We start from the raw sequence: 71,453 nt of genomic DNA on the forward strand, positions 1-71,453 counted from the left end.
AAAGCTGCATGAACTGCTCAAAAGGTACCATGCTTTGCTCTGAGCACGAAGGGACTCACACCAAGAAGAGGAGCTGTACAGTTCTGCAAAAGGAACACAGACACGATTGCTCTTGTCAGGAAGGGAATAATTATTTAAAGCAAAAACCAGTGCTGGAAGAAGAATAAAGGACAATAGCCAGCCATAAAAAATATCAAGATCAAAATCAGATTTGTTATCAGCACCACAGTGGATTTCTAGAATGGTGCTCTGGCACGTATACAGCCAAAAATCCATCCAGGCAGCTCTCAAGCAGATGGGCTCGTTTATTGTAGGCAGCATGTGAAAAGGTGGCCGTTTTCCCCACCCTGTACTCTGTGATAAAAAAGTGTTTGAATGTATCATAAAGTAAGATCTGAGTCAGCATGCTATCTCCCCAGAGCTGATTCTGAACGTTAAGTGTCACACTTGTGCCTTTCCAAATCAGAAGACTCAAACTGACAAGGCTCTACAGACGGATCCGGACAGGCTGGATCAATGAGCTGATGCCAACTGGCTGAGGTTCAACAAGACCAAGTGCCAGGTCCTGTGCTTGGGTCACAACAAGCTGCAGGCTTGGGGCAGAGTGACTGGAAAGCTGCCCAGCAGAAAAGAACCTGAAGGTTCTGATTGACAGCAGCTGAACCTGAGCCAGCAGCGTGCCCAGGTGGGCAAAAAGGCCAATGGCATCCTGGTTTGTGTTAGAAATAGTGTGGCCAGCAGGACCAGTGATCTCCTGCTGTATGCAGCACTGCTGAGGCTGCACCTGGAATACTGTCTAGTTTTGGGCCCCCCACTACTGGAAAGACATTGAGGTGCTGGAGCATGTCCAGAGAAGGGCAAAGGAGCTCTTGAAAGGTCTGGAGCACAAGTCTGATCAGGAGCTGAGGTTGTTTAGCCTGGAGAAAAGGAGGCTCAAGTGGAACCTTGTCTCTCTACAACTACCTGAAAGGAAGGTGGGTTTGGGTTGGGGTCAGCTTCTCCTCAGTAATAAGCAACAGGACAAGAGGAAATGGCCTCAAGTTGCACCAGGGGAGGTACAGATTAGGTATTAGGAAAAATCTCTTCACAATAAAGGTTGTCAAGCACTGGAACAAGCTGCCCAGGAAAGTGGTGAAGTCACAGTCTCTGGGAATGTTAAAAAACCTGTAGATGTGGCACTTGGAGACATGGTTTAGTGGTGAAGATGGCAGTGTTCAAAGCCAACAGACTTTTGGAAATTTATCTTAGAATAATAATAAAACTGCCACAATAGAGTGGCTAACTTCTGACTGCTAAACTCTACTTGCTCTCTGCCCACCTAGTGTATTTCTAACTGACAAAAAACTACTGTAATACTCTGTACCCTCTCCATGGCAAATATAAAAACTGCATTTTAAAACTAGTCTGAATATAAAAAGTCCAGTAAACACCACATTCCAAACAGTTCCTTTGGTCATGAGGTTTTCATTCAATCTCAGCTGAGTTCTCACCTGCACAGGCAAGTGAGAGGCAATAAAACATTTATGGAAACAAACAAATCCACATGGTATCACCTTTAGTTTAAAAAAAGGCAGCCAGGAACATGCAGCACTAACAGATTTATTTCATACCTACTTTAATCTCAAGTGCTATTTATTCGCTCTTGGAGCTTCTATATATGTATGTGTACCCACACTGAATCCCACGCAGCTGCAGACAGAGGTGTCCCAAAGTCAGTTTGCAGAGGGGCTTCCAGTGGTGAAGAGGTCCTTGCTTCTCTCTAGGTATATCTTCACAGCAGGTGTGCCTCCATAGCTCCCCTCCTCTGCTATTCACCTTGTTATAATCCTTATCAGCAGGACTTTCTCATCCTCTAGCCGGGTGTCTTCCTCCTGTTCCCTTAGGCATTCTGCATTACCAACCCCAGGATCGTGGCTTTACTCACCCCTGGGTCTGTATTGTGTCCTGAGCCAGTGGTGAAGGCAGCTCTCCACTGCTCCAGGACAAGCAGTAAAGGCTGGGAAAGAAGCTGCTTTGTAGTGGTTTGCATATACACACACACCACTGGTTGGAAAACTACACACAGAAATCCTGTCACCTTCCTCAAGTCTTGCAGATGCACCTATTTTATAAATGGATAAATCAAACTCTTAACTTTGGTGAGTTTTGTTTTAATTAGGGAATTCACAAACAGGCAAATGTTCACCAGCAGTACAGTGGAACTTAACATTCAAAATCCATTGACTTGTTTTCTATTGTAACATTTCCGATGTTTAAAACACAGAAGAAGCTCAAGTTCTTCACAAAGACTTGTATTTCAAGACTGAAACCATTCACTGCCTGAAGTACCAGTTTGATAACAATGTACGCAATTGCAGCAGAAATAACTTGGCATGGCGAGTTCAGGGCCACTGACTGTTTTTAAACACGTTTTGAACCTAGTGCAAACAATCCCAAACCATTTAAATCTGTAGCCAAGCCTTGTAATAACAATTATGTTTAACTGCACCTATTAGAAAAGTAAGACTGAGGACTTAATGTTTTGAACTTGGAATTTAAAACAATGAAAAAATGCAGAAACACCTCTAAAAACCACTGATATAAAGACTTGCTGATAAAACCTTTGTTATTTCTGAGAACAAGAAAAATGTACAGCTAATCTTAATTTGGCATATAGTACCATCAGCTCTGTGTCTATGCATTTAAAATACTCCCATCTAGCAAAACCAAAGCTACACAAATCCAGAAACACCAAGGTGTGAATCCCTCTGCTTACTCACTGCTGCCTTGCTACATTTTCCTATTGCTTTCTTCGTGTTGACCCTCCCTCTCCTTGGCACTCTCATACCGATGGAGTGCAGTGCTCGAGTTGTGACAAAGTCTTAGAGACAACAGTAATAGGCACTGACTTGCAGTTAAATTAATTCTTAGAAACCTTTGTTTTCTTAATGATTTTGCAGGTATGAACAACTAAAAGGTACGTCTGATACTCTTTTTTAGTGATGCAAACTCTGGACCAAATTGTACTGATTTTCCTTAAAAAAATAACATGGCTCAGAAGAATATTCTGCCAAATTACATTCGCAGTTACTCAGGATGAAATCCCAGTATGTGCTAGAACTCTAAATAGGAAAAATTAAATCATGTATCCATCCTTCCTTGGATCCAAGCAGTGTATACATCAGGATGAGCTTGCAGAACAGTAATTCTGTAAAGAGCTGAATGTCAGCCTAACAGAATGTCAGCCTCAAGTTTAGAATGTTACAAATGATCTTCATATGAAAGGATGCAAAATTCCCTGATTACAGAAGGTACTTTTTTTTTACAATGTCAGACAAAAGAACTTCAGGATTTGAGTGATCCTGTAAAGTAAATCACTACTACATAAATAATATTTCTTACACCATTGCATCATCAAGACTACTGATATTTATTATTTCTCAAACTCACTAGAGCATGGATGTTTTCCATATTAAAAGCAGCAAAAATTAAGACACATAGGAGCTTCTAATTAAAAATCATCATCATATCTGACAGCTAAAATAACTGCTTCTCAGAAAAGTAAAATTCATTAAAACCTGATTTGCTTGTTACAGTAATATTTTAAGAAAAAAACCCCTCAAATGTAAATTGTTCAAGTACAGTCAGTGTGCAATTGAACTAGTTAGAAAATATAACTTAGTAGTGCTTTATTTCAAAATATACATAATACTGAAAACACACTTAAAACCAAGAAACCGAGTATTTACCAAGTTTCAAAGAGAGTTTCATCAAAATGAGGTAAATCTATGTCACCTGCCATTGAGCTTGGTGCTGAAATGGAGAACAGGTCTTCAAGGATATCGTCTTCCCTTGTAGGACTTTCAAAAGTAAGTTTTTTCACACTGGGTTTGTTTATTGCATCAAGTTCCAAATTTGTGTCCTTTACAGGACTGTAGTAATTGTGGTCCTCGCTTGTCATTGCTGCATGTGGCACACTGCTCTTCTCATCAGATGCTGCTGCTGCAAAGCTGCTATCCACCATTTCCATATACATACATTCATCTTCACTTTTTGGAGTCTCTAAGGAAGCAATAGTTGAAGTAGGAGACAGTAACTCTGCCAGTATTTCATCAGTGTTACTATGGCTAGTGCACCCTGACACAGAGTTTGCATTAAATTCAGACTCATTATTTGTGACATCAATCTGATACTGCAGTTCCCTTAAAAAGCTCTGCAATAGTTCACTGTCATTTTGACAGTCAACCTGAGATGGGGTGCTTATGTCTGCACTCACAGGTTTTTCCTTTTTCATCTGTTCCACTGCTAGTCTATCCAGTGAAGCCAACTTCTTCTTTTTAGCATTCAACTTTTTTAACAGTTTCAAGCGAAGTTTTTTTGTTTTGTCACTGTTTGACTCTTCTGCCTTCCCAGAGTTATAGCCAGGTGAATGGAACTGAGTCACTTTCCCTGAGGTACCCAACGTACTCGCTGACTTATTCCAAGCTGCACCTACAATAGTGGTATGACTTGCTGTTGGAAGACGAGTGCTTTGAGAAAATCCTTTGAATTTTGATAAAGGATGACTATTATTACTATTATGAGGAGCCAGCGACTTCAGGGTCTCAGTTGTTTTGTTTGTACCTCTGCTTTGAAATCCACCAAAGTTACTTGCGCCCTTAACGGGCAGCCGCACTTCACTTACTTTTTCAATTGAGGGATTTTTGCAACTTCTCTCATTCTTGAGAGGTGAGGCACTTGAAGGCATAAAGGAAGTATTCTTGCTTAATAATTTCTTTACCCAGCTTCCTACAAATCCTCTTTTTTGATCTTTCTGTGAAGGCTGAACAGAATTATTGGCAGCAGCAGAATTGTCAGCTTGAGAATTAACTACAGTTTTGCATGCATATTTCAAGTCAGGTGATTTTTTTGTAGTATTCTCTACTGCTGACAATTTCTTGTTTATATGTATTTCTGAATTTAATCCATGTTCTCTGTTAGCTAAATTAGTTCTGTCATCTGTTCTTTGAACAAGTGATGAGTCAAATGAGTCAGGGTCACGTTTTTTGGGAACAGGAGGAGTAATTGCTTGGTTCAACTCTTCTAGAGGTAAGCAAGTGTTGGAATTTTCATAAAATGAAATGCATTTATTGTTCATAGCTAGAGGAGTTCCAGTAAAGTCTCCTGTATATGGAGTGTTAAGTGAAAAAACTGGTTCCTGCTGTTGCGGTGTGCCCATTTCAACAAGGTTATTTCCCACCATCTGTCCATTTGACAGTGACTTATCTCCTGAGTCACCTTGAACTTCTTCAAGCATCAGTGTTACAAGATCATCATGTGCCAGATCTTCTAAGCCATGATGAACAATACTTTCACTCTCAGCTACTCGCTGCTGTTTCTTCTCTGGAGTTCTCATAGAATCCTCTTTGTGGTGTTCTGCAGGTGTTTTGCCTGCAGTAGTATCAAAATCACAGTGCAACACTGTGGAATTTGACTGTATGTTATTAAGAGGAAAATCATCAATACTTTTACTCTGGAACTGTGAATTCAGTTCTTCTGGAAATTGGGATCTTTTCTTTTCCCAGACAACAATATGAATCTCTGAAGGAGGAACTTGAAATCTTTTATGTCTCTTGCAATATGGCCCCTTTAAATCATCACATTCAATCCAAGTTCCTGAAAAATAAACAGAAACCAGGGCAGAGACTCAGAGACTTTTAAAGGCGAAGTCACTATCCTCCCACTTGTTAAGTAGTTTTATTAACCCATTCCCCTGACAAGCAGAAAATAGAGGGGGTTTTCTTAAGAGAAAACTGGGAGACTTCCACTGTAAAAAGATCAAACACAAGCAGAACTTGCAGCAATGACAGGTCAGAGTAGGTCAACCATAAAACAAAGCTGAGTCTTTTGGCTGAGACATCTTGTCTGAAAATACCCTCACAGGTTTGAGGTAAGCACCACCTCTCAAATTAAGTTCCTCTGTAGACCCTTCCATTGCATGGGTGGGAAGCACAGGGGTTTAAGAGAAACTTCTCACTTTAATACTAGTCTTGTCATCTGCAAATGATTTATAGGTCATGAACAAGTATTTTACAGCTTTGAGAATGTAAAAATACTTATATATATGATGCCTAGGAGGTTCTTAACTAGGCACTTCACAGCTGATTCCTCTTCTACTTTTTAAACTTTGAGTGTCAAGAGGATGGACCCAGGCTTTCCTCAGTGGTGCCAAGCAATAGGACAAGAGGCACTGGGCAAAAATCGATGCACAGGAAGTTCCACCTGAGTATGAGGAAGAACTTCTTTGCTGTGTGGGTGACCGAGCACTGGATCAGATTCCCCAGAGAGCGGGTGGAGTCTCCCTCACTGGAGATATTCAAGAACCATCCTGATGCAATCCTGGGCCATGTGCTCTAGGATGGCCCTGCTTGAGCAGGGAGGTTGGACCAGATGACCCACTGTGGTACCTTCCCATCTGACCCATTCTGTGATTCTTACCATCTGTATTCAAAGACCAAGCTATGAAGTGCTTCTTATCTGCCTGATACTGGACAACAGATGTTATTTGGTAAGTGTCTTCTTCAAACTGAAACGAGTATTTCTTCAGGTTGTTATGTGGCAAGCCTTCCACAAAATGTAACATTAATATTGAGGGTACTCTGACAAAGAAACAATAAAGAACCAGTTTATTACAATAAAACAGAGACAAAAGTTTGTGATGAAAAAGCAAGGCATCTCTAAGAGTATGTGGTTCTGCCCTTACTATTCTACTTCCTCACAGAACTCTTCAGACTTGACAGCAGTCAAGGGAAAAGAATGTCCCAATGATGCCATTTTGTTACAGGTTAGGGGGGAAAAAACAACACCAAATTAGGGATTTGGGGGTGGGGGAAAGAACTGTGCTGTAACCACAGTAGGAAAGGATATTGTTCCTGAGCCAAACTAGTAAACAAATGATCAAACAAGAGTTTTATCCACCAATAGCAGGTGCTGTGGAAAGGCTGCCACTGGATATCATTTGCCTGTACTTACTGCTTAAAACTAAGTATTTATGACCTGAATCAAACACATGCACTGGTCAGCATGTCAAACACTGTTCCGCTTCATGTTTGTTAAACACTATTTGCCATTTCAGCATTTAAGAATGATCTAAAATATTAAAAAGTGAGTAGTTACCAGATTTCAAAATTTAGAATCTCTGTAAACCTAAAATAACAGTTTGGGTTTGAAAGTCACACATTCAATAAATTAAGTTCCAGAATTTTATGTATTTTATTTTCAAGTTCACATATTCACACTTACTTTTCCAAAATCATCTGTCTTCTTTGAGATCTATCACCACAGTTATTACATGGTCCAATATGAACAGCGTTAAGTGGATGCCAATCAGGGATTATATTTGTGAATGTTGTTAGTGTTTTCTTAAATCTGGATACACAAAAAAAACCAAAACAGAGTAAGCTGAGTTGCTGATCAGAAAACAATTAATATATATATACTTTACAATGAGAAAAAAGTGGTAAAAACATTATGGCAAAGCCAGATTCTATTCACGTTTGAGCCATTTGCATGAAATTCACTGTGACTGCATAACATACAAGTCAGCACTGAATTCAGTTCTTCCAAACAGTATCAGTCACAATTTGTTTTCAGCAGCTCTGCGGCCTTCAGTTTCACATTATTTGATTATTTGCTCTTTCTCCCTTTTCATGATAGCTCTTGTTTCCTTTCCAATATCAGACAGAGCTTGTACCAGGATCCCATAATTTACTAACTAATGCAGGATCTCAAGAGAAGAAAGCAGTAACAAAGTACCTCAGAATCCATGTTATGCAAGGCCTTGTTTTTAAAAAACATCACACTCACAGCAGAGATTACATGCAAGTTATATTGTACTAAAATACAATGTACAGGATATTAAAGTGAGAAACATTGTTAATTCATAAGCCACAGAAAGGATTTCCTTTATAATCAACCTAACCTAAATTTTTCAAAAATTTTTAAAACCATAGTATGTAACCAAGGCTATTGAACACATCCTATTAAGCAGGGTTACCTATGATCTGCCAGAGTGACAGATAGCATTAATCTCATTTCAGTTGGGGATCTAGAATTCTATTGTATAAACCTAAGATAGTGGAGAGAAACAGATGTTTCTCAAATAAAGTGAGCTGTCTTCCAAAGGTGTCTCTTTTTTGGCTGACTCTAAAAGGAACTTAAATCACTAGCTTCTACCTGCAGCTACACAGAACTAAATCAATTTGCCAGAACTTCCTTGTGTTACTACTTTAAAATAGATAAATTATGTTAGAGAATCTCCAAATCTTTGTAATCCAAACGAATATGACAGGTATTCTTCAATAGCAAAGGCATATTATGTGTATATTCTTTAGAACCACAACAATTTGAATACTCTCAGCAAAATCCAGGGCAAGCATGGCGAGGAACTCACAGTGTTACCTAGTAGTTCTTTCTTAATTACCTGATAACATGGTTTCTTAAGACACACAACAGTAGTAACTTATTTGCAAGCACTAAGCTAAAAAGGCAGATCATGTAAAACTTCACCAAGATGATTAAACTCAAGCTGTATTAAACCTGGAAATCTTAAAAAAGCCAACTATCACATATGGATTTTAAAAGGTAAGGTAGAACAGCTATCTAGAAGCTACTGAAATAAAGATCTCACCCGTTCTGGTACTTGTAGCCACAATATACACATTCAAACTTCCATGAAAATGAATGCGAGAAAAGTTCCTCAGCTTGTTGATCCAGCTGTAAGAGTAGATGGAGTGCAAACACTGGATCCTCCATATTACCTTCAAAGATGGGGCAGAAAAACAGTCACTGAATAATTGAAAACACCTTTCATTACTTCAAAAAGAAGGAAGATAAGCTTATTGCTAGGATTGAAATTTCAGTTATCATTTCACAGCTCTGTTTCTAATCCTCACAGCAAAGGGATTGATCCATGTTATTAAGTTGTTATCAATGACAATTTCATGATTACAAAGCTGAGAATACGCTCTCTAAAAAGTCAAAACAAGCAAGGGACAAGCCAGATGATCATACTATAAAGTATGTGTATGTCACCAGTACAAGCAAATGTATTTCCAAACTGTCTTGCATGCTTATGTACACACACACTTTTATGTACTGACATAAAAGGCTTTACATGTAGGGTTTCCTGAAAGTCAATACTGAGATGCTGCCCTGAGTACTTACCCAATTCACACCTAAGCCGAGGCTGAAGCTGTGTAAACAGTTCATTTCTGATTTCATTGAGATGAGATTCTGCTTTTGGAAGAACATCTAAAGGAAAAAATACATTTGTCTTGAGGTATTGAAGTGTAACCCTCCCATCATTTCACACACCTGTGTAACCCCTAACACACACTCTTTCTCTGCAAACTGATGCCTTTTATACTGACCCATTATTGCCTGAAATGTGGTAAAACAGTCGATCCTTGGTATTAATTACTTGAAAATTAGAGAGGAACTTACACAAGTTACTCACATTTTACTGCAGTGTGCTAAATAAAAACTACTTGGTGTGACTTAAATTATGACTAAGAGTGTGCACCAGCAGCTACATAGCAATAATTTTTAAGGATAGTGTGACCACACATTACAAATTCTGCATATTAAGAGATCAAGAGCAAACTTTAAAGCCTAAACATTAGGATCAAAAGCACAAAAATTTGCTTTTTTATTTTCTAATGTTATTCAATTCATAATAAAGCATTTAAATATGTTTCAGATTAAATACTAACTTCCTGAGATTTTAAAATAGTAAAAATAATTTTAAAATTGAAAATAATTTTTAATTTATGTATCTTAGTGTGTATTTCAATTTCGCAAGTTATGTTGTTTCAACACACATTCTTTAAGCACAAGAACGTAACTTCTACTATTGAATGATGATCATAACCTGGAGAAATTAAAGGAAGTATACAGAATAGCTCTTGAAACTGTTTATTATGTATAAAATTTATGTAAAGAAAAAAAGGAAAAGAGAAGTTTGTTGCAGCTACATTGCTTTTGATTGCTTTTAAAGACAGCTGTATAAAAGAGATGCTGAAATATTACACAGAAGGGCAGAATAAATTCTGCATCTCTTCTCCACAACAATACTCTTCATGCAACCTCCTCTTCACTGTTACCCAAATAAAGTTTTGCAACAATTCATGGAAATAAAAAAGATTAAGCTCTCTCAAACAATACTACATTCCAACACTTAACATCCCCATTCAAGGGATATTGCACACCACAGCTCCTCTGCAAACACAAAGAGAAAAGAAAAACAGACAGGTTCTGTGATGGTAGAGGTCCTTCCTGTAACAGCTGAAAACCTAAACTCAAGTAGCCTGACTTTATGGCAAGCAAAGAATATGAACAACTTCAGAATACTTCAGGCTTTTTTTCCACAAACCCCTTTTAATACACTTACATTTTTTCCAGGAAAGGCATGACATTCTTCAAGTTACCAAAGACTGTTCTGGAACTATATAGTCTCTATGTTCAAACACACATATTCCAATGGAATGTCTACTGAAATTCATGAGAGGTATTGCCTAACCAGACAGATGATGTCTTAGAAATTTAGACTTATGACACCAATGGTCCAGTCCCAGAGGACTGAAAAAACCATCATGTTAGTTTAAGAGTTTTAAACTGAATCCACAGAACAAAAAAATGATCAAGGGCCACCACAGCAGATTACAGTGTCACATTCTCCTGAGTCCAGCTGTGCTGCCTGGAAGGTTGCCCTGTGCTGCCCATCACAGCCCCTGTGCTCAAAGGTTACAGTCCTCAAACCTGTTAAGCTGACCTGACCTGTTAACCCTCTGTTAAGGGTTAGTGAGTACTCATCAACCCTTCCCAGACCATATAACCAAGATTAATGTGTTTGAGTACTTTCCACTGAAACAGGTTAGGAAGCACTGTCATTTACAGTGTAGCTTGCAGACCCCAGGGGAAGCATTCCTTCAATGAGCACAGCTGGACCAGGAAAGAACATATGTTCCCAGCTTTTCTCTTTGTGGTGTGACAAGGCAACTGCCCATTTAAACAAGGATATAAACCACAAGAGAAATTATTTTGAAGGTTAAGATTAGAACAGCATCCTAACATGTTAAGCAACAGGATGGAAGGAAACAAAGTAAGGCTCACTTACATAAATAATTCACAAAATCTTTTTGTGGGATGTGACAAAAAAATTCAAGAGATGCTTAGTGTTTAATGCCTTCAGAATACATGTTTGCCTCTAAGAAAAACAATTTCAGAAGTCAGCAGGATTCTGCTATGTGAAGCACACAACTCTGCAAATGAATTGTAACTCAATATTTTGTGACCTTGAAATAGAACAGAGGCATATTTAAGTGTACTGTACTAAATTCTATGTATCTGTGACCGAAGAAACCGCAGGTGAATTTACTCACCTTTTACTTTACTCCTTTTACAGGTATTCAGAAGCAGAGTTGCTTGATTATATTTTGTTAGGAGTTGCTGGAGTAAACATTTTCCATAATTATATTCTTCTGCTAGAGCAAGTTTTAATGTTTCTAAGTGCACCAGTGTTGACAAAATGCAATCTAACCAACAAAGATTATGTATGTTTCTCCACTGAAGACAAAAATCTCTGTTATTAGTGAACCCTTTATCCTCTTTCAGTGAAATTTCAGATGTTGTTGATAAAAGTTCAGAATTTGGCAAGAGTTGTGTTCTGGAACTACAAGTCTTGGGTGGACTTTGTTGATAGCTGTCGGACTTGGCGGTTGTTTCAAAATCCACCTTCTCCATGCAGGACTCCACATTGTTACTGGGTTTCTGCTGGTCATTTTGTAATACATCATGCAGGCTTGACTTGGGAATACATAAGCTATTCTGATAGCATTTCACAACAGGGTGTGTATTAATAGTGTGCTCAGCATTTACCACGTTATTTGTTCTTGCTTTTTTTGGATCTGATTCAACAGGAGAAAAGTCACTGCTATCACACAATTTTCTTTTCTTATGAGTAGATGGAACTTGATGATTTTCTGAACCAGTAGAAGTAATTATGCTGTTTAATGGTTTATAACCAAGTGGGTAGATACACTGAAGGAAAGAAATAGAGTGAAATCCACATAGCAATTTCAGGTGAACAAGAGCTAAAGATAAGTACAAAATATAAGGTTAAAATGGAACTTAGGATCATAGAGTGGCTTGGGTTCAAGGGGACCCTACAGATCATCTAGTTCCAAACCCCTGCCATGGACACCTTTCCCTAGACCAGGTTGTTCAGAGCTCCATCCAACCTGGCCTTAAGGACTTCTGTGAAGTAATACTGTAATTAAACCAATACATAAATTCAACATATGTATGACAGGTGTTTCACCCAACCATCAGCAATTGTGAAGTAAATGTATTAGTGCTGATAATTCAACCCTACTTTTCCAGTAAATTCTTTCAGCCCCTGAAAACCACCTACTTTTGCTAAGGAGAGGCCTCTCGTCTTATTCTGGTAAATCCATTCCTTTAGCGTACAGATTCGGCATTATTATCTCACACTTGAGAGACTACCAGTGCCCAACCTGGCAGAGTATCTCTCAGGCTATCCCAGTGCCTTAGACCAGGTGTTGGTATGGTCTCATATACATGTATTATGCAATAAGTTGCTATTACCTATCTCCAGAACTACACTATAATTAGTTAAAAGCAAGAAAGGATGGTGAAAAGCATCTCAGAGACCTGTATCTAGCCTAGTCTCTAGGCTAATTTAAGGGCACCAGTCCATTTGGGATTGCTATATGCTCCTCACATACGTGGAACAGTGAAGAGAGGCAGTAACATCACAACTCAAATATTAAGCAGCACAAAAATCCAGCGAAGGTTAAACATAAATAGGAAAAAAAAGAAAAGGAAAACATTGTAATTATAAACCTATTTGCATTACCCAGACTTAGACAAGGGAAAATGTGAAACTCACATTTGCAAGAATCATGCATTAGTTATATGGATCATCAAATTTTCTGCCTCGCACAAGGATTTATTTAATGCCATTTTAGTTTCCTTGTTACATAAGGAAAACTCTCATTTATTCATTTTAATTTACTCCTTTTAATTCTTCAGGCCAAGTACCTATGCCTAAACACTGTACACAGGTTAATTATGGTGCTTTTTCTATATACAAGCAAATATGCTCCAGCACACAAACTCAAAGGGATCCTATTTCAACAGTCTGCTTACCACCAACAAAATCATGAACTTAGAGAGCTGTAACTCCTGAAAGCAAAGGCCACTGCACTGCCAAAGAAAACTGCTTATTAGTGTAATACCTGAGGATTTTCACAAAGAAAAATGGACTCTTGAAAATTAATGCGGTAACTCCGTAAAGCTTGGATCTGACCCTTCTCTTTGCAGACTGGACAAAACTCATGTGCAGCAGTTTCCACAGGATTACAGTTCTAAAATTAAAAATAAACCAAGAAAGATAAAGCAGCATAAATTTATGCATTTCATATATTATCCAAAAGTAAAAAATACATATCAAGATACAAAACCAATGTGCAACTTCTAAATATAATACAACACCACATAAAAAAGTAAACTCTATTGGTTTCTTTTTTAATATTTATGTATCTGTATGCTAGCATGTTCTAAATAAATTTTATGTTTTTATTTAAATATTAAAATAAGGTGTCTTTAACAACAAAATTATGCACATTTTATTCTATCGAACTCAACCACAAGGCACTTATTGCCAGGGAACACAAGCTCAGATCTTTTTAAGACGAATCAATTTTCATAGGAATGCAAACAGTTGTAAAAATAGTGCCCGTAAAAAAAATTATAGGCACAGATTTACTTAGAATAATCTTTCGCCATTGTTATAGATTTCCGTGGAAAACAATTTTGAGAATTTTCTTTTTGTAAAATTAGGACCAATTAAAAATCTCTCAAAACAGAGAAAATTATGAACTTTGCACATATGTAAAACAAGTTTCAACTGACTTTTCCCAAATACCCCACCATGTGGAGTGTCGATTTCCCTATACCAGTCCCTTCTCCAATCACTTGCAAACCATTTGTAGTCTTCTGGGTATCCATCATTCTGAGCCACTGGCTAACTTAAGTCACTTGTGACAATGTCATGACCACTAAGGATTTTTCAAAGACTCCTGAAAAATAAAAAGTAAATAAAACAATTAAAGAAAAATTAGGCTGAGGTGTAGGAAAAAAAATACCAACAATGATGTAGCTTCTATAATTTGTGGAAATGAATTCAGAAGAGTATTTCCCTAGCAGAAAATACTTTTTTCCAGCACAGATTATGAACTCAAAACTTTAAATTAAGCCATAAAATTGATTTAAAAACTTTAGGTGCTGAATTTCCAAGCTTATCTCTTCTTTGTATTACAAGGTCTCACATATTTTCCAAGTGCAGAAATGTAGATGTCTTGTACTTTGCAGAAATGTAGAAGTCTGGCTGGGCATCTCAGCTTATTCTATCTAACCCTCAGAAAGAAGGAACTTCAAAAATGGCCACAATAAGATCCCGTGGGGTTACAAATAGATGCATTAAAGGAACATTAAAAAAACAACCAACCAAAAAACCCCCACTGTTGCATCTTTCAAAACAATGAATCTACTGGATAATAAACTATTAGAAGTTTAACCTATAAACACAACAATTTTAAACTACAGAAGGGCATCCTGCTGCTACTACCGTTTTTAAAAAATTCTCCTAATGTTAACATTGTTACACTCTTCCTAGCAAACAAAAGCTCTTCCACAGTTGTCATGACTATGTAACTCCATTGCATAAATTTACAAGTGACACTGACTATTCTACTTCATATTACTCTTAAATTCAATGCCAAAATTTTCCTTTCTCACCTATCACACATACACACAGACACAGCAGTGGAGCACCCCTCTAGTACGGCCCAGGTGCACATCACAAGGCAGCTCTGTAAGTCCATTACTTCTCTGGCACTGGGGTTAAACTACACCTTGAATTGGCCAGCAAAACAGGGGGTTAGAACTACAGGGACCCAATTCTGCTCCTGCTGACTTCCAGTGGAACAAACTAGAATAAACACCTATGTCTTCAAGATGCATGAGGAAGTTCAGGTAAATTGAATTGCAAAGTCATCAATCAATCCTTCCTTCAGCCACAACTGTTCGCTTCTCATTACTTCTACTGAAAAGCATCCTCTCCCACACCATGATGTCCTTTCAACCCTTTCATACAGTACAGCACCAACTCAGATCTAGTTCCTTCCAAAGAGAAATTTCTCAAGGCATTCTTGGACACCAGTGCACATACCAATTCAACCTAAACCCATTTATAGTATTTGTCAAGGAGAGACCCTACAGAACTGGACAGAATGCTAAGAATCAACAGAGCATGAATTAAAAAAAGCACAGTAGAAAAATGCAATCACTCCTTTCAAATCACATCCCAGTGGCAACTTAAGACTGGTCAAAATTACATGATGGTGTGTCCTACTGACACATTCCATGTGTTCAGCAGCACTTTTCAGAATTATGTAGAACAGTAAGAGAAGGCAAGAGCATAAAAATATCAACCCACATGCCTCAGAGCACATGTTTAGTTTTCAAAGTAACACTGAAAGGTGCACAAGAAACAGCACAGTTGTGGGCTCACACAAGGTAAAGACTTAGCTAGAAGTATGCAAGCTTGTTGGACTACAAAGCAAGCACTCCCCTTTTTTCACCGTGGCAACAGCACACACTGCAACTCAACTCTATTATCATCTATTTAGTCTAGCCAGGAAGTTGATTTTTTTTATGCAATTACAAGTTGTACAGATATCAACCTGTATCATAGGCTGTATCAGACAAAAACCTGAAACACAAAGCTTTACCCTTCAAAGGACTTTTAGTCAATTCCTTGGCCTGAAACAGACTCAGCTCTCCAGAGTAAATAAAAAACACAGTCCACATGACAGGAATTCTTAGGAATTTCTCACCACATAAATACAACACACACTCAAAAGGTTAGTAACACTAACAACCTGCAGGTTATTCCTTCTTATTCCTTTGCAAGTCCCTGTTTTCCTTGTTAGCCCTCTCAAAAGGAAAACAAGCTGGTTTTTATTCAGTTATGTTCAGTCTCTGTTACTTCAGCTCTTTTTAAAGATTAAATACTGTTTGGAGATGTACAACACCTTCATCAGCATAACAAGGCCTTTTAAAACATTAATTATCCCTTTAGTTCAAAGATATAAACACAAAAAGCAAATAAAACAGGTCTGCCAGTACTAGATATACACAGAGTGGTACCAAGCTCTGCCTGCACTTTTCAAAGTTTGTAACATTGCAAGAAGTTACTGGTGATCTTTGCACAACATCCAAAAATCAGATCACCAGCTGGCAGGAAAAACAGCCAAATAAAAGACTGCTGCACCAAGTACTGAACCAACCCATTGTAGCCATGTACAGTAATTGCATCACAGATGGAAAAGTACACAGGAATGCATTTTCAAACTTACTGGGTCATGTTCTAAACCAATAATGCTACTTTGCTTCTTTTAGTCTGAATATTGAAAAATGTAATTCAAAATATGCTTTGGATGTGGCATAATTGTGTAATTATAATTATGCTATGGTTATGCTTCCCTGTGTACGTGAGTTGGTCTAATAGTTCACTGCAGAACAGGATGGGGTTTCTTTGTTTCTCTTTTATCCTCACCACCAACCTCCCCTGACAGCTGACATCCTCACCACTTTCCATGAGGTAAATGAACTCACAGGAAAGCAGAACACTCAGAAAAGCATGTGTTCTTCTCCTATTCCAGTGACTTAAATTGGCCTATGAAAACTCCATTGACCTACAAAGCTGACAGGGCAGAAGACAGAGAAGGACAAGGTGAAGGGGAGAGAGATGGGTTTGATGGATGAACTGCTGGAGGGCTAAGGAATTGGCTGGATAGCCACATCCAAAGAGTTGTAGCCCTATGCACTATGCAGAAACTAAGTAATGAGTAGTGTCCCAACACTATTTATTGTCCTCAGCAATGGGACACAGACAGTGGGATCAGGTGCTCCCTCAGCGAGTTTGTGGATGACATCAAGACGAGTGGTGTGATTGATGGACTGGAGGGAAGAGGAACATTCAGAGGGACCTTAAAACAACTCTCTCTATATCACAGCCTGCAAGTGCTGAGCAGAATTGCTAATCTCCATGGTGGGGAAGCAAACACAAATTTCTTTTCTGAAGAAAGCCTAACACAGACTAAGCAAATAAAGATAAAACTCATAAAGTTCAAAAATAAAGTAGTTGTGCAAGTTCATAAGCTTCTAAAAGTTTCTTCTACAGTCTGACTTGTGTCAAACATCCTTACACCGAATGCTTTTATGAGTGTATGAGAAGGGACAGGGGCTATGTGTTTTGCTGAGAAATCATTCAGTGTTTCTGGAAAAAATGTTAATGGCTTAATATGGCTTAAACTAATGGCGTTTATTACGGCTGCAGCTTAGGGATGCAAGATTTCGGGAAGAGACTTGGTGCAGGCAGAGCCTCAATCTCTACCCCACGGCAGTGGGAATGAGGGGCTTGGGGTAGGGATGCATGGATGAATGGATGGATGGATAGATGTCAGCTGGGCTGGGCCAGCGTGCAAGCTGCTGCCCTTCCTTCCACACCGAACCATACTCAGGTCTCTTGGCTAAAGCTATGGTTAGACTGCCTCCTGAGTTCTTAATCCACATCCAGAGTGGTCCATACGCTACGAAAAAAATGTGGAAGATGCTGGGACAGGAGAAGCCGTGCAAGGGGCACAGATGTGCGGCCACACTCACTCACACACACACAGACACACATACACTCACACACACATACACTCACAGACACTCACACTGACACACACACACACACAGGGTCCAACCATGCGCGTCTCTGACCAACGGAGGGCCCACTCCCCTTTCCCGCGCAGCTACTGACATGAAATACTAAGTCGGCATTTCGGAACCCAGGAGACTTCCCCGCTCTCCGTCGCAGGCCAGGACAAGGCCGGGGACGCCACTGCCCACGGGCCGCAGCCCCCACTCGGCCCGCGGGGCTCCGCACAGCCACAGCCCCAGCCCCGCTCTCCCCTCCCGGCTCCCCGCGCAGTCCCAGCCCCAGCCTCGCTCTCCCCTCCCGGCTCCCCGCGCAGCCCCAGTCCCGCTCTCCCGTCCGGGCTCCCCGCGCAGCCCCAGCCCCAGCCCCGCTCTCCCGTCCCGGCTCCCCGCGCAGCCCCAGTCCCGCTCTCACCTCCCGGCTCCCCGCACAGCCCCAATCCCGCTCTCATCTCCCGGCTCCCCGCACAGCCCCAATCCCGCTCTCATCTCCCGGCTCCCCGCACAGCCCCAGTCCCGCTCTCCCCTCCCGGCTCCCCGCACAGCCCCAGCCCCGCTCTCCCCTCCCGGCTCCCCGCACAGCCCCAGCCCCGCTCTCACCTCCCGGCTCCCCGCGCAGCCCTGCACCCGTCACGCGTGGCCGCCGCAGCCCGGGCAGCTTCCGGCGCGCTCCCGCCGCCATGCGGGCCCGGCCCGCCCCGCTCCCGGCAGCCCGCGGAGGCGGAGCCGCGAACGGGCGGGGTCTGGATTGCGGCGCGGCCGCGCCAGCAGCGCCCGAGGTATTTTCCACCCCCTCTGTTCGTGCCGCCCTTCCGCGGCGCTGTATCACTCCGGCGGAACGCTGGGAGGGCAGGGCCGAGGGACCGGTCCGCGGCCGCCTCGCCGGGCACTGAGGGTCCCGCAGTGCTCCCCGCACGCCGCGGGTCCCGGGCGGCAGGGGCGGCCCCGCAGCGCTCCCCCCACAGCGGTGCTGCCGCTCCGCGCCTTGCTCGGGGCAGGGAGTTGATAATTAACCTGCGGCTCAATGAATGCCTGCCTAAAGTCGCGCCCAGGGTGGGGTTTAACCTAGTCCGAGGTGCGGTACTTCGGGGCTTGTCTCTCTGCCCGAGACCCTCGTGCTGCTAATTCTGCTGCTGCCGAAGCGCTGCGGGGATGTGCAGCTCTGTCTTGAAAATCTCTGCTCTTAATCTCAGCCTAGAGTTCGCTTTACAGTCGTTTTTGGAGGTTGCAGGCTCTAGAGGTCGAGGTGGTGCATGGCTCTCGGTCTCGGCGAGCATTTATTTTTGCAGTGGCAGCCTCGGGCTGCAGTAGCTGGCACTTGCATCCATCCATGTTGGCCCCTTTTCCTGGAGCGTGAGCCGCAAGGAGCTCAGCAGCCTCGGCATTGAGGTCAGTGCTCTGCTTCTCGTACGTCAGGAAGGTGTCAGCGCGGACCAAGCCAGGCTGCGCCCGGGGCTGCGGGCAGCGAGGGAGGCAAGACATGGTGCTGGTGGCGGCACCAAAAATACCTCCTCGCTCGCTGCCTGACTGTGCTTTCCTGCCACCTTACTCCTCGTTGCATTTTTAAAAAGCTTTTAGCGTTGTATGGTTTACATCGTGAAATGATGCGTTAGTTTAATTGGTCCACTGTAACATACATAATCTAGCTTTTTGCCGTAGTTATTCCTTTATTTTTAACAGCAGTGTTTTGAAAATTGAATTATTGTTTGAGGGTGTTTTACTCCATTGGAGGAAGCTGTTTGCCTGACTAGAAAAACATTGTAATGAAATTTGCTAGTAATTTTCGAGGAGTCTTTTTTAGTATTGTTTTGTCGTTGATTCATCAGTGCTTTCATTGTGGAGAGTGTTTTTTTGTCTGTGTACTTTCATCAGGAGTGTAAAGCACTTTTGGGTATGTTGTGTAAAAGAAGCGACTGATTTGCTCTGCAGCCATTTAGATGGGTGTCTCTACAGACACACAGTGCATTTGATACGTATTTCATCTCTTTTTCCACTGGCTCTGTTTAACTGTTTATTCAAATAGTGCAATCCACTGAATAAGGTTGTTTAGTAGTTTCATTAGGTAGTTTTATATATGCAGTAATTTTTCTCATGGAGTTTCGGGACTCTCAGAGTATTGTGGGTTTAGCCCTAGTAATACTTGCTTATGGTTTAGTTTCTTACCATTATCATGTAATTTTTTAGTTTTCTCAGGGGTGGCTAGGGTCCACTGGTAAATTAACCTAAATTTGGGACAGACGTTTCAACAGAGTCTGTGGCAATAGCACTGGAGCAATGGTTTTAAGTTGAAACAAGGTGGGTACAAACTAGATATAAAGGAAGAAATACTTTACAATTAGGATGGTGAAACACTGGCACAGGTTGCCCAGAAAGGTGGTCAGTGCTCCAGCCCTGGAAAGATTCAAGGTCATTTTGGTCAGGGCTCTGAGCAACCTGGCCTCTCCTTGAACTTATCCCTGTTTATTGAAGGAGGGTTGGACTAGATGACCTTTAAATGGTCCCTTCCAATCCAAACTATTCTATGATTTCAGTTATTATCTATATACTCTTAAGTACCACAGTAGGATTTACTGATATAGTTTCTTTTTTCCTCCCTGATATTCAAGTTGAACAAAGGAAAGCTTGTGCCAAAGAAAGAATCCAAACCTGAGTTTTTCCATATGCTTGAGGAAGATAATTTGCGTGTTGGCAAAGAAAAGAATCTGACGTTTTTCATCTCATGGTACAATAGAACTTCAGTTGTCCTGATCAAAACAGCCCTAAAGTAATGATTACTACATGATGACAACTTCACAGTCAGGGGGAATTGATTTGGATGTTCCAGATGTGCGCTGGTACTGACTTTGGGATCTAGTTACTCTGCTGTTTGCTCAGATGTAGGGCTTTTTGGCATGTTGTGTCAATTTGACTAGATTTGGTTTAGATTTAACTAACAATGTATCAACAGATGGCTTATTCCTCATTTTACTGGTTTCTGCCTCAGCTTTTGAAACTGTTTTTCCTTAACATTGAGTAGAGGTGTTTTAAGATGCAGTTTTTGAAACTGCTTTGATTCAGGTAAGTGAATGGACGTACATAGCTGATTTAACTTTCTGAATCAGGGTATCATCCTCTTACTGCACTCTAGTCAAGCATAAGTTGCCAACTTTGTGATTACAGTGACAGTAGAGACTCATAGAGGCTCCCCCAGCCCCTCCCAACATGAACTCTGAAATGAGTTTAATGAGTTTGATTTCTTTAAGGCTTGATATATATGTTGTTTTCAAAGAGTAACATAACTGTACAAGAAACCATTATCTGGAACATACTTACGAATGTTGGGGAAATAATATTCAGAGCATATATGAAGAAAATTGTATCAGGCTGAGAACATATGCTATTAGTGTGTGTCTTCTAAAAATATTTTCACTTGCAAATTACACACCCGTTGGCTGCTTACTTCTAACCAGATTGTTGCTGCATGATGGTCCCTGAGAAACTGAATATGGAGTGGGAGGTATCAGCTGTAAACTTTTGCTCTGAAGGTTTTGTTTCTTGGGTTTTATGTTTGCTTGACTTTCCTTCTTCTTTTTCCAGAAACTAACATAAGAACACTGAAATTTGAACTTGCAAAGTGCCATTTCAGAAATATAAGAATAATACAGTAACTTATTATATGTATATCTCTTTTTCCCTCTTTAATGCTTAAATACATTATTGATGTTCTGTTGTCAAATACCACTAAAAAGCTTAGTTGCCATCATCTTTGATAATTTCTGTGTATATGAAGTCAAGGTGACTGTGACTGGAAACTTTCTTGGATTTCATAACTATTTTTAAGCCCACAAGCTACTAACATTACTGATTTTAATGTGTACATGTATCCTTTGGCTGTTGCATCGTGGTATTTTAACCAAAGAGAGGGAGATCTTTTTTGAGACAGACGTTATAAAATCAGTAGCTAAAATAAGAGGCCAGGTTCTTTTTTGTCAACTGCAATCTGTTTAAACCCTTTTTTTTCCAGCAGTAAAAACTTGTTATGTTTTTATGACTCTTTTTTCCCTTTACTTTTGAAAGTAAGTGCTACATTTGTTACCTACTGTGGCGTCTGTAGCCCCACTGGAGCGCAAGAAATCTGTATATTCCTCTGAGTTAAAAGTAGACTTCTTTTTTCCTTCTTAAGTCTCATAAGGGTACGTGTCATTTTGCCATTCTTAACAGGAGCATATACTTTGCTCTGTAGCAAAGAGAGAAACTGAACACATCAGACCTGATGTAGTGTTCTCAGAAATCACTGCAAAGATCTCCTTTTGGGAGTTTCAGCTGGCTTTCAAAATACTTGCTCTTAATTTTCATTCTATTCTTTCAGTTATTTTACCTCCTTTTCCTACAGCCTGCAGGCTTCTGACCCCATTCCAGCAGGGAACAATAACCAGGACTTAACTTAGTAGCTCTTGTGTTTTCAGAAATGAATTATTTTCAGAATATTTCTAGTGGGAAAGTATCAATGGTGAAATGTTGATGGAAGAAATTGAATGGCACTGAACATGAGGTAATATAACAATAGCCAAACAGAATTCATGTCTGTAATGGCAAATATAGTGGCTGGTTTGATGTTAAGGACTTGAAAAAACTGATGTGGAAATTTGGAGTTGCATTGGTTAAAAAGGATACAAAGTAAAAAGGATTAGGGCAAGACAAGTGTTTTGAAATTAAGTGCACAAATAGATAGTATTTGCCCAGATATGGTATGTTGGTTTCTGGTTTCATATGTTAATTGATGTTGCTCTTTTAAGGCGGGTTATATTTGACTCTCCTTTTTGTTTGGCCTTTATACGAGTTTTCTCTTTCTCTGCATGAAAGTCTGAGATTTCTAAGGTGGATTTTAGTTTTAATTGACTTAAGGAAAAATTAAAAAGACATTATCAGTAAGTGATTTATCTCTTTTGAGAATCACAGTTTTCAACAGTAGCAGCTGAAGGCAGTGTTTTATAGGACAGAATATTTTACATCATCCCAATTTTCCTATCTCTCTTTTGTGTGTATTTATAAATGGGAAATTAATGCCAAATTATATCTATGCAAGTAAACAGTATTTGATATAACACATGTAACTTTAAAAATAATTGCTTCATTTTGTTTTCAAAGTAACTTTGTTTTCTTGAAAGTAAGTGGTAGTCAAACATAATAATTAGAGTTGAACTCTTGTGATTCTTGGAAAAAAATTTCAGATATCTTGCCTGCAGAACTTGGCTCCTATGTTTGCAGAACAAAGAAGATTAAGTAACACAGTTGCTGTTGAAGAAATTAGACAATTCTTGTTGCACTCCATAATGTGCTTCAAGACATTTTTTATGTATTCCAGTACAAAAGGATGGAGTCTCTTCAAGTAAACTGATTCTAAGTTGGTAAGATGTCAATACATACTGAGAAAGAAGGAGCAATGATACATTTTATGAAGTTTAAAAAATGACAGATTATCCCTTCTTGCTTACCTAGTTAGACCTATACTGACATGGTGTTACCAATCCACTAGGGACTTTTCCCTCTGGTACTTAGAGCGCTTGAGCTCAATTTTATCACTTTTAGTCTTGTGGTTCTTTTCTTATTTAGTCTTGGATGTTTTTGCTTTCTATAATCCCATTTGGGGAAATATCCTGTGTAAGGATGCCAGTACTGTTATAGTCCCTGATACTATGCAAAGGCAGAGGCTCCAGTTTTTGGCATCTCTTTCTGGTAAGTGCTGTGTAAAGGCAAAGGAAGACCAATGCATATTCTGAAGAGTTCAAAAATACCTGTCCCATCTCCTTTTTCTTGAATTGCCAATATATTATATACCTACCTGATTTTTTCACAGAATTGCATGTCTTAATAGTTTGTTAAACTTGGTGGGACTAACTCTGTGTGAAGTTAAAGCCTTTGTAAAATCTTTCCTGTTTTTGAATTATCCTTTGGTGTGTATGTCTGAAAAATGTAGTATCAGGCTTGGTGTTAATGTGTATTTGTGAAACAGCTAGTAAATCTGATGGTATGAATTAATTCTTTGGTAGGGCTAATGAGAGAAAATGTGAAGTGTAGAACAGAGATATTTTTATCTGACAGTTTTTATTTTGTGGTGGTGCTGAAACACCACATCATGATTGAGTTTTGTTATGCTGGTTGCTGTAAGAATACATGTGGTTCTTCACCCTCAAAAAGCAAACATTTTGGGCCTGGAAACCGTTATTCTTCTCTAAATAAATGATTTTTTAAAATCCCCAAACTGTTTTTAGAGCATTTAGCTATGATTCTTGGATCCTGAGTTGGTGAGGGATGTGGGGAGTGAATGAGGAGAATGATGGTGGTAACAAAGAAAACGTTAAATTTTTTTCCCTAGACCCCAAAATATCAATAGTTAAACTTCTAGTTGAAACCAAATATTGCAAGCTTCTTGTTTGCTGATGCAAATTTATCACCCCTCTCATTCTCAGGTGTTGCAAGTTATTGGCCTGTGAAATGCCTCTAATTGTATGTCCTCTTCCCTCTCAATCTCTCAACCTTCCTTTATACTTTAAAATTAGGCATAATGTGTTCCAAAGCTGTTGTAATGTTCAGTAATTGTTTTACATAAAGCATCATTTTTACCTTTGCCTTTAAAACAGAAGAGAATGGCTATAATTGTCCTTTTCAGTCTGATAGTGCTTTTTCCTTATATCAGAGGTGTTATTAACTAGTCACACTAGCAATTTTCATATAACCTGTGGTGTGCTAATGCAGAACTTTTGTGCTGGTGTCATTCTCTGCAAACAATACAGTATAATTGACACAATTCTCTTTCTTCTTTTTTCCCCTTGTTTGTTTTCTAGTCAATTTGTCAGGAAAGTAGTTTTGCACCTTGGCCAAAACTCAAAACCAATCATCTGCTTTTTATATGGCAGTAGCACCTGGCAAGGTGTTGACATATCTGGCTTAGTAGGATGTCAGGAGAGCATCTCCTTGCAATTTGTTGGCTCTTCCCTGACAAGGTGCCAGCACAGTGACCTGTTACTTGGTAGTCAAGTACTGAACTTCCTGTCCAAACTGGAGTGCCAAATACTATGCTCCTATAAAAGGTTGCAAACATGAAAATGCTGTTAGTTTTGTCACAAACAGCTATTCTTTAGTAAAATTTTGCTTTCTAAAACACAAAAGCAATATGGTTTGGTGTTAAAAGGGAGCTTAAATATTTAGTAGAATCAATTATTCAGCTTTATTAATCAGAAAAAATATTAAAGTTTCTTGACCCAAGGATAAAATAAAAATATTTAAAGTAGAAATCTGCTGGGAAGATGGTCTGTCAGTTTGTGGATCTGTCTGATCTCTCAGTTATGAGCTTAGAATTGCTTGCTTGATTCCTGTCTCGCTCCTTCATATGTGCATCTTCTGGCGATGTCCCTTTCTTTCATGGGTGTGTGGTTGATGCATGTGCACCAGCATGTGACCTGATTTCTACCACTTACACGCTGGCAGGAAAGTTTATTGAGAGTTCTAAATTTAACTCTTTTTCTAGATATTTAAGGGAAAATTGTTGGAGTATCCTATACTTTAAGAGCTAGTGTATCAGATGAAATAGAGACAGGCCCTCTATGCAGCCTAGCATATAGCAGTGGCTGTTCATGAATGCTTGGGGAAGGCATGTAAATAATGTCTAGCATTGTAGAATTTTAAAAGTTTTCAATGTATTAAACCCTAGAGCCTAATGTTTTAAAATGCCTTCTGGATAAGCCTAAGACCAAGGTTAACAAAGCTGAAAAAGTAAATTTCTTTTTTTCTGTATGTTCTGTTGGTGTTTATTTCTTGTTTGTATTGTTACCATTTAAATAGTATTGATATGGTTTACCATGAAGTGGCCACAGTATTAATATTTGAAGTTACTTACAATAGCAATAATAAATATTTAAATAAAATCATTATTCACAAGATAAAGGTTTTTTTCTCTCTTTGTGGCACACAGGTAAACTGTTCCTGTGTTTCATGCTTCAGAAAAGAATACGTTACTAAACCAATATAGAGCAAATTTATTTTGTAATTCAATATATGTCACTGGCTAATCATAGTTTTATAAAACATTTCACCTTTTTTTTCCTTTTTACTTGTGCATGGTTTCAGTGTTTTTTTTTTTATTTGCAATGCTGTATCATATTAAATCACTTCTTCATGCATGAAACAGAGATGTAAACTTAAAGAGATCCAAAATGAAGGTCCTTGTCAGAGCAAAACTGGAGGAACAAATCAAATGACAGTACTAAAGGAGAAGTTCTCAAACTTACTTTGCTGAAGTTTGGTCACTGACATTGATAATTGAGGAACTGTTGATGGCAGTGGTGTTGATTTCTACAGTTTTATAGGTATCTCTGGGGTGGTTCCTTGGTGTAATGGAGAGCACTCCAGACTCCAAATCCCAAGGACCTGAGTTGGAGTCTCAGTGGGACCGTCCCCTGGCAGTTCAATGCCTCCCTGCCATCCCATCCCGTCACATCTCAGATGCTCAGCAGGGTCAGCCCCGGTTAGTACCGGGTGCTGTGACAGTCTCGAGGACTTCACTGTCACTGTCCAAGCTCGTTCGGCCGTGGCAGATGGACCTCAGGACTTAAACAGTGGGGCCAGTTCTGCACACGCTGTGCCTCACCTAAAAAATCCACTGTGCAGGCTGGAAGGGCACACCCACGTGGGGAGAGCCCTGCCCAAATCTGCGTTCACAAAGTCTGGCCATACATATAGGTGTCTCTCAGAGCAGGATCTCTATTCTACATTCATCAGCCTGTGAAACACACCTGAAACCAGGACCTATCTCTGTGCTTCTGCCTGGGTTGGTGGTTTATCACTACCTACTTCACTCCATCCTTTTCTCATCTATCAAAATCTACCCCTGTACAGCAAGGCCCCATCTGAAAATCGCTCTCACAACTGTACCTGCTGAAAAGACATTTAAAGTGAAATGGAAGTGTGATGCTGGTTACGGGTGTAGCCAGGAAGTACTATAATGTTCCGTGCTGAGGAATAATGTATGGCAAGTAACTGGTCCCAAAAACCCTTCTGCAGATAAGTAATCCTATCAAAGGCAGTTGAGTGCATTTGATTGAGGATTACATGTGATTAGTGCTCTCTGCAAGGTTAAGAGCACATCTTGTATCATTAATGAGCATTCACATATTAATGCTGCTTTGAGCAGGAGGTTGAACTAGATGACCTCTGGAGTCTGTTCCAACTAGAATGATTTTTTGATTATCACACTTGTATTATGCAAATAGATATTTCATTTGTAAAAAAAAACATGAATTGAGTAAGCTAAGCTCTAGCAAATCATTATTTTTCCCCTTGCATCATGTTGTATCATGGATTTGCAAATTTGACCCAAATTTAAGATTTAAAACAGTAAGAGAAATACACTCATGCCTTTTTGTGTATTGTTTGGAATTCCTTGTATACAAGTTTTATATCAGTTTAAATTCCTTGTGTAGGAATTCCTTCCTAGCATACAGTTGACTTGGTTCCAGTTCTGGAACTAGTTCAGAGTAGAGTGCCTGAAAATTTGATTCTTTATGTGTAGTTAAGCTGTGTAAATGGGCTTAAGCTTACTTTGCCTAATTCAGCTACCACTTGTGCTGAGACTACAGTAACAGAGCCATCATTGCAGGTTAGCAGCCTAAGAAAGGCTTGAGGCCCTAAAAACTTTCCAAAGCAAGGACTGTGAGAGGCCATTCTTACAGTAAAAGAAAATCCCAAACCCATCATCACCCCCAAAAAAACCCCAAAACCCCACCACTGTTAGAATGTACTATGTACATGCTGAATATGTGTAGATGTTGAGATACAACTGGTTGAGTTTAAGAAATAACAGTACTGTCCATCTTATTATTCACTTAACATTTATTGTTTAAGAAGTTGTATTTTGATTAACAATAGTATGTGGGGAATTCATATTGATTTCCTTCCTGTGTTTGGATAAAATTTGTTTCTTGAAACCTCTTTAACTGTTGTCATTTAGTGTTGTTAATTATGTTTTAAGCAAGAAGTTGGTGATAAGAGGAAATCTCAGAATTACTGCCTGTATGTAGTCAAGTAAAAGGCCAATCACATTCACATGCATGTGATCAGAAATGTTTTTATGTAATATTCTAACCCTTCCAAATATGTGAATAATCTCAGTAACAGGATATAGTGGTTGTCATGTCTTATTGGTAGCAGTGTACTGTGAGGAAACATACGGTTGTATGTTTTGATTTAAAGTACAAGGAAGATGGTAACATTGCAAGTATTATTTGAGGGACTTGACATGTCTCTTGGACTTTTAGGAAGTATAGAAAGCAATTTAATGGAATAAGAGGTACTAGGAAGGAGCAGAGTTACTTCTTTATGCTACTCTTCACCACAAAGATGTAAGATACGTTTTACTCTTTTCAAATAATATTGACGGAATGTTATCTGATTATGGGATTAGAGAATCAAAATACTGAATGCTAGAATAAAGTGCTAAAGACTGCTAAGTCACAAGGACTTGGTGCTGTTCATTCATTTAGTGGTTCTAAAGGATGAAGTGGCTGATCTGCTAAGAAGAATGCATCTCGTTAGGATGAGATGCTGTGCCAGAGGACCGGTGGCTGTCAAGTGTTGTACATGCTGTACTTTTAAACTGACACAAGGAGCAGAGCTTGAATTTGCAGACCAAGGAATCTTATTTTAATGCCACTTAAGTAGATTTGAATACTGCATAGAGAGCACAAGATCCAACAGCCACTAGCTTCCTATGTAGTTGTATCTTAGAGGGAATGAAAAATACAGGCTGCAGCTGGTCCAGTTACAAGGTGTGTCTCTTGCGTATGTGCTTGTTTTCTGATAACATGGGCATGGCATGTGCTCCAGTCTGTCATTCAGTTTGGTTAGTTCATGTGTTGGTCTTCTCTATCCACTTGCCCAGTACTTGGAATTCTGAATTCGTAAATGACTTTTCAATTTTTGTCTTGGACAAAGTTTGAAATCAAGTAGTGGATTCAAAAGTTCGAAAAGGTCAGGCCTAACCTAGGCAGACATGTTAAACAGCATAAATCTCATCTGTGTTTGTCAATCTGAACAATGACCTAAGTTGTTTCTGTTGTTAATGGGAAAGAGAGATGCACTCATGTATTCACGCGCTCACACACCGTGTGTAGTTTGTCCCACCTTACACTTGCAGTGTATGGCCTCTGGCAGGAACTGTAACCCAGGCAATTCCGGTGTGGCCGTACAAGCACTCATGTTTTGTGCCATTGTGGGGATAATGAACTGTGATGCAGAGATGGAACTGGAAGTTAAAGCGGTCCAGGAGTAGGCTATACTGCTTTCAGTGGCAAAGCTGTGATTCACCTTGTAGTTTACACTTGGCTTACAACTGTCTTTTCTTAGCACTGTTTTAAGTATTAAGGAATTTGTAGCTGCAATTAGCTATGTGGTCATGCAGTGACTTCTGTCTATGACAAGCAGCAATTTTTAACCCAGATTAGTTCCTCACTATGTTAGTGGGTGGCTCCACCAGCAGATGCATCCACACTAACGTGGTGGTGGCACGAGGATAAGAATAAGCAGCAGGAGGGTCATCTCTGTTTGAACTGGCATTTTACCAAAATAGATGCTCATCAAATTATGCCTCTAGAATCTGTCTTAGATGTGATTCATCTTGTCCTCAAATGAGCATCCAAAGTAAAATGTTGCATACATTCTATAAAATGAGAGAAAGATGTGAGGAACTTGAGAGCAGTCTTGTAAAGCTGGCTGTATTAGCATAACAGGGGTAGATGTCGTTCAGTATTTGTAGTTACAAAATAAGTCACACTGGAAGGAATAACTTGAACTACCTGAAAGATAATTCTATATTACAAGTAAACATTTTGCAAAAATACATATATTGTTATAGATATACCTGTGAAAGCTGCTTTGCAGAGACAAAAGATATAATGTGTAAAAAACAGCCCTAAAATTTATTGAAATGGTGCTCTGCAGTAGCATTAAATGGGAATTCTTTATCTGAGCATTTCTGCTCAAGTGAATTGTCCATCTGATTTCATTAAATCCGTTTTACTTACCGTATCGGTCACTCATATACATATCCGTCATGTGCTTTCAAATCTATTGATAATCAACAAGTTCTTGAAAACTTACTAAAGTATTTTCAGTAATGTTACAGAAGATAAAGCTGCTGTATTTCTTGCTTTCAGTTGAATTCCTTCAGATTATCCGTAAATTTTCAATAATGGCAATACATTCATTCTGCCATTTGGAGGAGCCTGTGCCACAGAATAATGATCTGAAGAAAGCTCACTTATTTGCAAGGAAGAGTCTTCATTTGGGAATAAGCACCGATGCAGCTAAGAGGTGTTTTCTCAAGTTCAGGTAAGTTTTCTTAAATTATGCCTATTTGGATTTGGTACTCTGGCATTTCATTTCAATTAGCATAAATGCCATGTGCTGTCAGAGCCTTTGTGTTCGTCATTTGGCATGTGAAGTATCTTGAAATGAAACGGCATGTGCTGTAGCACACATACTTACAAGATGCAAGGAGGGAAACTGTTGCCTGGAAAATAATTTTAGCACCATTACTTACCTCTGGAGTAGCTGTTGATGATAGAGAATGTGGTGCTCTTAATGACACAATTCTCTTTTATGGAAGCTTTTTCAGAATTTTCTTATGTGTTTATTATATTAATTCAATATTTTGCTGAGCGAGGAGTTGTTGTTTTGGATCTAAATGTTGGTTACCAAGCCTCAGATCATTCAGAGGACGTAAAAAGGAAGTCACAGACAGATTTTCACAATTTAGAAATTTTTCTATTTAAAAAAATCATAATTTGAATTTTCTGCCAGTCATTTTTTTTAATAGATCCTTAAATCTTGGCACTGTAACACTGGATCAGGGTTTCATTTTAGCTGAAAGGTTACTTTGTGTTTATTTTTTCAAGACATCCAGTTATTTTTATAAGATATTAATGACTTCAGAGTGGAAATTTGTTTATAGTCATATTCTGCATGGGAACAATATGCAATAAGAAGTATTAGCACTATCTTAATAAAATACTTGTGAATATTTTAAAAGGTACTTGATTTTTTTTTCATGTTCTCTGACAGAAAAGATGAGGATTCTGACACTGAGGGAATTCACTATAGGTTTGGTGTTTCAACCGGAAGCCAAACAAGTGATAATCTGGAAACAAACGCAAACAACCTAATGCTTTGTACCAGAAGGGCAGAGTACACTTTGTCATCCTTTTCAGTGGTGCACAATCTGGTCCTTTAATGATACCAGTCTACTTTGTTGCTAAATTACTGGATCACTTGCATATTTATAGACAAATATATGATCTGAAAAGCCTTAGCAATACCATTTGTCTTGCTAAAAATCATACAGTATTAAAAGTACTTGATTTTACAAATACAATACTGTGATATCTTTTGAGTCTCCGAACTGAGGCTTGCGTTCTGTATGGTTTTGTGCACATGCTTAACTTCTTAGAGTGCCTTCCTGTTAGAGTACTGATGCTAAGAACTTCAATGACATGGAAAGAACATCACTTTTTTAGTGTAAGGCTTTCTTTTAGTCCCTTATACTTAAAGAAATCATGAAGATATGCTTTATAGATGTAATGGCTAGTTAGAAATCAGAAGCTAGTTAAGAAAAGCTTTTGAACTGTTAACATACTCCAAACAGGAATGCCTGTTCTTCTTAAAGCCGAAATGCATTTCAATAAAATCATCACAAAACAGAATTCATTCTGGAGATAATGCTTCAATTTCTGGTCTTATTTTACAGTATGAATGCTATGAACAGTATCTACCAGACACAATTTTAAAACGCTTTTTTATAAATATTACAGAATTACAAAAACTGATGACTTTGATGTATCTGACTTTATTTTTAATGTATTGAAGAACAACATATATTCTGAAGCCTATCAGGCTTTCCTGTTGGTGAGAGTGCACTGTGGCTATACAGGAAGTCAAATTTTACCAAAACCATTCCATAGAACCCAAAGTAGGACAAGAGCAAAACAGAAACCAAGTTCAGTAGTATTCGTAATGACGCTTACCATGTCTATAATACAGTTATTGAGAACAGCAAGTGTATTTTTTTTCTGACTCTTTCAGCAGAACTGTTATTGTTCCATCTCTAGTACATGGACAAATTTGGGTTTTCTTCATACAACAGGAGTCTTGTACCTGAAGAGTAAGAAGGTAAGGTATTTGAGATTATATTATTTCAGCAAGCAGTTATCAGTAATTTCAGTTACTTGTAAAGCACACAAATACACAAAAATACTTGATTTATCATACATCAAGAAGTCTCAAATGTTTTATATTAGTTTCTGTTCATTTATTGTTTTTTTCCCTTTTTGTCTGATGAGTGCAATTACTGAAAGTATTCAGCTCTGCTTTCTAGAAGTGTATTCTGTGAAGTCAGTGAGCTGACCTGAGTGGGAATAAAGGTTGGTTTATCTTTAGTGAGTCAAAGTTAAGTCATCAACAACTGATGTTGAAATCCCATCCTTGAAATGTTAGGTCTCTGACATTCAGTGGGATGAGAATCTCAGAACAGACTACTGGGGACTCCCAAGCTACAGTTCAGGTAAAGAACTTCTTTGGGGGAGGAAATGAAAGGTTTCTTCTTTTTAAAATTGTGATAGTTAAGTAGTAAAGCAACTTAAGCTTTCCACTTAACATTTAATTTAAAATAGTTATGTCTATATTTGTGAGAGGATTTGATGGTTGCAGCTTGAGCATTATATAGTTAACTAATATTTCAGCAGTGCTGTTCCTAAAGAGGACTTCAATACTGACACAGAACATGAATGTCCAGGTCTAATTCCAACCACATTTTTATTTTGTTTCAAACATGTAGCTATGAATGTGTAGCTAGTTAACTAGTGCAATTTCCATTTTGCAAAGACAGAGATGTTTTTTGGTAATGCATAATTTAGAAGTAACAGCTTTTATATTGGAGTAAGTGTTAGGGGCTCCGTTCAGATCATGGGATTAACTTGATTTGTTTCCTGCTCCAGCTGGTCCCCACTTTCTCCAGGGACAGGGTAGCTCAGTTGTTTGTATTGTGACAGCTCAGTAGAGTTTGTAACCTACAGCCTTAAAGTCAGCCAGAACAGGTGCTTTGTAATTTATTTTAGCTCTTGAAACGTAGCAGGCACTGCTACCTCAGTAACGGAGGCTGGAAACTTGGAGAGGAACAGGGTGTGCAATGGCAACAGGAATTATTATGGCCATCTCCAGTAACTTGTCATAGTTTATCACCCAGGTCCTCTTTCACTCTCTGTTTTTTTTGAATGGGGTGGGGAGTTAAAATGTGGAAAATAGTTCTGTAATTGTTAGAAAAAGAGCAATAAATTTTCCTGGTTAAAAACCAGAAAGTTTTGCTTCTGTGTGATGATGTTTCAAAGAAAGAACATTAAAAGATTTGGGGATTTGTTTTTAAGACTTACCCGATTTCAACTATAGGCTTGCTCCCTTGCCGTCTTCAAAAAGAGAAAGATACTATAAAAGGTCAGTATTTTGAGAACAAGATCAAGAATAAAAATGGAGAGTATTTTAAGATAAAAGATTACAACAAAGAAATACATGTGTTAGCTTTTTAGATATCTAACTTCAATGAACCATTAACATCAATGAGATATATTTAGGGTTTCTTAAATAGAATGTGACTGAAACAGGTGCATCTGAACGAGATCATCTGGTTTAAGAAAGTAACTATTCCTGCCAAGCAATTGGTTAAAGAACACTATTAAAATACAAGTGGTTTTATAGTATATAATTAAGTGGAAGAAGTATCACATGCTTGTAATAAGTTGCATGTTGATGGTGATGAGAAATACAGATTTTTCTTTCCCCTATAGAAATCAGTAATCTCTGTAATTCTTGCCAAGGGGTATACTAAATGATGGGGGCAAATTTCTGCACCTCCTGAATTTGTAAAGTTACAGAAAATCTGAGCAAGAGTAACTAAGAGTTCTTTATAATTAAAAAAAATCACATAGCACACAGCCTATTCAGTCCTAGAGAAGTGACGTATTTTAAGTGACAGTTAATATCACTGTGGATAAGTATGTGCCATTAACACTTTAAAATAGGAGTATCTGAGCAATGTATAAGCTCAGATTTCTCTCTGTGGCTAACACATTGATGGATTAGTTTTATGGAGTATTATAGTTCCATTCCTCTTTGGAACATAATTAGCTTCCTGCCCCCTCAGAAAGACATACCTTAACTTGTTCCTGGGGCTTGTGTTCCAAGAATGTCTGCGAGAGGACTCACTGGCTGTGCAAGCTAATGCATAGGTTACCTTAGGGCTTAACAACAGTGGCAGAACTGGATATCACACAGCATGCTGTGCTGGTTTTGGTTCCCAACATCATGACATTCTTTTGAGAGCAAGCCCAGAAATTCATTATCCTGGTCATCAATATGCAGCTTAAATACTCTCCTCCTGGATCCCACTGTTGTAATGTCGTATTGAGCTGGTTGGTTACATTTTTGAAGGAGGAGACTCTTGCCTTATCTGCAGTATATCTATGGGAAGTTCCAGGGTCTTCCAAGAGGGATATCTCATTCCTGACATCCTCACCAACCAAGAAGAGGTGATGAAGCTTGTGTAGGGCCTCAAAGATTAACTCCATTATCATACTGTGGAATGGGTTATTGTGTAGTTATGAAATACCATCTTACAGGATACAAATGCTTATCAAATGGGAAGTCCAATCAGTACGTCGAAGAGGGATAGTCAATAACCTGAATTTCAGTTTCTGCAACAGTGAATACAGCAGTCATATGGAGACCTGGCTTTGGGACTCCAGATACTTCAAAAGGACAGTGGTTCAGTTTAAGCCACACTTAAATTAAGGGGCCAAGTATCTCAGTTTGCAGATGGATGAAGTGCCCTCTGCTTTGGTTCAGTTAAAGACTGTTGTTGGAGACTTAACTTCTTGCTCATATCTACCTGTTTTCACAACTACTTATGGAATTCTTTTACTCTGTAGCTCACTGGTGAAGATGAGGCGTGTCTGTTTTGGCACAGCCTTCTGCTTCTAAACACCATGTGAGGGTGTTTACTTTAGAGTCTGACCTGTTTCTGCAACTGCTTGTTTCTCTCCTCCATTTTTACACATTGTCTTTAATTGCAGCTTACTGTCAACTAACTTCCTACTGGATCATTTAGTCCTGAAAACATCAATTGTGTATGCTCCCACCCTCCAACCTTGTTTATCTGACTATCCTTCACACAATAAAGGGTAATTAATAAATACTTGCCCTTCTTAAGGGCACAGCATCAGGCCAGAGGCAATGGCTAGGTGGAGTGAATTTCTTAATCATGCTTGATTCAGCAGAATACATGTATCAAAGATTATTCTCACCTTAGTAACAAAGAAGGGAGGACCTCTGAAGATTGCAAAAAGTATCTTGGCTGAGAGATTTGTGGGGAAAAAACTTCAGAATCTCCAGGAAAAAGAACAATTTTCCTCAGTTTTCCCTCTGATGGAAATTTTAAAATTTCTTTTCTATTCTATCCCAACGTTAGAAAATTCTGCATATGTCAAAAACAGCACTGAAATTGATTTGTAAGTAATAACTTAAAGTATTGCATCCTTCACAATGCTTTCTGTATGTCTTTTAGACTAATTTGTTACAGAATTTCATAGCAATTTCTGTATAGAATAGACTACATTTACTGGCAGGTCTTTAAAGTGTTCTGCTAACTATTTGCAGTGAGATAATTTTTCTAAATAGAGAAATAATGTTTGTTTAACAAGATTTTCTATGTAAGTAAGCCCTTCCCATTAATTTATGAAGGGTGCTACTATTGTAAGGATTATATTGTTGATTTTTGTTTTCATTTTCTTACTAAGGTTGACCAACTAGCAAACAGAAAAAAAAAAGAACTTTAAAGTACCTCAGTTTGCAACACAGATCCATCTCTAAGAACAAGTTAGCTATAAAAAAAATTTATTTTTTTAATAACAAATTTACCTATCAGTACATTCTGTGTGCTAGCTAGGTTATGGTTGATAAAGTTCACATTTGATAAGCAAATTAAAATTACAGATATTTCACTTGATCCAAAGATTCCTGAGAACAGGGGGAGATGGAGATAGGGAGACAAATGCAATGCATGTATGCATTTATCTGGAGTCTGGTTTGGAACTTATTGTAAAACAAGTTATAGGTAAGGAGGATAATGCATTCTTGTTCTATTGGGTGATTCTGATGTCTCAACTCAGCTGTCTGGGAGTTACCATAGTGTCCCAAGGAGAACACCCTGGTTAAAACTTTTTTTTTTCTCCTTTAAGGAATACTTGGAGAAGTTTGTGCCTTTAGAAGCAAAAAAGATGGGGTTTTTGAACAGTGCAGTGGATTTCCAGGTGCTGTTTCAAACAAACAGTATTGGTGGAAGTTATATTGTGCAGCTGAACTAAAAGGATTTTCTGGATAACTACTTGCCTGTTATTGTCATTGGCAAGTCAGAGGTAATTTCCAAAGCTGTAGTCTGGCAGAGGAGGAGTAATTGCTTTTATGTGTATTTTTCAAGCCAAAACACACGCTTTGCTTTTAACAGTGTTTTTACAAAGATTCAAAATTGCCACAATATTGTTGCTGAAAAAAACCAGTTCATTTTAAAAGGAAAAGTATTATGAAAAGAATAGTGACATCTGAGTGTCACACAGAAAACTCTTGTCAGCTGAACCCCTGACAGAATCTGGCAGAAATTCAAAGTCTGGTTTGTCTCTAGTAATTCCATTAACATTTCAAAGGTTGGTGATGTTCTGGGAATTACACAGGAGGGATTATTTTTTAAGTTACGTATTAGTACTCTAAAGCTTTGCCTGCGCTAGGAATATGGTTGCTATCTTGCAAGAGGTAAATGGACTATATCTGAGGCACTAAGTTCTCTATAAGACGTTTTTCTACTTTATCTGTACTGGCATAATTAAAGTATCAGCCACCCATAGTGTGAACAGAGCTGTATCAGTGTAAAACTGTATATACTAGTGGTTTATTTCTGCATAGAAGGAAACAACCTGGGAAGGCTGGCCCAGTTCCAGAAATTTTGAAGTATATTGCAGTTGCTATGCCTGTATAAACTATTTGTATTGGAGACCTTATACCAGATGAAAGTGACTTCATTCTAGTTTATTTGCCCTTATCCATACAGCCCTGTAAAAAATTACACCCCTTCAGTTTTGTGGGTTTGGTTTGCCTTTGTGGGCAGACTTGATCTATACACTGACTTATCTCCATTTATGCTAGAGGTTATAAATGATGTGTGTTTTGAGAATGAAAATGCTGCATCTTCCTTTCTGATAGAAGCCTAATCTGCTCAATTAATACTAGAACAAGCACAGTTTACTGGGAAGGTTAGAATATTTTCATCTGCCAGCGTGCACCAGAGCCTATGGAGTAGCTGTCCCCAAACTGAATCCTAACAACTCTCTCTTATTCAGTATGGAATACAGTGTTTTACATACTCCTGTCAACTTTCAGCTACTGCCTCACTCTTCTGCTGTGTAAATGAATTTTGTCCAGTATTTGTTACCTATGAAAGAATTTGAAAGGTTGAAGTCAGAATATCAGAACTTGGATCATTTGCTAATAAGGCTGATCTGCATGTTCTTGTTCTATAAAGATAGTGTTGAGCAGATTGAGATGATCTCTGTTTTGAAACTACAGGTTAGGGAGAGATCTTTGATCTTATGTTGAAAGGTGGGGAGGGGATTGTGATGGGGAAAAGACTGAAAATCAGTATAATCCTTCTGCTCTAAGCCCGGGAGCAGTACAGAGAGGACCCCATCAGAGACTCAAAGGAACAGAAAGAGCCAAAAGCCCATGGACCTTTGACCATACAGAGAACATTCACTAGCTTTAATTAGCTGTTCTCCGTCCTGTACTTATTGACTGTTCCTTCCACCCCCTTGCTGTCCATTCTATCTCTTTATTTCTGCTTCATTCCTGCTTACTACAGATGCTTCCCCCCACCCAATCTGCCCATCTTACCCTCTATCTCCTCCTATTTTGTTTGCAAGCAAAAGCCACTGGCAGAGTAGAACTAGTGTTACATTTACTATGATCCTGCTGTTTGCACAGTGTGTGAACTTTTCCCCCATGCTGTCTTACCTGTTTAGGCTGTTGGTTTTTTTATGACTGGGGACCCTTTACTGTTCTGTGTATATGCACAATCCAGCATAATAAAACTTCAATTTTCATTACTCCTTAGAAGATCTTAAGAATGATTAAGAAAAATGTTCCTTTATCCTGTTCTTTTATAAAAAAATCATTTATAGGCAAATGACCACCCTTTATGAGATGAGGTATATGAGATTTCACAGGGTAAGAGGAATTTCACTCTTGCAGTTTTTCTATAGGTGAACTAGTGATTTAAAAAGTATAATGTTACAACTGTGGTTATATTAGTGTCCAGCATAATACGATGAACATTTGAGAATGAATTTTATATTGGCTATGTTTGCATTGCACTTGCAGTGGTTTGCAAATTGCTGGTTGGTTTTCCATGTCTTACAGCTATATAATTTGCTTTCTAGAAATCATTTTAGTAGGTGTGGGTTGCTTGTCAGAAATCCATTCCAAAGCCTGAGTGCAAAGCAAGCAAGGTACTAGTGATGAATATGAATGGATTTCTTGAGGATAACAATGGATATGTCATCTTCAAAATCAACAGCATTCTGGTAAGAATTTGCATGTAATTTATTAAACACTACTTGATAGTTCTCAGTAAAATCTGTTTGTGTATCTCTCTGAAGATTTCTCTGATGAAATTTTCTTCTAAAATGTGAAAAGTAGGAGGATTGCTCTGTATTGTGCAGTATTTTAAATCCTGTAGCAGTGTACAACAACTTTACTTAGCAGTGACTTCTTGCATATGAAAACAGTGAAAGTATCTTTTTAGAAAAGGAAGTTATTTTAGTGAGGCAGTTAGTGGCCATTTATGGCTCACTGTGAGCCTGTTTCTCTGAATATTTAGAACTGAATATTTTTGAACTGTTATTTAAAAAAGAAAACAGCTGGTTTTTTTTCTTCCACTCAGAGTATGTTATAACTAACCCCTGGTGGCATATTTCACCACTGCACATGTAACTGTTCTAACAGGCATTGATCCAATTTTGCAGCAGATATGAAACATTTATGTAATTATTCACAAAATAATCATAGCTGGAAAATTTTAATCCTTGCATAGATTAAAAAAATGTAATGGTGGCATGCTAAGCTGCTATACTGGTACTACATTGTAGAAAGTTTCACACTGTTTAAATAATACACAGAATTGGAAAATGAAAGTAGAAACACCAATGAAAGTTCTAGTCTAACTGTAGTATAGTAGAAGTGGTTCCTTTTAGTTTAGTGTTTGAAATAACTTAGGCCAACAATTTCTTAAGGAAAAATTCTTGTTTTCACCAAAGCCAAGTATATCCTTATCTGTGGGTATCCACCTTGTTGAAATTCACAAAGAATTTGTGCCTTTTTTATTTCCTACTCTTTGAATCCCACTGGAGGTCGATACTGCAGTGGAACTGTTCTGGTAGCAGCTGGCAGTTCTTAAAGCTTCTTTGTAAGGGTATTTTGAGGTGCTGGATGTATATATGCTACGTAGTAAAGAGCAGCACAGACAGCGAGTGCCCTCGCGATGAACTGGTTTCACAGCTGAGATAGCTGTTCCAGCAGTGTGCTACTGCCAGTGACAGTGGGGTTTTGACAAAACTCAGGAACTCTTAATTTTCTCATGCCATGCGGAAGGCTGTGGTGGCTCAGGAGCTGATTCACAAGCAGATTAGGCATTAATCGGATAGAGTGTGTTGGTCAAGGGGTGGTGGTTAATGTCTGAGAGTGGTAACAGCGTTCGGGCCACTGCGTGCCTGTCAGAGGCCTTAGCCCTGTTGAGAGGGAAGGATAAGGAGCTCAGAGGCATCGCTGTGCTGAGATACTTCCCGTGGGCACACAGTGAGAGCAGGAACACAGCAGTCCATCCTTGGAGGGCAGAGTACCAGCCAAGATGACAGAGTCCACTTGCACCGTACTCAGTTGCACGGTATAGACGTGCATTGTAACAGGTACCTAAGGCAGTGTTAAAACAGAGTATCCTCACTAAGATACTGGGAGAAGAAGTACAGAGAATGCCTGGTAGGTGAGCTCCTGAGAGCTCTGTGCCAGACTCCAAAGGTCTGATCTAAGTGTGTAAGCTAGACCTGAAAAGATTAATGTAAGCAGTCTCTTTATTTGAAATGAGGTTGGTATGGAAGGTGACTAATAGTGACTTGTATTTAATATCCCTTTCTGTAACACTCGGCTTTTCATTTTTACTTTCTAGGTGGGAGGGAGATAAAATCTGGCCCTCAAAGTGCTGTTTACTCATTCCAGTGCCAAAATGCAAAACAAATAAGCAGCTGTAATTTGAGGGCATTCTAGGTTCCTTCAGCTGCATTGGAGAAATACGCATGTTAGATATATGAATATAAGCTTAGATACCTGTCTCTCTGTATTTATAGGTGGTTTTTTAAACTGCTGTAATTCTGTAGGCTAATATAGTAACTTGGGATGAGGAAGTTAGGCTGCTTACAACTATTTTTTTATTTTTCTTGACAGGCTAATCTTTCACTCAGGTTTGTTGCATGGCAAGTGTTTGGTTAGTTATGTTATCTTTCTACTTTTCAAACCAGCATCTGGAGGGAAAAAAGAAAGGGAGGGATTGTATCTTCTTAATTTTAAATCATCTCAAATTCTGAAGGATGATAGCAATGAAGAAAGACCTAGCTTGCAACTTCCATGTCATAGAGGTGTCTTATCTGTAGTTGCAGCATTTATAAAAGTCAAGTCTGGAATGTCTCTTTCTGTTGATCTTGTCTAAGGTGGTTGTACTGACTGGTATTGTTTCAAATAAAAATAGTTTAAGTGATTGACTTGTAAAAAAGTTGACTGTCATTTACTGCTTAATTCCTCTTTTGCTGAATCATTTCTGTTATATTGACTTAATTTGTGACACTTTAGTAGGTGCAAGCCTGAGGGAAAAAATGTTACAGTTCTTTCACAATTCATTAGTTTGTGGATATTTGTTATGTTGTTTCCATACTGAATGACTCATATGTTAAATGAACATGCCAGCCTCAAGGCATGCCCTCACTATTGCAGCCCACAGTGAAACTTGATGCCATCACACATAAAAATGTGGAAGATACTCATAGCCGTTTGAATCCTTGAGAAGTTTTGTGCACTTTGGACGTGTGTGCTAGCAATTACTCAATGTACATTCTTTCAAAAAGCTGTGTTTTACCATGTCTGATTGCTCTTTTTTCACACAGTTTGCTGAGTTTGTAAGCTACATCTGTCTTGTGAGCATAAGTTGGAACTGAGAAACAGTGATTTTTATTTTTCTTTTTAATAAAGTGGCACAGTTTCAGTGTATTCATTTCTGGACTATTTCATGAGAGACCATAGAAGTAACTGATTTGTATTGCCACCTGTGTATTTTTTTAAGTATTTAGACAGACTCCGAAATTGTTTTACTTGGGAAGTTGATAGCACAGATCTAATGCTCTCCACATTGTGAAAACACTAATTAGTATTAGCTTGAACCATTTGGCCCCTGGTCATATTAGGTGTCCTTGAATTTTGGCTTACTTACAAATTTAATTTTTCATTGTTCAATAAGAATGTAAAAGACAAACCAGATTTACCTATTGATAATGTCACATAAATTATCACTTACATTAGAGAAGCTTCACACCAGAATATTGCAAGAAGGTTCTTCAGTATCTGTAATAGGGAGAGAGATGTGTATTCACACCAGTGAGATGAGAGGAAAGGATTTTAAACAGTACATTAAATAAAATTTTTCTGATATTGTTTGAATCCTTAGGACATTTGGGGTTTTTTCATGTGCCTTGTAGTATTAACCCAAGCTTGAATTGATTGATATGTTGAAAATACGTGCATGGCTCCAGAATTTTTGTTCTCTAGGTGACAGAGTGTGATTCTGGTAAGAGTAAGACAGATTGCTGTGGCAAGATGGATACACCATATCACAAGTCAGGTATTTTGGCTTTTAAGTAATGGTCTTGTTCTGCCATGCATGGTATGTAGTGGAGGAGTTTATGCCAAACAGTACAGGTACATTTATGGGAAGACTACTTTTTAATATAAATTTTTCACTTGACACTACTCATGGCTGTGACTTTGTCTGTTCATCTCCCTGTTCATTTTCAGGAGGAGGTTGTCATTGCTCACCTAACTCTACTTTCACTGATGTGGAGCTTGTCTATTCCATCTTTTGTCAGGTTTAGACTTTAAGACTATAGACGTGTTAATAAAAGCTATGTGCAAATATTAACAAAATTGATCACAATTTCCACTGGAAGAAATGGAAGGCAGTAGAAGTAACCCTTTCAATCCTGCTTCTGATTCACGCACCCCAGACCAAGTCCTCTTGGGCCACTTAAGAATGTTTCACTGAAGCGGTATAAAGATGTAACAATACTACTGTTTAATCTTCAGGGGATGTTGAAGTATAGGCAAGGAGAGGAACGAGGTAGCAAAGTGAAAATACATCAGAAAGTACTGCTCTGGCCATGCTGATGTGTTTGAGAGGATGGTGTGTAGGTGCAGAGAGTGGTGTCTCTGCCTTCTGTATAGCTGTGTTCGCTTGTAATAAACCAAAGTGGCCAACACTGAGCCAGAAGGCAGACGTGCTGGTACATTCCACGTGCACAGGTGTAAGAACTGCCTTACGAGGTTGTGCTTCTTGCAGTCTTGTCGTTTGAGTCTTTGGCTTGTCAGGAGCCTTTCGTTGTTTGCTAGGAGAGATCCTGGAGTCTTGCTTGTGTCTGTACAGTTTTAGTCTTGCTCTCTCACTTTTCCACCTGTTTTGGGGCATTATTTTTCTGTTCCTGTACTGTTTGATGAAGATGAGCAGCTCTAAGGTAAAGGCTGAGTTTTGAGGAACAAATCAGGGTTTCTTACGAGCATAGAGGTGCATCAATGTTGGGGCTGTCGCTACTGGTGTTTTCCTTCTTCTGTCGAATCCTTCAGTGCTGTCTCTCCTGGGGCAGTGGCTTCACCCATGGCTGTGCTCTGCGCTGCCAGTCCCCGAGCACACGGAGGTTTTGCAGGTGAGCGCGTCTGGGTGGTTCTCCGTGGGATCAGAAGTCGCACCAGCGCGGCCCGAAGACTATCCGTGGGGATGGTCAGGGCATCGCTCGGGCCGCTGCACTGCGGGCGAGGGGCGGGAGGCTCCTGCTCGGGCTCGGCGGCATTAGGACCCGGCGGCTTCTCTCTCGCTCCCTCTTCCCTTGCTCCCTCTGTCCCGGCGGCCCCGGGAGCAGCAGCGAAGGGACCTTTGGCCACAGCCCCAGCTGGTGCCCGGGGCGGGCGGCGCGGCCGCTCCGCACTCGCTGCGTGTCAGTTCTCCTTCGTGCATATGTAGCATAAACTTAAATCTTCCTTCCCTGGTTATGCAGTGGATTGTGGCAAGTGTTCGTGTTCAAAAGCTGCTTTGACCAATTTTAAAATAACATCCCATTTAATGCCTACATGATACTCACGGTACAAGGCAGGTGGTGTACTTCAATACTGCGTGTCATGCTGAACTCTCTACAGTATAATATTTGAAACAAGGTGTTAAGAATAGGAGTTCTGACCATTAAATTAGAATTAAAGTGAAGCAGAAGCTGATACATTATCTGACACTTGGCTTCGATAGTGCCTGTCACAAAGTAATGGCTCTCTTAAACTGTGCATTAATCATCAACAACAAGTTCAGAAATGTCTGTTTCAGTCCAGAAACTTTTATTACCAAATAAATAGGTTTGATACTGTTGGAATGAGAAAAGAAATGCCCTTAACAAGAAATTCCTTCCCACCTAAGTGAAGTTAGTTTATACCTTGTCCCCCATGAGTTTAGTTTATTGCTATTGCCCACTGTATACTTAAAAGGGGAAAAAGGCATGGGGCAACTTCTCAGGTCAAGGTACAGTGAAGTATATTTCAAGTTATGTACATTCAGAACATGCTATTAAGCATGTAGTCTTTGGAAAAGCAAAATGTCCCTTTTATTTTAGAAAGTGATCAATATTTGTTGATGGGGTGTGTTATTAAAATGATCACAGGCAAAAGCTATACAACTGAAAGGCAAATCTGCCAAGTAACAGTTCTTTCACTAAAACATGCAGCCTGTGAAAACTGCAAAATGGTAAGGTACACAAGAAGAATAATTACATTACAGCATGCTGATGGTGGTTTGCTGCTTTCAGAACATAGATGAAAGGTATGTTGCCTTTTGGGTTCAGAAACTTTATATTTCTTTCTGCAGCCTGTTGGCTTCTCTTATTCCAGGCAGCTTTTCTGTTATTGCAGGGCAGTAAGGTGGGCTCTGACCCACAGCTGCCTATTGACTGGAATTCCCTTCTCTACCAGAACTAGTACCTGTCCCTGCATTGAAGTATCACCATGTGAAGTTCATATAGCTCTTTAAATTTCTCAGTTTCTTGTGTCCTAGTACAAGCTGTATGCTTTCTATCCAAGAAAGAGTTCCCAGGCACTCTTTCTGTTTCTTTGTGCTCTCTGTATTATTGACATTTTGAGTCTTCATTTGTTCCCTCTATGGTACTGTGTGATGCTTCAGACATTTACTTCTGCCCTGTTTACCTGACTAGACTGTGAAGTCCCAACCTCATGCTGACAGTGCTGGCAGCCTCTCCTGTCCCACCACCTCCGCACAATATAATATTCTCTTTACCTTCCCAGATGCAATGGGAAAAAAATCAAATAAAATAAATGAAACTACATTTTTACTCCAGCTTTAATTTTTACCATGCCTATCCTATTGAAATTAGGACTCACTGCTCTTTGAGAAAAAAGTATAATTTTCTGTGGTTTTGTAACGACTAAAGCAACAGGGCAGAGTGGGTTTTGGTATGTGCAGTGACAATATGCGTTTCAAACTAAACCAGGATGATCTAATCAAGATAACCAGGCAGTATAGTGGTGGCATACTAAGGATTTAGTGCTTAAGCTAATTCTAGCTGCCCTGTTAGTGGACGATCAGTAAGTATTCACTTTTTAGGTGCTCGTTAGCAAGATCTGTGATGAGAATGCTCCTTTAAAAAAGTGATAAAGGGAAAACTGTTCAATGTCAGGTCTTTGAAAAACAGACAAACTTCTGAGAAGCTGACTGTGATTGGAAATCAGAGAAAAACACATTTTAGGTAGAACCTGCAGTGAAGGAGAAAATGAGTTTATAATCATGCTGTTTTTCTGTTTTCATGTATTTGCCTTTACTGCTTACATAAAATCTTAATGTGTCCAAACTTTTTACTGTTTCAGAATCTTCTAGGTGTGACTATACTGTTGTTAATGAGCTATTAATAGCACTTAATGCAAACTATAGGAAACATTACTGTGAGATTGGGAATAAAATTTGAATAACAAAATCAAGTTGTTATTCTTTTTCTTTAATTGATATTTTTACACAGGGATTATCATATTTACTTAAACCATAATACAGTTTCCTGCTTCGTTAGTAAATACATCCTAATGCTTCAGTTGATGTTAACTCCAAATAAGTTGCTTCCTGATTTCTTTACGTATTAACTGGTTTCCTCTATAATATCATTGATAGGGATACTGTATTTAGAGTAAGAACTGAATTTCCTTGACAATCAATATGAATGGATTACATATGATGTGAAAAAACATATCTTCTGATCAGTTTTAAATTCTCCATACTTTGTATGTTTCTTTGTATTTTTTCTTGTGTTGTAACATAGCAAGCATAGAAATCTCTGATCTGACCACTCTACAGCAATTATTATTTCACATATCCATGTGTAAGAGTCCTGAATTTAAACTTCCTAATTTCTCTTCCTAGGGTATTTTCTGTGTTTATTATCGTTCACAGTTGAACCCTATCCAGTTTTTAGTATCCTTTTGGAGAGGGGGTGACCTGCACCTCATATGGGCTTTTCTTTTTATGGTAAGGTCGGAGCATTGATTTTTATAATCCTATTACACTGGCTTTGTTCTAATTCTCTTCCATTGTTTAAGCTGCCTATTTTATTACTTTTATTTTGATTGTAGTGGGGTGTTGAGCAGAGGTTTTCACTAAACTTCTGAAGTGGGCCCTGGTTCCTTCCTGAGGTCAAAGCAACTGGTGTGCTTTCCCATCATGGCATAACTGATCTAATGAATGACTGCCATGAAACAGAGGCAATCCTACCACCTCACATGCTCCTGACACTGGTATGCTGCAATAGCACAAGGGGTGTTGTCTTCAAACTGAGAGAGGGTAGATTTAGATTAGATATTAAGAAATTCTTTACTATGAGGGTGGTGAGGTGCTGGAACAGGTTTCCTAGAGAAGCTGGGGATGCCCCATCCCTGGAAGTGTTCAAGGCTGTGTTGGACAGGGCTTTGAGCATCTGTGCAGTGAAAGGTGTTCCTGCCTATGGCAGGGAAGGTTGGAACTAGATGATCTTCAACATCCCTTCCAAACCAAACCATTCTATGACTTGCCTGCCCCAGTGTTGCAGGGTTAATTTTTTTCCCTGAGCATGCTTGCCTGTAGTGGCTGTTGCTGTAAGGAGAATAGAGGAGCAGCTGACAAGGGAAGAAGAATGGAAGGTGTCCTTTCTACAGCAGTCTGCATCAGATCAATTTAAGCAGCACAGAACTATGCAGAATTGTAACATAAGTATTACAATTGGTATAAATGCAGGATGGATGAAAATACATGTGTGAGCATAAGGTGAAAGAGTGAAACAAAGGGTTAAAGAAATGGCCTCTGCTGAAAGCAAAGGACACCATTTTCAGGACTCCATTCTGAAAAGTACCTGTGTGCCACAGTACAGCTGACTTGCCAGCAGAAGACCTTGTGTGCTAACAGTAGAAGGATGGCAACAAGGTTGTAGTATGTCACTTGACACGGTGCTTTTTCCTGTTAACCAAACAGATACATATTTCAGGCTTATATTCCAAAAAAAAGAAAAATAGACAATAGGCAGCAATATGGCCTAAGATTTAGGGAGGGTGAGGTAAGCAAGATCTGGAGGCAAAAAAACTATTTTATCACAATGGATGATCCCTGAAGGATATCCTGAAGGGTATCCTAAAGGATCTGCTCAAAAAGCTAGGGTTCTATTGACAATTAACTCCTGAAATGGAGTGAGAACTTAATAGCTGATGGCCTTTGTCTTTTGTTTTTCACATGTTATCCTGGTCAGGCCATTTGGACAGTGCTAGTGAGTAAGTGAACTTAAGATTGTGAGTGAATGAGTGAATTAAATCTATGTGAGAATAAATGTTAGTGAGTAACATCAGTTTGTCTGGAGATTTTGTAGGTAACTGTTACCTTCCCCTTGCCTGACACATACAGCTTTATTCCACTAAGTTCCCTACTGTTGTGCCTTTAAATTGAAACATAAAACACAGGCAGTTTTCACTTGGATTTATTTTAGTATGTGTCTGGTATGTATCTATCATCATTCAAACTTGATTTGACATTTTTGGGGTCCACTTACTGATTTTGGTTAAATAATTTTCCATGATTCTGAGCAGCTGAAATTACTGCAGATTTTATGCCATGGTACTCACTGCAGTTTCTGGATGATTAACAACTGTACCATAACATAGGATCAACCCCATTTTCAATACACTTTGTAGTTAATTATTTGCTATTAAAGAAATGTATTATGATGAAATCAATCATTTAATCCATTTTTCTCTGTTTAGATTTTGATCAGGTTTTGATCTGTGATTGACTATGTCCTCATTTTTTTTGTTTGCTTGCTTCAGGGTGCATTCATGTCCTACTTTGAGCTTCGAAAGAACTTCTTTTCTGTTACCTGGATGATTAGCAAGAACTAGATCATCATCAGTAGTAGTTGTTCTGTTTCTTTTTTGCATTATGCATAGTATGACTTTTGCTTATTGTTTGTGTTAGGATTAGATTTCTGAATTTATGTGGGACTCCTATTTGATTATTCAAGTAACTTCTTGAAGCTCATTGTTTTTTCATAATGTTTTATTATCCTTTTTCCCAGCAATGAGCATGTTTTTGGAGACCCTTATAATTTCTTCACATGTAAGATATGTCAGGGGGTTTTGCTTTATTATTTTAGGCTTTAGGGACTTTCTTACGTTATTGAAATCTCCTTTTTAATAGGGTAGATTTCAAGTTCAGTAAGTTTAACAGGGAGAAGCATACATTATGGGGCATGAACTCTGCATATATGAAAGAACTCCTTATGTTTCTTAATTTTGCTTTTACCACTCCTACATTTTACCATTTTTTCATTAACTGTTTCAGAAAATAGCTTATGACATCTCTTACCCACATAACAAGAGTTTCCATGGTTTATTTCCTCCACCCTGCTTCCCCTGCCAAAAATTCTGTGTGTGTCCTGGATCCACCTATACCTTCCCATCACTCTTATTATTCCTTCTGTTCTTTTGCTGTATTGAATTGTCTTGAGGATTTGCCCATCATTCACCCTGGGGAAAAAAATAGCTGGTGCCAGCCATGAACAGGTTCCAGCTCTTTGTTACAGGACTGAGGAATTTAGAAAATACCAAAGTTGAAGGTGATGCACATAGATGTGCATAGATACCAGGTGTGTGTGTGTGTGTAATTCTGTGGTAATTACAGGATCAGATACTGTTTAATAAAATACTCGTTTTGTGTAATTGTAAAATTGTCTTATTAGTTCCTAGCATGCGAGGCACCACAGAGACATGGGCTGAAAAGATTATCTGCAATTTTAAATGTTGGAAATGTAAATATAATGCAGTTGAAAATGGAAAATGAGAAAGGAAACACTAGTAGTTAGGTGGAACATTCATACTTTAGGGATCCAACTCGTACCTAAATCAGAAGACTGATCTGCCTAGACCATTTCCACAGCTTGTACAGAGACTCCTTCAGGGAACAGTTTGGAATGTTTCAAGAGTTCTTTCAACCAAATCACTCTCAATAGGAGCCTCTCTCCACTTACTGCATAGTAGGATCTCTCTCCTACATCTCACTTTCACTTGCTTTAGGCACTTGAAAATAGGTGATATATATCTAACTACTTACCACACATTTTGCTCATAGGGGCTGTAGGGGTATGTTAGTAAGCTGAATTTCAAAGAGTGCTTTGAATAAAAACAATGCAGTATGTTTTCATATATTTAAGGGAGTTTCCATAAAGTGTAAGGTGTAAAACAGGGAAAAAACAAGAAGTTTGTGTGAAAATACAATGTAGGTGAGAGAGGAGCTGAAAACTGGAATCCTGATACTAAATGGCAGGTGGAAGGAAGGAAGAGGAGAGCTACAAGGAACATCTCTGAATTTTATTTTTTTTACCACTAAAAATGAGGGGGAGTGTTTGAAAGCCTTTAGCCAATAACACAGTAATAATCAGATTGAACAGCATGATCTAATGGTCTTTTAAGCTTTGTTTATAAATATTGGCCCAGCTTCAAATATGAGCAAACCACAGCTGTCTTCCTGACAATGATCAAGAAGCAATAGGTATGGTAGTGATAAACCTTGAAAGTGAAGACAAGTAATAGATATTACAGAAATCAGGGAGAACTGTGGAGACTGATGTGTTCTCCAAGTGATCAGCAAGGGAAAGGATCCTTGCAGCAGTTTTCTGAGTGAATGCATGCAATATTAGTCTGTGTTTCTCAAAAGCAGAGAGAAAAATGTGGATGAATCAAAATGCGATGATGATGATCATTAACCTGATTGAATACTTTAGCTGTTCAGAAGAGTTAAGGAAAATACCATATTGGAAATGTTGCACTGAAAATATCTGCAAATTATGAATATGAATCTTTGGATTTGGAGTATATTTGGGATCTAAGCTGATTAACTAGAGTTATATGCCTGAGCAATAGGCAGGATGGTGGCGTAGCTATGCAGCTTTGTGTGTGTCACCGGCAGTTAAGTCATTCATATTGAAACCGTAAAGATCAGTCCTGAAATACAATTGTATTATTTATTATTTGAAGTTCTTCACTCCTACAATTGCTTCCCACATGATATTTTTTAGAATATTTCCCTACCTGCCACAAAGGACTGGGTGTTAATTGTTGAGTTTGATTTGTAATGTCACAGTGGGGTGCTAGCATGAAAAGATGTGTTTTGAATTTGCTGAGAAGGAACTGATTGTTTCATTTGGTTAATAGTAGTAGTGAACACTGGATACAGTAATTTCTTTACAATGAAATTATGAAGTTAAGTCTTCTAATAACTATTCCCCGTAGTACTTCAGTAATAGTTAATTGATTCTGTTCCTTGTCCTGATACAGCGTGATGATGTAAGAATTCTTCCCACAAGGAGGAAGCTTTCAGTTTACTTGGGACTTTTATATCCAGTTCCATACCAGCCACAGTCATCTTTTGTTTTCCCCTTCAGCACATCCCAGAACTCACAGGTTGAGAAAGGAGACTGGAGAAAGGACAGAGGAAATAGTATTTGCTCTTGGCTGATTTTCCACTGGCAACTTTAGTATCAAGGAGGCATAACCTGAAGAAAAGAAAAACAAATAGCATATTGTTTTCATTCTTGTTATTTTTATAACATTTCTACCATGTGTGGAAATCTAAACTGTTAATGCATTTTTACAAAAGCAGGAAGAAAGGTTGCCTTAGATTAAAAAGTTAAAACTTGTAGTATGCTCAGGGAAGAGAAATTAAAACCATGCCTTTCCTCAGAAATGTAACTTTGGAAAGGAATTTGATATAATAGCATGTCAGTAGTTTCAGGTTATTCAGAGAAAGAGCAGTGATAGCCAGGTAAGGTAGGAAATGACCCTTTGCTTGCTAAAAATTTGTGAAATCATAAATTTGTGAGCAAACGTGCCCTGCTGGCATTCTGTGGTTCCCCAGCTGTGGTAGGCTTAGGAAGCAACAGCCAGGTTTTAGTCTGTAACTCATTTTGAGATGAAGTAACCAAAATCTAATAGTGCAGTGTTATAATAGTGCAGTGTTATAGATGCGTTACCATGTACCAGTTTTGGACATGCAGGCGGGGAATTCAACATTAAAATGGAAGTAAAGATTTTGATATCTATCCTGAGCTAGCAACAACACTGAGAAAACAAAACCATTACTTCTCTTCCCAAATTCTGGAAGTCTCATCTGCCTTGCATATCTATGAGTTTCTTGATATATAAGTAGTCTAAATAAAGTCAGTTTCTCATCATGGCAAAAAGGGTTTCTTAATGTCCATGTGCGTGGAAAACTTTGTGTATAATACTATTTTTTTCCATCTAGAAATTATAGCAATTTGAATCCTTACCTCTCCACCAGAGCTGTAACAAATCAATGGTTCGTTGAATTTGAGGTGTTCATGCCCTCATACATATTCAGATAATTTTTAAACTGACTATTTTATATAAAGGATCTTGCTGCATCTTAAGCCACCCTATAGGAGAGACAAAAGTAATCAGAGATCACTAAGTGGGTAGGAAGTGTGTTTATACTGATTTATCTGGTTACACACTGATCTCTGAAGGCATGACTCTATTATTGTAATGGGAAGAGTAACACCATACTCCTGGACAACCTCATTCTGTCTTTGGTCTGGCTGTCTCAAAGCTGTCATACCAGTGAAAGTGCAAGTTGCAGTGACATTTACAGGCATGTTGAATGGGCCACTACACCCTCCTGAACTGACAGAAAGCCATGGGAAGGTCATAGCTAGAGAGAAAGCCTGGACCCCTTCCTGGGGTAGATGAAAAGAGCTGGTGTTGAAGTTTGGAAGACACAGTGGTCCATGGTGTAGCCTGCCTATGTTTCTGTGTGCTTGTTCCACCATAAACCTGATACTCCTGAAGTGTCTTCACTGGTGTTGTCACACACTCCTGTTGTATTCAAGTGTATTTCAGTGGACAAACATCATTATAAGGGAGGCATTTTTTGAGGCAGTGTATCTTCTCAGTGGCAATTGTATGTTACTAGGTGCATGCTACTGTGGGCTTTTATTGGAACCTTGGACACATTGCTGAGCTAGAACTTCTCACAACCTTTAGATAGGCATAACAATGACACTTTCTATAGAAACATTATTACTTTCTGTCAGTTCTACAGTGTTTTAAAATATGGGGAGATTATCTCATGTTAGTTTTTGCTACCGTGTTACCAAGAGGCAGAAAATCTATATGTCTCAAAGTAAATTGTTGAAGATAAATATATCACCTTTATTGACTGTGGACTACTCTCTTTTATGAAGAATAATAAAAGAAATTATATGTAACTGTGAAAAAGCAGCATTACACAGGAAGTGAGCAAACACAGTGCAGGTACTCATGTTTGCCTGAAGGGGAATACTCAGTGATCAATTAACGCTGTATAAACCTCTTGTTGTAAGGTATCACTGTAGCCTTCCCTGTAGCTGCAGCATTTTATGGTAAAAATGTAGATCTTGTCATGGTCTAGGCACTCAGGTTATTCTGTGATTAGTTTGGTGTCTCTGTAATTAGAGCTGTGTTACCTGATTTCATCCTCTTTCTGTTTACACATTTAGGCCCTAATCCTGCCTCTGGATTTGTTCAAATGGACCTTGATGGCCTGAGCGAGTTGATGGGACTCCTGGATAACTGCAAGTTCCTACTCTGAAGATCTGATTGTAGGCCTGAACCTTAATCTCTATTTTCTTCCCCTGTCTATTTGCTTCTAATTGATGAAAATTACACAACAAAACAGTGTTGTCTTCCAGTCTCATGCACATCACATTAGTAGCATTCAGACACTGTGTGCTTGGGATGTTGTCAGACATTGTTAAAATATTTCTGTTGTGTCATGTGCCAATACCTCATGATTGATTACGATGTTACATTTTTACATTTAGTATCTTCCTACCTAAAATGGAGATCTTCACCTGTGTTTTCAATCATTGTGGTATTTCTCTTAACTCAGATTTTTGAGTCAGAGTAACTGTTGAAACTATTCAAGTCTTTTTAAAGGTGTGGGTAGATTTGTTTTTTCCTTGTTGGACGCAAAGTACATGTATTTTATTTTATTTTGCAAACTTAGTAGCCTACTATTACTGAAAGCTTTCAATATGATGATACACTGATGCAGACCAATAAAATAAGTAGGAAGAGGCATTAACTTTTACTAGCTCTCCTGTGGCTTTTCTATTTCTGTGGCTGTGATTACATGACATACAGCCGAGAGTGAGGATATTTTTATTTTTTTGTGAGCCAGTGAATATTTTTTGTTTACAGTGAGTGCTGTTCCCTGTCTATTTTATATGATGTTGCAGTTTCACTGAGTATCAAAATTATAACCTTGATAGAAGCTGGAAAGGACTTTGCAAAATCACATTTAAAAGAGTCTGAGCGGAAATATAGGTATGTTTCATCTCTGTGCAAGTTCGTATTTATTCTGCATATTTTTTAAAAGCAAGTATGTAGCGATATATGATAATTAACATATTAAATATCCAAAACTTTGTATAAAGAGAATCAGAAAAACCTTTATTGTTTTTATAGGCTTATTACAGTGATATCTAAGAGCTTGACAGTATTAGATGAATTTTTGCATATTCCCAGAACAACAGAAAAGCATCACTGTCCTTTTTGACCAAGGAAAAAACTGAGCTACTCATTCAGTCAGTAGTAAAATCAATGATATTAATTGGATTCTCCTGCCTTTTAACCTTGTGCCTCAGGCTCCATATTTCTCCCTCAAGAGCCAAACCTTCCATTATCATCATCTGCTTTGCATTTCTATATGAAAGGCCCAAGGTGTTTCAGTTTGGACTTTCAGAAAATGAGGAAGACAAGGTTGGTGGCCATCTGCCAAGGTGCTTGGTCTGACTTGCTCCTCACTCACAGAAGCCAATGGCAAAGGCAGAACTGAGTGTTCCTGTGTGGCATTCAACTGCCTTAACCACATGCCCATCGCTCTCTTCCTGTAGTTGTCTGTCTTGTTCTCTGTGTAACTCCTAGTGCAAACACATATACCAACCTATAAATAATCTAATTCGATGCATAACCCTGATTCATTTCCTGAGCTGCCTGTCCTGTGCACACAGGGTGGCTGTGGTCCCGTGGAAGAATTCAGCAGAGTGCATGAGGCCAAATATTAAGTCTGTTAAGTATTTAAACTTCACTATGAAGCAGCATTCTTTTAATGTAGCTTATTATAGATATACCTTGAAGTATTTTTAACAAGGAACAAGATTAAAATGAAGGCTTTTAGAAACGGTTGTAACCTTTTCCCTGTGAATGTGAATACCCAGCTCAGTGAAATACAGAACATCAGCCAGTGGGAGGAGGCTGGCCACCTCCAGGGAGGAAGGGAAGGAAGAAGGCTGGGTAGTAAATGCCATGGGTATACCCAGTTTGTTTTCAAGTCTCAGGGAACACTTGACTAGTGTTGACCCTAGCTTTTTAGCTTTTGTTTTCTCTTCATCATTCCCAGTCCAAGAAATTAGGTCCTTCAGCAGATTTTCTCAGTGCTATAGACATTGGGGGTATTATTGTAGTCTGCTAATAAATTGAATAAAGAAATGGAAATCAAAGATGGGCTTTACTCCTATGTTTTTCTGTTAAAAATAGAAGATGCTCCCAGTCTCACAGTTCTCTCCCTGATGAATTTCAGAGTGATGCATGTGATGCTTAATTTCATAAGTATACAGCAAAAACTTCAATAATAGAAATACTGCTCTCAGCTTGCCCCTTTAGTCTTATTCCCAGTCAAACCATAGTGGCCAGCTCAGTTTGTAATTGTATTGTGTGTAGGGTCCAGTGCCAGAACAGTCATGCTGGGAATCACAAGCTCATCTCTTTATCTTTTATGTTAGACTTCATTAGGAGGGGAGGGGTTTTTCAGAGAAATCTTGCCAGACCTTGGGCTCAGTTTCAGTTTTTGTTAATGTCTACCTAATGTATGGATGGCACTTGAGATTTGGTCACCAAGCTAGTGATTTGCTATGAGGAAAACAAAACAATCTCATGCTTTGCTTTTGCATGTTTTTCCCTGGGATATGCAGTCTCTTCCCACAAGTAATGCAGCAAATTCAGATGTTCTGTAAACAGCACAGGTGGGGATACTGTCAGGGAAAATTTGGTTAACCTAATGCACTGAAATTCATAAAAATCAAAATGCTTGCAAAACTATATCAGTTCCAATGTCATTATGTTGCAAAGAACACTGTTTTTTTTTAAATATCAGTTTTTGTCATTTCACAGCTGTAGAGAAATTGTGAGAGCAGACTGAAACAGTCTTGATAGAGCAGAATCACCTTAAGCCAGTATCTTACACCTTGTTTCATGAAACCATGGCTTGAAACTGCTGCCTGTCATATCAGATAACATTATCATTGATTTATTATGTTACTGCATCTTACATGTTTTTTATAACCTTTTGGCAGTGATTGTTATTTTTTTGATTTGGCTTTTTTTCTCTTGGTTTTGGTGTTGGTTTTTTTTTGGAGGGGGGTAGGTGGGTTGGGTTGTTTTGGTTTTTTTACCTAATGGAGCCCCAATCCATGACTTGGCTTCCAGGTACTAGGATAATAGAAGTAGTAATCATGCCTGCTGCTAAAAATTTTCTACCTTATTTCACTTGCATTTGTTTGCCTTCAGCTTCCAGTCATTGATTCTTGTTATGCCTTCTCTGATAGATTAAAGCACTCTTTAGGACTCACTATTTTCTCCCCAGGAAGGTGCTTTTCCCCTGTAATCAAGTTACTTCTCAATTTTTTTTAAAAAAAGCTAAACAGATTGAGCTTTTCATGGTTCTTACTAATTTTTCTCATTCTCAGATTATTTTTGTGGCTCTTTTCTATCCATTTTCTATTTTTTGTATTAGAAAAGAGACATAAAACTGTATTTTATTAGTCACATACACAGAAATAAAATTACTTCTCTAGTTACTCTTGTGTTAGCATGGTTAGAAATTGACATTTTTGCAAGGTCAGATAAAATAACTACCTAATATGACTTCTGCATTTCTGAGTGTATTTATTAGGGACAGAAAAGGATGGATTATTTCAAAAACATTTAAATGTCTTAAAATGTTTTAAGCTGATCCAGAGATCAGCAACAGTGAGTGTACAAGAATATTGCAAGAATATTTGTGTTGAGGTTTTTAAGGAGATAGAAGTGAAATAAAAAATGTAAAGCACAGTCAAATCTTAAGTGCTATGTGTAACACAGTGATATGTACTTGCTGAAATTTTTGAGGGTTGGATGAAAAACCTTTGTTATTAACAGACTGTTGTGGGCCACTGGAAATAGAGACAGTAAATGGATGTGAATATACACATCCTTTACATCCATGTAAACCCGTGAGGTTCCACTTGCTTTTATTTGGAAACCCAAGAACAGTTATGTGATCTGTTATGGTGTAATTGAAGAAATATCATAGAATTGAGAATTTCTTTTGTTACAAAAGCTGTCACCATTAAATTACATAAGAGTTCAAACAATCAAAATCCACAGCTTCAGAGAGGCTCTTGAAAGTTTTACTGCTTCAGTATTTCTTTCCAAAGGAGTGACTATTCATTTTGATTTTTATCCATACTTCAATACAAGGTTGAGTTAAATTTATATGAAGAAGATTAATGTCTCCTGGTCAGAGCCTGGTCAGAGCATCTCAGCTTACCCACTGACTTTTATGCATATCATGCATATCAGCATCTGAATTGAATCTGTATTCCCAGCCCCACACTTATCCCTTCTGGAAACTATCAGATTTTCATTAAATTGAACTACAGACTGGTTAAACTCTCAGTGCTGCTCATCAGTTTAATGCAAGTTTGTCTAATGTGTCTCACAAAAATTTGAGATCACCATGTTGACTTTCTGCCCAAACTGCCTTTGTTTTTTACTTCAAAAAGCAAATGTCTTTCGGTTGTGATAGCATTCCTTCCCTCTGTGAAATGTGGGGCATGTTAAATAAAGGACTTAATTTGGTTCAGCAAAATGAAGGTTCATGGAACCATGGTGAATTAGGAAAAAAATGAGAATTAGAAGAATGCCAAAGACTTAAAATCCTCTAAAACTCCTGGAAAAGAAGTAAAGGTGAATAAGGACTGAATAGAAAGCCAAACAGCTTCTAGTTAGAAAAGTACTCAGATAAATAGATTTAGACTACAAGTGGATGTGAGTTAATGAAATTAATTACTATGACTTGGGGTAGAAGTTATCCCCTGTGATGAACTCACGGAGTCCTTTTCAAAACAACTTGTTGGAAAAAGATGGGAGAAGTGGACATTCCTTTGAGTGGCTTCTCATATCACAGCCTTAGTCAATATAAAGTATGGCATTTCTTACATCCTAGGTTGCCTCAGTTTCTTCTCCTGCGTCTCCCACATCCTGGAATAGAACCATGAAATAAAGGGAGATGACAGCACTGGGAAAGAAGATAGTAGAAGAAACTGTGATAAAAGCTGGAGACAGTCTCTGTGAGAATACTAGCGTGACTTCATTTCTCTGAACAGCCATTGAAGAGGTGATCCTCCTTCCTAAACCAGTAATAAATTGGAATGGCTGCTTATAATGATAGGTGTTTGACCAATGCAGCATTCAATGCAGTACAACATATACTGGATAACTATTCTGGAAGTGGAGGGAGAGGGGTCATGGCTAAAAAATTACTTTCTCATTAAATAATGCTACTTATGATTATTTGGTGAGCAAGTACAGCTGCCACAGTACATTTTTCAGTTTATCTTTGCACAGGAGTATGGAAAACAGAAGAGAAGAGAAAAGGGACAGAAAGGAGAGAGATGGAAGAAGGATAACAGTTTTTTGAGGCTTTTTCTGCTCTTCCAGGGTACGTTCCTTGCACTCTTTAAGTGGTGTACTCTGATAACTTGTAGTACTTGCAATATTCCTTAAGTGCCATATCTCATTGGGAAGTTAGCAAGTTTATGAAGTTCCTGAGTATGTGGACAACTCCTTGGATGAATGAGAAACACTCCATTGTGTACCATTGTCAGGGATGAGATGGACACTGCTCAGTGACAACCATGTACACTTGGCAGTATTCAGCAAAAGGCTAAGAGTGTCCTGTCAAACTGTGGAAGTTCCTTTTTTTGAAGATGTTGGTAAATGGTTGTTTCCTCCAGCAGTTCCTGTAACTGTAGGCAGTCTACATCACAGTAGTTGCTGTGTGGATACAAAACAGAGTGATTTGTGTTGCATCCCCTGTTTCTTTGGATATAACATCCCATAAATTCACGCTATTTTCCTATTTTCTGGAGATAAGACTGTGCTAGGCTTTCTAACATTGGGGACTGTGTTGATATTGAGGTGTCGTTTTCATATTCAGAAGCAGATTGTTTAGTCTGTGTTGCAGAAACAGAGTCCTACGTAAAGGATCAAAGTAGAGGTCAGGTGATGTTTGTGTATTGTGTATTTTCAGAAAACACATAGATAAGGGAATAGTAGCTCTGTCCCAGCACCATACATGGCTCAACAAATCTTTCCAATTTGCCAGGTAGCACTGAGGTCTGTCTAAAGGAGTCCTGCATGTCAAGGAGCATTCCTTGTTGAATCTTTTGGGCTGGATAAAATAGGCAGGAGGGCAATCTCAGATATTTTTTATCACCTTAGGCCTGATTGGATTCTGCCTGTGCAGGTGGAGAAGTCTGATAGCGGTGTCCACATCAGAAGTTTCCCTGCCTCTGGACTGGAGCCAGGGAGACTGAGTACTGGCACAATTAGAGGAGAGTGTTTAGGAAGGTGGACAGCAGCATTTTGTGTTTATTACAAGCAGCTGTTAACCTTTTTTTCAGTAGTAGGCTTGGGTGTACAATACATAAATGATCTGGAGATTTTGGAGGGGATTGGATATTTGATGCCATGTTTCCAGAAAGCTGAAGAGATAAGTGGATGTTGCACTGCATGTTGTGCTCTCAGCAAAGCAAACATCTCAGCAGGTCAGCGATTTTGGAAATAGTGCAGTCCTGAAAGAATATTTTTGAACTCCTTTTTGCTGCTGAAGCTGAACACAGTTCCCATCTGTCTGAAACTCCACAGTGAGAGCTTCACAGAGGCACTTAAAGAAGTTATGTACTTATGCATAAGGAATAAGATACTAAATTAAATCATATTTCATTATAGTTAACCTATTAACTTTACCATGAAATGATTACTTTCTATACACATATTCACTGTAAAAATGTTTGTGGTATACTGATGATCAGAAGAGTTCATATTGATGTATCTTCGTCCCTTTTGCCCACTTTCTGGGGTGAACAGTGTGGGTATACACTTTTGCTATGAAAATCTGTTTACTTGGATACTTTACTGTATACCTGTTAATTCCTCAAGAAGTGTGCAAATTTTCATGTTACCAATTTTGTGGATAAAAGCACTGTGTAAGTACTGACCCCGATTTAAGAACATATCAGCTCTAGAAATGATGGAGTTGTCTGCAGGGCTCACATGTCAACAAAAATCAGCTGGTTCACACATGAAGCTTGGTGAGCAAATCACTGCAGCAGCACCGGTGCCATCCCTGCTCCCTGCCTGCCTCTCCTGGACCACTTCCTTTAGTCAGCTGAGGTTACCTTGTCTGTGCCCCTCCTCCACTGTTACCACTCACACACCTTGGCTGGGCAGCCCCTCATCTGTGGTGGGCGGACAAATGGCCTTCTGAAACCCTGTTCGCTAATAGAAGAGAGACATCTATATATACAGATTACTTGGCACAATGTGAGCAAATGCAGACAGAAAGGTGAAGCAAAGCAGATTCCATACATTCAGTACTGCTTGCAGACACGCTAAGTCTCATTTCTTTGAATGGAGCCTTTCTCTTCCAGAAATGATTTTAAGGAAATTAAAGTATCTCCTGAAGATTTCAAATAAGACAGCAGAGGAAAACACTGGTTGCAAGACTGCATCTAATAAGCAACTGAGAATTGTGTTCATCTGGGCTGCATCATACAGGCTGGCACTGCAGCCTCAGGAAAAGGGCAAATACAGCCAGTGCTTTTCTTCCAATAGACTGTGAACAACCTATCCATGGTACGGCTGGGAGTGTTCGAAAGCAGCAGTGACAATCCAAGTTACCAGCAGCTCCATCATAAGTACAAATGCCCAGGTGCCCTGTCTCTGCAGATGTTTTGCTCTTGTTTTGAGCTGAAAATATAATATTTTTGTTGAGAAAGGCTTTCACGTCTCATTAAAATTAGCCTAATAGGAGCTTTGGATTTGACTGACAAGCTAGTTGTTATTGTGCCATTTTCCCTGTAATAGTCTATTAATTTTGACCCAAGGAAACAATGATCTCATTCCTGGGGAGGGAGGACAGTGACAAAATCCGGAGGTCCCGTGACGACACTGAATCTTTTCATTGTCAAAGCAAGCTGTGAAATCATCTGCCTTCCAGCCAAAACCCCTGGGGAGCAAGCAGTGTCCTTCACAGAAGGCACAATATGCAAGAGAGTTGGGAGCATAGGAGGTGTGCTGCCCCACATCTTCTGTCTGCTGGAATTGTTGCAAGTGCATTTCCCCACCTCTGTCAGCAAACACAGCACTAAAGTGGGCAGAAACTTTCTAAGGTTCTTTATATACTGTGACATCCTCAAAAATTCTGCTGGAGTAGTCTCACCAAGGTGTTTCACAGTTACTTTGAATGAGACCCTCACTCTGCATCTCTCATGATCAGGCTTTACTGCCAGCCAGGTAGTCTGTACTTCTTGGGACTTTCCATCCTCGTTTGTCTTCACTAGAAATCTTTGGTTATGAGCTACATGGGTGATGATCTGAAGTGAGAGGATAATTTTAATAAAATAAAACTGGTTTTGTCCTTCAGTTGAAGCTTTCCTGTTCCTGCTCAGCAATACACTGTTAAGAAGAACAGTTCTGTCTTTGGAGAGGCCTTTCTCTGCTAATTCTAAAGAAAAAGGGGGAGAAAAGGATGCTTTAAGAATAGATTGGAAATGTATAGCTGATGTTTCCATCCAAGTTCAGCTTGCCTTGCATGGAAAAGGAGTTGAACCAAAAGGCTCCTTTCAAATGTTTCTACTCATTTCCAAGAAAGTATTCCAAAGAATATCATAAAAACTGAAGTATTTGAAAACACTTGTCTAATTGAAATCAGTCTTACTCCTGCATTGCAATATGACATCCAATCCCTGTGACTTTTCCCAAAGTATGCTCTAGTTTGCAAAACACAAAAATTACTAAACAGGGGTTTTGAAACTTCCTGTGCAGATGTGTACTTTTTTTCCCTTGAGCGGTCATATAAGGCTGCTATGACCCAAATATTCTGTGGGCAAAGCCTCTGTGCATGAAGTCTAAGGTGTTTTGTGTTATCCAAGTGATCTCAGTGACTTCTCCTGTCCTGTGAAGTGTAATTTAAAAAAGATTTGATCTTCAATGCAGAAGAAAGTATGTTTGTAAGGTATCAGAAGGGATGTGGCACAGCATGAACAAGAAAAGAAACATATACTGCTTCTGTAAAAATGCTACCATCTGCAACTGATGAGTAAATTCTTTATTTATTTCTGTCATCAAAGGCTGCAGAAGAAACCCACTGGAAGATGCAAACCTGTACAGGCCTTAGCATATAACTAGCAGAGATGAAGGAAAAACTTTACAGGAGTATGTCATGTAATCAGAACCTCCTCATCACTTACCTTTTACTAAAGTTTTTGCTCTAGACAACAGCTGGGAATAAAAGCATTTCTTTGCCTTCCTTTCAGGTCTGGTTTTTACAGAGGAAACTTTAAAAGAAGTTCAGTATGTGCAAAGCTATCAGCTTCTACACACTAGCCACGTAAATGCTAGTGATTTTTACAATTTTCTTCTGCTCCATATTCCATGTAAAAGTTTAAACTTTAACATACAAATCAGGGAAAAAAGAAAAAAGCCAAAACCAAAAACTGTAAACCTTTCCTTTAGACATAAACATTAGTGTTCCTTACTATTAGTGTGTTTTTGTATGATTTCAGATAACAGAACAGATAACATGTCTTCATATGTCCATCGACACTTCTTCATAAACAAGGCAGTTTAGAATTAGGGTAATTATTTAGAAGAATCTTTGACTTCCATAAAGCTCCATGCCTTAACAAATGATCAATAATTGCAATAGAAGATTTGGTGTTTGTTTGCCTTCTCACCAGCAATACCTTGAAAGAAGTACCAGCTCAAGGAGGAGAAATGTGGGCTTGGACACTGGATCTAGAACAGAAATTACTGGACTTCAGGTTGAATAAGGGGAATACATCTTAAAAACCGTTCTTACCTTAAAACTGTTGTTTCATTGGCAATATGAGTAACAGGTGACATTAAGAGGTGGTCTGTATGATCCTTGAGTCTTGTAGGCCACCTAAACATGAAAACAGGACAAATCCCTGAGTCAGATCACAGACTCTACCAAAACTTCAGATAGGAATAGATTTTGAGAGACCACGATAATTAAGTAGATATTGAAATCAACTATTTACACACGAATATTTATGCCCAAGGTACATCTCTCTTCACTCAAGTTTCTGTTACTACAGTAAGTGTGCTGATGCCTTTTGGGGCAGTGGGTTTGGATTTTTCACAGCAGCGCTCCTCCCAGGGTTGTTTGCGCCAATAAACTAGATGTAAACAGCGAAGCTGATGATGCGGAGGTATTTCCCCTGTTCGCTAGTCCTCTACAAATGACTCGTGCCGTGCAAGTACCAGTAAAAAAGCAAGGAGAGGAGCGGCACTGAAGGACAGGTGAGAGGCGGCCCGGCCTGGCCCTGCCCCGGGATCTGTCGGGGGCACCGCTGCAGGACCGCCGGGAACATGGGTAGGGGGGCGCTACCTGCCCACTCCGGCTTGTTTATTTCACCGAGGGGTGAAATAAAGGAAAAGCCAGTACCTTCCGATTCTTGTTCTCACAGGTCATTTACCAATTTCTAGGGGAGAAAAATTAAACCCCAAACAATAAAACAAAACAAACACCCCCTAACCTCGGGGAGGGGGCAGCGCCGCGTACGCCGCCGCGGTGGCGAAGGGCAGTGCCGTGCGGCGGCGGAGCTGAGCGGGAGGCGCAGGAACACGCGGGCTCGGCGCGGCTCCCCAGCCCCGGTTGTCGCGGCTGTGCGGCCGCACGGGGTAGGAAGGTTGGGGGCCGGCTGCGTGGGAGCGCCCACATCAGCGGGGCCCCGCTGCCCACGGCGGGGCGGGCGCAGGGTGCCGGCGGGGCGGCCCCGAGCCCCGCGGCCCTGGCAGGCAGCGGTACATTCCCGATCGGCCACGCCACACTCAGCCCCGCCGCCGCCGGCTCCCTGCACTCACTTTTATATTTGCGCGCCCTTTCCATGCTCCGTGACGTGTCCCGCGCCGCGCCCAACCCGCGCCGCGCTCTGGTCAGGACAATGGGAGCGCCTCGGCCAATCGGCGCGGCGCTCGGCTTGGCGGCGGCCAATGGGCGCGGGGCTATGCTGAGAGTAATGTTACCAGCGCCGCGAGTGTGAGGAGGCTGCGTATCGATCCCGCGCTCAGCCATTGCGGTGCACTGGGCTGCACAGCGACCCAGCCAGCGCTGGGGCCGGGCGGGCGGCCGCGGGAGCGTCTCTGGGGCTCGGGGCCGGGTGAGGGCTGCGTGCCGACTCTGTCTGACACGGGTGAGTACGCGCCGGGGGCCACCGGGCCGGCCGGGCGCGCTCGCTCGCCTGCCCGCCCGCCCTCCCGCCCGCTCGCAGCGCGGCGGTGAGCCGGAGCTGGCCGTCGTGCCGCCGCCACCGTCGCCGCTGCCTGACCGCGGGGCGCGGGGCATCGTTGGCTCGGGCGCCCGCACACAAAGGCGAGCAGGGTTGTGCCCGGGAGACCCTTTCCCGGCCGGGGCGGGGCGGGGGCGGCGGGCGACTTCGGGAGAGCGGGGCGGCGGGAGGCGGCGAGCGGGAGGCAGAGAAACGGGCGACGGGAACCGGGCGAGTGACCGGGGGTCGCCCGCCGCGGGGGGCGAGGGCCGCGCCGTGCTCCACCGTAAGCCGCTTACACGGCGCCTCGCCGTAGCCATCGCGGGGTGGCGGGGCGGGCGGCGGAGGCTGCTGGCGGGCCGGGGCGGCGGAGCGCGGGGAGCGGGCGCGGGCCGTGGCGTGCTGGCCCCGCGGCCGCCCGGCTGTAACATGGCTGACGGGAGCCGCGAGCGAGAAAACAAGGCGAGCGGCGGCGGAGCAGCAGAGGAGGCGCTCGGGCGGGCGGGGGCGCAGTTCGGGGGAACTTTTTTCTCCAGCAGCCGCCGCTCGCCCAGGCGCGGGGCCCGCGGCCCCGGGGCCGCACAGCTCGACGGGGCGCGGGAGGGAGTCGGGGGACCCCGACGGGGCTTGGCCCGCGCCGCCGGGGTTCGGACGGGCGCTGGAAGCGCGTCGGCCCCCCTCAATCATCCTCCCCCCGGCTCCCACCCACCTCCCCCCCGTCTCCCTCCCGCCCTCCCCCGGCTGCAATGGCTGAGCGTGTGCGCCAGGGTAGCGGCGCGCTCACACAAAGGGAAGGGAAGGGAGGAAGGAGCCATGTTCTCTGCGCGGCGGCGGCAGCGGGCGACGCCACAGCGGCCATTCCGCGCCTCTCGGGCTGCGCTGCCGCCGCCCCCGCGGACGGGGGTCTCCGCCCGGGCCCGCCGCGGCCCCTCCGGCCGGGGGTCCCGCGGGCCCGCCCCGCCCGGGCGCGGGGGGTGTGGTGGCGCGGGGGGGTGGGAGCGGCCGGCGCTGCTCCTCGGTGCACAAAATGGAAGGAGGCTCGGTGGCGGGTGACCTCCTCCGCCAGGAGCCTGCGCCATGGCGGCCGCTCCGCCGAGGCCGCCGCTGCGGCGTCGCGGCCGGCAGGGAGGGAGGGACGGACGGAGCGAGCGCAGGCCGGGGCTGCCTCGCCTCATGGCGGCCGGAGCGGGCAGGGCCGGCCACAGGGACGTCCCCCCCCGCCGCGGGGCACGGGGCGGCCGCGGCAGAGAGAGCGCTTTGTCCCACCGGGGCCGGGGGTCGCCGCCCGCGGGCAGCCGCACCCCGCGGCGTGTCCCGCTCCCGGGCATGTGCTCCCGCCCGCCGGCCCGCTGCGAGCCCGCGCCAGAAACCGAAATAAAACTTGCACAGCTTCCCCCTAATAACGGGACTCTTTTTTTCTTTATTTTCTTTTTTTTTTTTCTCCTTCCCTCTCACCCCCAGCAGGTCTCTTGAGGGACTTGCGAAGTTTCCCTCTGCCCCCTCACGGGGAAGCGTCCAAAATGGCGGGAAGGAGGAGGCTTTTAAACGCCAGCCCCAGGCCACGGGCCGAGCCCGCCCGGCCCCGCCGAGCCCCCAGACCCCCGGCCCGGCCCGGCCCCGGAGCTGTCTGGCCCTGGAAGCGGCTCCATGGCAGGCAGGAGCGGCTCCTGCTTCTTCAGCCCTCTTGTTTACTTGATAGAAACTTCAAACCGGACGTGTTTAGTCACAGAGCAGAAATCTGCTTCTGCCTATCTGCCAGGCCGATAGGAAATGCAGCTTCTGGGGCAATACGGGCAGGCACTGCGTGCCCTTTCTTTTTTTTTCCCCTTCCACGCATTTTTGTTTTGTTTTTTTCTTCTTTTAATTGCTGCTTAAGAGCAGAGTTTGCCAGGGTGCAAGTGACTTTTTCCAGGGAGCCATGAAGAAATACTCTGAATGTCTGACTTGGGTGTGAAAGTTCCAGGAAGGTATTTTTCAGTCCCTGAAAGACTCAGTCCTCGTGCAGACCAGAGCTCTGCTGGCCATACGTAAATGTCGTACTTTTCCCTGACTAGGTAATAAACGTGTTTGACCAAGTGCATTGTTTTGTTGCTGTATTTTTAGGTGTATGTACAAAGGCAGTAGGTTTTTACAGTACACATAAGGCACGTATGTACATATAAGGGGACATGCGCATATATAAGGACACATGTTTGCCATACAAAACATAGAAAATAATAAATACATGTATTTTGTAAGAACATCCAGGGCCTACAGGGGTTTACAGACACAGGCTGTAGGAGGAAAGAATTTAGTAACCCAGAAGGCCAGCTGGGACAGGGTACTTGGGTACTTTTTCCCTCCTCTTGACAGAATTTATTCTACACTATGAATAATCATGGTGTGCAGTACTTGCCTTCAGGTTGCTTAGAAGGAGAGTTTGTGTTTGCAGGAGACCATAACTGCCTATTATAAAGGCTTGTTGAGTTTTCAGATTGGTTGCATTCAGGTTGCCTCAGACAGGGATGACAGAAATCTTCATTAAATTTTTCAGAAGGGTAACTTCTTTCTGTTGTATGATTTCAGAATACTTCTGTAGCGGGTCTTGTTTGGTGTGATCCTTCATTGGGACTTCCTGCTGTGGTTTGTTAAAAGGACAAGTTCTAAAGGTGTATCCTTTGCTTTGTTACAGAAAATCAGCAAAAATGGGCAAGGGCGATCCTAAGAAGCCGAGAGGTAAAATGTCTTCATATGCCTTCTTTGTGCAAACCTGCCGGGAGGAGCACAAGAAGAAACATCCAGATGCTTCAGTGAACTTCTCAGAGTTCTCAAAAAAATGCTCAGAACGATGGAAGGTAGGAATAGTTGCTTAAAAAGACCCATGAAACCTTAAATGACTGCTTCATGTGAAATACTGTTTGAGATTATAAATGATGTATTTATAAGTTCAGGTTTTAGGTATGAAGTGCAGTTGTAAGATTAGTGGTAACTATCCATTGTCCTTGTCTTACCTTTAGCTCCCCCAGCTGAAATTTTGAAGTGGACTTTGATACATTTTTGAATCTTAAAATACTGTTTTGGTCCTCATGTGTGCTTTCTGAGATATTCTATGATTCTAATTACCTTCCAGACTATGTCTTCTAAGGAGAAAGGGAAATTTGAAGATATGGCAAAGGCTGACAAGCTTCGTTATGAAAAAGAAATGAAAAACTATGTACCACCTAAGGGGGAAACAAAAAAGAAGTTTAAGGATCCAAATGCACCGAAGAGGCCTCCGTAAGTAGATTTGTGTTTTATGTTGTTTTACTTGGGACCATCACCCTGGTGTGTATCTATAAAACAGTAATTTTATCCAGGTTTAGGAACCAGAAATACAAGATTACATTATTTTCCTTACCAGTGGCGTAAAGGTGGGTTGAAATATTAGTTGTAAATGCTAGGCTTTTATTTTCAGGCAGGCTGTCCTACTGTCAAAGTTGGAGTAATGGCAGCCTTTAAAAGTAGTTGCAAAAATTGGCAATGTGTCCTTCTGACAGATTTTTCTAATTTCTGTTAAGAGGATAGTTCTAGTGTAATACAGCAGTAAAGTATTGCAGGCATCACCTGTTGGCTTGAGCAGACTTTTTGATTGGCAGTCCATTCAGTACTGGAGGCTTTTATACAGAACAGGTTAGAGGGATGATCTTGCACAAAACCAGCTTGGAGAGTTAAAACTTCAGCCACTACATAATGACAACTGGCTTCGGGTTTGTCTCCTACTAGACACCTGTATTTTACACAAGTACGTTTTTGTGTGTGTGTTTTAAATGGAGCTAATGCAGGGAAATTGCTTTGCAAGCTAATGTTCTTTGGGCTGATGCTGTCATCAGGAAATCCAGACTTTCATAACAGATACTGCCTCTTGGATAGAGGCCTCCTGGCCTTCAACAGCTCTGACATAATATTTGCTCCCCTGGTATTATTCACTCTGTATTTTTAAGATTTTCTCTGTGTATGGTATATAAAATATGATTTTCTGGGGGCCCTGACAGAAATGGGACCATATGTGAGGCATTACTTAAGAGACAAGAGTGTTTTAAGTTTGCAAAATAGCTCGTTCAGTTCTAATACCTTCCATTGTAATCAACATTTGTCTCTCTTTAGGTGCTTTTCCAAAACACTCTTAACAAATGTCACAAAACTTGCTGCTATCGTGAAGTCTAAAATGAAAATAATCTTCTCTTATTTCTCCTCTGTAGTTCGGCTTTTTTCTTGTTTTGCTCTGAGTTTCGTCCAAAAATCAAAGGAGAACATCCTGGTCTGTCCATTGGAGATGTTGCAAAGAAACTGGGAGAGATGTGGAACAACACCGCTGCAGATGATAAACAGCCTTATGAAAAAAAGGCTGCTAAGCTGAAGGAGAAGTATGAAAAGGTAACATTGACATCTATGGAGATGGTTTGGGGGAGTCAAACCTCAATTTAGACAGTAGTTTTCCTTCTCATGTACTCTTGATACCTGATGTTGCAATTTATAATATGCTCATGACAGATTTAATTGTATTTATTGAAAAATACCACATAAGGGGTCATAAGGTTTGTAGCCGTAACACTGAATTGCAGTCCTTTGTCTTGAACTATTTGCATTCATCTGTAATTTGGGGCCATCACTGATGGTTTGACAGATGCCATGGTGTCTGTATCATTATTGAATCCATAGCTCACTGTGGTATCTGAGTTATGGTAGTAGTAACTAACACTGGCAAAGAATGAATTGGTTGTCCCTAATTCCTGACATAGTGGTCAGCATCCTTGAACAGTAGGGTAATTGATACACATGGATGCTCTTTAAAATTTATTCTTGGGATAATGACAAAACACTAAGGAGATGCTAGTTTTAGATGTGTTTTTCCTGGACCTACATTTTGTCCATCTTCTTTCTAGTAATTAACTTAGTCAATTATACATATGAAGCAGCTTGTCACAGAGTTTTTTAAATTATTAAAGCTAAATCCCATTGGCATAATTGGGGCTGTAGAACTCTGTTGTGCACACGGGGTTTTGCTGCACGTGGTGTGATTTCTAGAGGCAGATTCCCATCCCAGTATGTGGGAGTCAGGGGAGGAGGGGATGCACGCTCTGTCCCCTGATGATGCTTTGCACTGGGTCAGCTAATCTATAGCACATATGTCTGTTTGTGTGCCGTGACCTTCCCCTGGATATTGCTTTTGCTGGCAAACAGATCCACTTGAAAATTTTAGCACTGTAGTCAGCAAGGTGGAACCTTTGAGCCCTGATTATGTGCTGGACAGTGATTGCAGGTTTAGAAGCTTTTTCACGTGATGCTTCCTGTACAGCATCATGGTGGTAATTGTTTGTACATACAGGTAAAGGTAATTCTTAAGACACTTTCTTTAAATGGTAAAGTTGTTAGTCTATAATTATTCAGAAATACTTCAATTTTCATTAGTGTTGTCTTTATTTCTTACACTTAGGGGTTTTTAAGGTGAAGTAATCTCAGTATTTCACTGCTTGGCCTTTGACTTATTGGCAATTTTATCTTCTCAAAATTTTATGCTAAGCTTCAAAGGAGTCCAAGGGAACTGTAAGATTAGTGGTGTAATGTTTATTATTAAGTGGTGAATATTTGAAGATTTGGACCATCTGCACAAATGTGTTGATGTTTCTCTGTAGCTGGTGTGTTTTATGTCTTGTAGATCAATTCTTTTACCTAATTGTTCTTCCATGATTGGCACAAAGTCAGGAAGTCTTAACTGCTTTTCTGGCTTGGCCTTCTAGGTACAGTTCTGACTTCCCTGTAATGGGAACTGAATGTTGAGTGTTAAAAACTAGGAGAATAAATTTATTGCATGCAGAAGGTGGCACTGTCTACCCTTTAATGAAGTTCTTATACCTTTTATTTTGTAAATTTCTGTTGAGCATAATGCTGTGTAACTGCTCTTTGCCGAGGCACAGCATTGCAGCTGTTAGGCTGGGTCGTTCTAATGTGTTCTGGGTGGCTAATTGCTGTTTTGTGCCTCAGACAAGGGTTTTCCTGTGCATTTCTTTAGGCATTGTAGAAGGTAAGGCTAGAAAAGGACCTTAAGAAGTCTCCCTATTTCATTTCTTTATGGGACAGTGGGCTCAGCTGTCCCCTTTATCATCAGAGACAGCAGCTTTCTAGCCTGTTCCCAGAAGCCTAACAGTGGAGATTCCTTAGCAGTTGTGAGCGGTGTGTTGTAGTGTGCCAGTATTATTTTGGTGTTAGAGAGTTCCCCTTTCTTTGGCATTGGGCCTCGGTTCACCTCATAACTGAAGGTGAAGGTGCCTCTCCCAGTCCTACCCCAGTGGATAAGGAGAAAGGGCAGATACTTGGGTTGCTGTGGTTTCACAAGTACTGTTTGGAAGTGGCTCAGACCTCTTGGCTGGTTAAATCTTTGAGAGATTCTTCCTGCTTTTTTTCCTCCAAGGATATTGCTGCATACCGGGCCAAAGGGAAGGTTGATGGAGGCAAAAAAGTAGTTGCCAAGGCTGAGAAGAGCAAGAAGAAGAAGGAGGAAGAGGAAGATGAGGACGAAGATGAAGAGGATGAAGATGATGAAGAGGAGGAAGAAGAGGAGGATGAAGATGATGATGATGATGAATAAGTCTCTTTTAGAGCAATTTCTTTCTTGTCTATAAAGCATTTAACCCCCCTGTACACAACTCACTCCTTTTAAAGAAAACAAAATTGAAATGTAAGGCTGTGTAAGATTTGTTTTTAAACTGTACAGTGTCTCTTTTTTTGTATAGTTAACACACTACCGAATGTGTCTTTAGATAGCCCTGTCCTTAGTGGTATTTCAATGGCCACTAACCTTGCCTGGTACAGTGTGGGGGTTGTAAATTGGCATGGGAGTTATAAAGCAGGTTCCTGTTGGTGCACAGCACAAATTAGTTATATTCGGGGATGTAGTTCATTTCTCATCTTCAGTTGTCTCTGATGCATCATAAAAATAATTGTTGTTCTGTTAACTGAATACCACTCTGTAATTGCAAAAAGGAAGAAAAAAAGTTGCAGCTGTTTTGTTGACATTCTGAATGCTTCTAAGTAAATACAATTTTTTTATTAGTATTGTTGTCCTTTTAATAGGTGCCCTTGAGAATCATACTTTTTCTTTTCTCTCTCTCTCTTTTTTTTTTTTTTTTTTTTGAGGGGGAACTCATCTTTTGCTTTATTGAATGCCCGTATGGGATCACGGGAATATTACAGTTTTCATCTTTCATATAACCAGCTGATAAACAAAGCTTTGATCTGCATACCCTGCATTATCATGATAGGGTAAGACAAGAAATATATAGGCATATGATGAAAGAATATACTTCCATAACTGGAAACAAAACAAAAAACTTCAATCTCAGCCAATGGATACTTGTTCAGATTTTTGTGAAATGTAATATTCTATTGAGTTGCATGAGTTTACCAGTCTTGGAGAGTTGAGAAGTATAGAGTTCAATTTTACAGAAATTAAATACTTTCAGGGGGTGGGGAGGGAGGGAATGTTAAATTTTGTCCTAGAAGGACCCATAGGAAGAGTGTATGTCCATCTGGTGTGGAGAAATTTACACGTGTGACTCCGTTACCATGTAATGGAAGTTATATTTGTAAATCTCTGAACACCTGCAAGGGATGAGCGTACCTAAAATGTGTAAAGTTAAAAGCATGAAATGACCATATTATTTTTTGGTGACAGGTCTGGTGATGGCCACGGGCTTTATACCATGAAACTCCTGGTATGCAAATGGCCCACAAGAAATGATTTTTCTTTCTAAGATTTCTATAAATGGTACCATTATTATTTGTTAAATCTATGTAAATTCATATTTGTATTCTTGAAATTCTAGTTTTAGCCCTTTAAAAAAAGTTGTATATTGTCTCAAATTGAAAATGAGATAAGATGTATTTTTCCTGTTAGGTTTTATACCGCACTCTTGATGTTTGCCCATTTTTAAGTTAAATATAGTTGTATGGAAAAGTACATTTTATTAA

General features: G+C 40.1%; 2 protein-coding genes and 1 long non-coding RNA gene across 9 annotated transcripts in view; 2 read left to right on the forward strand and 1 right to left on the reverse strand.

Annotated features, from left to right (window-relative positions):
- Nucleotides 1-3,390: 3,390 nt before the first annotated feature.
- On the reverse strand, nt 3,391-18,523 carry USPL1 (ubiquitin specific peptidase like 1). 3 transcript variants are annotated; one of them, XM_071553105.1, is made up of 9 exons: nt 18,409-18,523; nt 13,954-14,120; nt 13,278-13,406; nt 11,400-12,057; nt 9,184-9,270; nt 8,648-8,777; nt 7,261-7,386; nt 6,457-6,617; nt 3,391-5,634 (listed from the first exon to the last, which is right to left on the reverse strand). In XM_071553105.1, exons 2-9 carry the CDS (start codon nt 14,050-14,052, stop codon nt 3,725-3,727), a joined length of 3,300 nt encoding a protein of 1,099 aa, XP_071409206.1. In that variant the 5' UTR covers nt 14,053-14,120; nt 18,409-18,523; the 3' UTR covers nt 3,391-3,724. The 3 variants fall into 3 exon arrangements, with proteins under 3 accessions (XP_071409206.1, XP_071409214.1, XP_071409222.1); XM_071553113.1 differs by lacking the exon at nt 18,409-18,523 and adding an exon at nt 18,063-18,078 and having other exon boundaries at nt 13,954-14,119; XM_071553121.1 differs by lacking the exon at nt 18,409-18,523 and having other exon boundaries at nt 14,025-18,053.
- A 6-nt stretch (nt 18,524-18,529) lies between these two features.
- Nucleotides 18,530-57,098, forward strand: LOC139670994 (uncharacterized). Of its 4 annotated transcripts, XR_011697639.1 has the most exons (5): nt 18,620-19,197; nt 29,997-30,171; nt 31,921-32,007; nt 38,370-38,513; nt 52,347-57,098. It is a non-coding gene; the product is annotated as an uncharacterized lncRNA (long non-coding RNA). The 4 variants fall into 4 exon arrangements; XR_011697628.1 differs by lacking the exons at nt 18,620-19,197; nt 38,370-38,513 and adding an exon at nt 18,530-18,587; XR_011697625.1 differs by lacking the exon at nt 38,370-38,513.
- A 6,114-nt stretch (nt 57,099-63,212) lies between these two features.
- Nucleotides 63,213-71,453, forward strand: part of HMGB1 (high mobility group box 1) — an 8,638-nt gene continuing 397 nt past the window's right edge. The window contains exons 1-5 of one of the 2 annotated variants that reach the window (XM_071553090.1): nt 63,213-63,392; nt 66,139-66,301; nt 66,577-66,722; nt 67,685-67,859; nt 69,895-71,453. The exon at nt 69,895-71,453 is cut by the window's right edge and continues 397 nt beyond it. In XM_071553090.1, coding sequence (XP_071409191.1) covers nt 66,152-66,301; nt 66,577-66,722; nt 67,685-67,859; nt 69,895-70,071 — 648 coding nt within the window. In that variant the 5' untranslated portion in view covers nt 63,213-63,392; nt 66,139-66,151 and the 3' untranslated portion in view covers nt 70,072-71,453. Of the gene's footprint in view, nt 63,393-63,683; nt 63,754-66,138; nt 66,302-66,576; nt 66,723-67,684; nt 67,860-69,894 lie in introns of those variants that run through there. The other variant, XM_071553095.1, reaches the window with a different exon arrangement.

The sequence above is a fragment of the Pithys albifrons genome, chromosome 1, assembly GCF_047495875.1.
Source record: "Pithys albifrons albifrons isolate INPA30051 chromosome 1, PitAlb_v1, whole genome shotgun sequence".
NCBI classification, from domain to species: domain Eukaryota; kingdom Metazoa; phylum Chordata; class Aves; order Passeriformes; family Thamnophilidae; genus Pithys; species Pithys albifrons.

Excerpts from the sequence above, each read along its gene's own strand:
- USPL1 (XM_071553105.1), bottom strand. The coding sequence starts at position 14,052 with ATGATGGATACCCAGAAGACTACAAATGGTTTGCAAGTGATTGGAGAA. Across the intron at positions 12,058-13,277 it reads TTCTTTGTGAAAATCCTCAG|TGTATCTACCCACTTGGTTA; the intron begins GTATTACACTAA and ends TCTTTCCTTCAG. Across the intron at positions 9,271-11,399 it reads TAAAAGGAGTAAAGTAAAAG|ATGTTCTTCCAAAAGCAGAA; the intron begins GTGAGTAAATTC and ends TTTTTCCTTTAG.